The sequence below is a fragment of the Nicotiana tomentosiformis genome, chromosome 2 (genome assembly GCF_000390325.3).
Source record: "Nicotiana tomentosiformis chromosome 2, ASM39032v3, whole genome shotgun sequence".
NCBI lineage: Eukaryota > Viridiplantae > Streptophyta > Magnoliopsida > Solanales > Solanaceae > Nicotiana > Nicotiana tomentosiformis.
In genome coordinates, this window is record NC_090813.1 from 30,033,612 (window position 1) to 30,105,700 (window position 72,089).

General features: G+C 38.1%; 2 protein-coding genes across 2 annotated transcripts; one reads left to right on the forward strand and one right to left on the reverse strand.

Annotated features, from left to right (window-relative positions):
* The first annotated feature begins 26,921 nt into the window (after window positions 1-26,921).
* Window positions 26,922-30,790, forward strand: LOC104118130 (uncharacterized). The gene is made up of 7 exons (XM_009629312.4): window positions 26,922-28,616; window positions 28,920-29,010; window positions 29,107-29,264; window positions 29,380-29,431; window positions 29,518-29,597; window positions 29,683-29,776; window positions 29,863-30,790. Exons 1-7 carry the CDS (start codon window positions 27,051-27,053, stop codon window positions 30,531-30,533), a joined length of 2,712 nt encoding a protein of 903 aa, XP_009627607.1. The 5' UTR covers window positions 26,922-27,050; the 3' UTR covers window positions 30,534-30,790.
* A 19,688-nt stretch (window positions 30,791-50,478) lies between these two features.
* LOC104118129 (dof zinc finger protein DOF2.4-like) lies at window positions 50,479-52,233 on the reverse strand. The gene is made up of 2 exons (XM_009629310.4): window positions 51,986-52,233; window positions 50,479-51,810 (listed from the first exon to the last, which is right to left on the reverse strand). Exons 1-2 carry the CDS (start codon window positions 52,034-52,036, stop codon window positions 50,788-50,790), a joined length of 1,074 nt encoding a protein of 357 aa, XP_009627605.1. The 5' UTR covers window positions 52,037-52,233; the 3' UTR covers window positions 50,479-50,787.
* Window positions 52,234-72,089: the final 19,856 nt, after the last annotated feature.

The window sequence follows — 72,089 nt, forward strand, 5'->3', positions numbered from 1 at the left end:
CTATTTAGATAGGGTTAGAATCATGCCAAAATGTCAAATTAATGCTTAATATATGATTAACAACATATGTGTAGTGTTTGTATGCATAATGGGGGTTGGGGTTAGTAACTTTGCATGTTTAATTGCTACAATTCTTGGGTATTTAGTGAAAACCTTAGTTTTAAGTGTTCATCAGTGCCGATTTATTTTGAATTTTGCGGCCGCGATCATTTTTCCGCGGTCCGCGATAGTGTATGCGGCCGCATCCAGAATTACGCTGTCCGCGATACCCTAGCTTCAAGGCACTAATGGTTGTTTAGAATTCGCGGCCGCGGTCACTTTTTTGCGGTCTGTGATTGGTCTTTCACGGCCGCACCCATTTTTTCATGGTCCGCGCGTTTGAACTTCAGAGACTCTATCATTTGCCTTCACGACTGCGTTCATTTTTATGCGGTCCGCGATTGGTCTTTCGCGGCCGCACTCATTTTTGTGTGTTCCGCGGTTGATCAAGTTCAGAGAGCCAGTAGTCTAAGCCTGGCCTCTTCGAGGTTGCGTTCACTTTTACGCGGTCCGCGATGGGCAGTTCGCGGACGCACTCATTTTGTGTGGTCCGCGATGCCCTGTTCTGAAAAGCATTGTTTTTCATTTCATCTGTGCTGCTTTAACATATGATTGAACCCCAATTCTAACTATCTCTTACTACTTGTGTGTTGCAGAAAATGGTGCATTCTCGTGGGGGAGGAGACACTTCAAAGGAGAGGGCAGAATCCTCCCGAGGCCAGGGTAAAATAAAGCAAACCTTACCCTTAGCAGCCACAATGGTAGTAGGCAAAAAGGCTACCCTCGTTAGACCTCCTGCCGACTCCTTTGACACAAGTGAATACCTCCTATCCTGGGAGACTTCTGAGGGGGATTCTGTACAACCACAACTGGGGGCACACTCACAACAATTCTCAGACAGATTCTATTTAGTTGATGAACCTACCTCCTCCTCTAGTTCTTCTGATGGCTCGGAGGGAGGTAGTCAAGCATCTGAACCATCTTCCCCACCTGCTAGAACAACTGCCCCAACAGCTACCCCAATAATTTTAGATGAAGATGATGAGGTCCAGGATGACAGGAGAGGGGGTGACATAATTATGGGAGGCCTGGCTAGATCAAAGAGGCCGGAGGTGTGGGATGATAGATTTGTAGGTGAGAAGACGTATGGAAAATTTCAGGAATGGTGGACCCAAAGTTCTCTCACTCTTGAGCAATAATTCATAACCAAAGACCTAAGCCAGCATAATCCGAATGTCCTACAACAATTTACGGAGAGAAAAAGATGGAAATAGTTCACTAGCCGGATGCAAGATGCAAATGAATAACTTGTCAAGGAATTTTATGCCAATGTTGCCCACATCAAAAAGGGTACAAAGGTGACAAAGGTCCGGAACTTGAAAATCCGGTTTGATGGCCGTGCACTGAACACATATGTAGGGTTTGAGGATGTCGGGGCAGTGCAATACCTGGAGAAGCTAGCATTGGGTGATATAGTTCGCCTATGGCTAGCTGAGATACTTGCTATTCCGGGGACAACACCTGCATGGCTCACAGCAGGAGTTCAAATTGTTAAAGCCACCCTTAACTTTGAAGCAAAAGGGTGGGCAACATTCGTGTGCAGCCGTCTTGACCCGTGCCAACATGAGAATGTCCTTCCACTCCCCCGGGCAGTATTGTTAGCTTCCATCATGGCCGGCTATCCTATTGATATGGGAAACTTGATGTCCTACAACATCTCTAATGCAGTCCAGAAAGAAGAGAGATCATATCCCTACCCCAACTTCCTCACAGAGTATTTCCAAGACCAAGGGGTAGAGCCGAGACATTTTGATGTGGAGGTGAAGGCTAAAAAGCCTTTCTCATGGTACCACCTCCAGGGAGCGGACAACCCTAAATTCAGGGGTAAAACCACTACCTCCACTGGCCAGTCTAAAGAGCCAGGGGTAGTGGCCACCAGATCAGTTGTCGAGCCCTCCACATCAGCCGGTACTTCTGCCGGAGCAGCTGCCATGCCTTCTCCTTCCTCTGGACCTTCCCTCTCAGTGCCACTATCAGTGCCCACATCTTCTACTTACCCTCAGACTGCACTGCGGGTTTCACAGACACTATCCAGTCTCAACAACTGGATGCAGGCAACTACCACAAAGCCGACTGCCATATGTGCAGTGGCAGCACAATCTTCAGTCCCATCAGAGCTTCAGGTACCTCCATCAGTGGAGAACTCTTTGAAGAAGATTCTGGACAACCAGAAGAAGATTCTGGATGACCAGAAAATGATCCGGGAGACTCTTGATACACATGAGAAGATTATCAAGGATTTGGGGAAGCATGTGAAGAAGATGCGTAAGACTCAGGCATCTAAGGAGTCGGTGGAGAAGTTGAGAATATTGCTTCTACTGGTGATATTCCACTAGACCTGCTCATAGAGGAGACAACCCTAGAAACACAGGCAGCAGAGCATAAGGAATCAGATGCAGCAGTTGGCCGGCAGCAGAGCATAAGGAATCAGATGCAGCAGTTGGCCAATCTGAGGAACCGACTGCCACTACACATATTGCTGAGGAGATGATCCAGATGCTCAGCAACCCCGTGGTCCCCCAGTCAGAGGATGTGGAGATCTAGTTAGAGGACACGGATGGAGCTGATGATCCTATGCAGTCTAAGGACCCCACTCATGTTCCTGACCCGATGCAGACAGAGACTACATAGGGAGTTCTCTTTACTCTCTAACCTTTCCCTGATCTTATTTTGATATTAGCATTGAGGACAATGCTATTTTTTTATTTGGGGGGCGGTCTATCCATTTTGATTTGATTTGTGATGACATTTGGTATGTAATAACTATGATACTATTTTTTTTTATCTTTATTTACAATTATTTTCACTTTTGGTATGTATATAATTTTACCATTCGATGTATATATTCATTTCCATTATGTATTTATTTGTTTACTCTATTTTTTACATATTCAATTTACTTTTCGTAGTTTACTTCATAACTTCTTTCGTTATTTTTCCTTAATAGCTTAGCTTCTTATTTCCTCTAGTAGCTTCTTTTTAAGTTTTTAGCTTTTTTTATATTTTGTGTGAATAATAAGCCTTTAGTTTTCTTAATGCCACTGTTCTTTCCAAAGGTGGATGTTGTGTATCGGGTGGCTCTTCCCAACGATGGATGGTGTGACAATCTTCTTAAGGGATCGAGTTCGTTTTCTTTTTATTTTGATATATATAGTAGTAGTAATGAATAAAAGTATCTCAAACAGGTTTCACTTGGTACTAACACATTTACCTTTGACCTCATGGTTAGAGACAAGTGGATTGGCAAATATTAGCTCTAGTTGTGACCTTTAAACTCTTGAGTTGATTAAAACAATCATCGAGTGGTTTCCTTGAGCCATTTGTGATTTTCAATCTTAGTTAGGGTTGTTGTGGGCCCTCGACTCTGTTCTCTTTAACAATCCAGCAACTTGAGAGGTGAGGTATTAAATTGCAAGTCCAAGTCTCGTGCCAATAAGTCTAGAACTTGCCATGAATGTTTGTCTAGGCGAAATTCTAAGTGTAGCTCGACTTGAGAAATGATTGTAGGCTCTCCTTTGTCCAATTTTAACTTTGAAAGCTTCTGTAGCCTACCAATATGATATCCCTAGTCAACCCATTTGAGCCTAAGCCTTTTTCATTCAATAGCCACATTACAAGCCTTTATCCATTCTATAATGACCCTCTCTTGGCACCCAATCTTTACTTAGCATTCATGATGAACAATTGGCAGAAGCATAAGTTTGGGGGAGAGACGCGGAATTTGAAAGTGATAAAAGGTTCAAAGAAGAAAAAGAATTGATGAAAAGGAAAGGCAAAGAAAAGGAAGAAAAGCCAAAAAGAAATACGTCAAAAAGAAAGTGAAGGTTGAAGGGATTCAAAGAACGCAATGATGAAAGGCATGGAATGATGAAAAAAGGAGAAAAATGATTTTCATGAGTAAGAAAGAGTGACGGTGTGTCTCTCTAGTTCCCCTAAGGAAGAAGAAAATGACTCAAAAAGTAAAGAAAGTATGAGCCAAAATGAGAAAATGGAGTGCTTAAGGAAAGATGAAACCATCATAGTTCGATAAGTCCTACCTTGATCCAAAAGCCTTCGTTACATCCCATTAAAGCCCTATATGATTTCAAGTTGAGTGAGCTTACATTAGTGCTGATTTACATAAGGGGCAAGCTTATGGTACTTAGAGCCAAACTTGTGGCATTCTTTTGAGAGTGATGAGCGCACTTCTTCACAATCCTTGTTTTGAGTGGTACATTCTAAAAAGTGAGATTTGCTCATGGAGAGTAAATGAGGAGGAGTTTGGGATCCACAATGACCTACGTGATAAAGCGAGCTTCCCTGATGAATTGAGTCAACTCTTGATGCTCTAGTGTCACATTAGAACTATAGTACTCAAAAGGTCATAACATGATATTGTTGATAATTCATTTGTGTTGAGGATAATTGTTAGTCCCAATTGATGCTTGATGGAGTCACCTTAGGCCAGCTGAAATATCATTTTCTTTGTCTTATGGAGGTGGAAATTACCCTATTTGCTCGAGGACAAGCAAAAGTTTAAGTTTGGGGGAGTTGATAAGTAGAGATTTTAACCTATTATTTGCTCTCATTTACTTGTGTTTAGGGCCAAAAATGCGTGAAGGTATTCTCAAAAACTAATGTAATATGCTTGCTTGCAGGGATTGTTCAAAATGAGCCAAAGGAGTCATAATCAACTCATAAAGGAGTCAAAACTTGAACAAAAACAAGGACTGGGACAAAAGATGTGAAACGCGGACCGCACAAATATTGTGCGACCGCGAAAGCTACAACACGGTCACGAGCACTATTTCGAGGTCCGCGAAAGGAAGATTCAGAGAGATGGATTTTTGGGCCAAAACATGAACGCGGATCGTGTCAGAAAGGTACGGCCGCGAAAGTACCTGCCCGGCCGCGATTGGAATTACGCGGACCGCGGTTGCTAAGGTTCAGAGAGCTTACATTTTAAGCAAAAATAAGAAGTGTGGTCCGCGTCAAGATTTTGCGGCCGCGGAAGTGTCCTACGTGACCGAGATGGAAATTACATGGTCCGCGAAACCATGCTCAACCCAGATCCAGAAGTGAAAAACACGGATCGCGATCAAAATTACGCGGCCGCTAAAGCAAGAGTGTTGCCGCGGTCAGAATTACGCGGTCGCGTAACCTTCGCAGGGGTATTTTTGTTTGGAAATTTCAGCTTAGTATAAATAGAACTTTTTATCATTTTTAGGGTATGATGTATTTGCTGAGCACGTGAGACGACTGGAACTTTCCTTTTTGGGCAATTTTATATTAGACTTACCTTATAACATTAGATTTTCATCTTTTAATCTAGTATTATGAATTTTATCTTCTTTTCAACTTTGATTTTTGCTATTTCTATGGGTATCTAGACCCATAGCTAGATTTGTGACCCAACCCTAGTGTGGGTATTTAATGGGTACTAAATTTTAGGGCTTGAATGTTTATGGGTTAGTGATATTTAGCCTAGTTCTTGCTAAAATTGTAGAATTAGTAGTTGCAAACACTGGTTCATGCCTTTATGACTTAGTCTCTCTTGAGAAAGAGAGACTAAGTCTAGGAAAACTAGGCTAACAAGGAATTGAGGTAAACTCAAGAAATTGATAGCCCCAATTAAAGGGTTAAACCTAGAGATAGTAATACCCGACTTGAGCTAATACCACGTGACTTGCATGAATACCCATTTGGACTTGAGAAAGCCAAATTGGGCAAAATCACTCAAACTATTGAAAGGTATAGAGTGAGTACTTGGGTGTGATAGCTATATTACGACCCTAAATTAATCAAGCTTGCCCTAGATTCTTGCTACCCGTTAGATATCCACCTAGGCGGAAGTCACTACCCTATTCCTTTAAAACACTTAAAAACCAACATAAAAAAGAAAATGTACTTAGCTTTAATCATTGCATACAATAGAATAGAATTAGAAGTAGAATCAAAACCAAAATGTGTGGAAGCGTAATTAGGAACAAAACACACATCTAGACTTAGACATAAACCTAATTCCAAATCAATTAACTCCCTGTGGATTCGATCCCAACCTTGTTGGATAAAATGACATCGACCATCCTCGCTACTCAATTATAGTGCATGCTTGGACCCGATCAGTCGCATTTGTGAGCCCGCAGGTGCGAGACATGGAGCGCAGATGCGGAAAATGGGAGGCCAGGGCTAGAGCGTAGGTGCGAAGGATTGGCTGCACCTGCGATCCCGCAGGTTCGAGGCCTGGGCGCAGGTGCGGAGGCTGGAGAATTAAGTGAGTTTTGTAGGTGCGACGATTTGAGGACAGGTGCGGTCCCGCAGTCGCATTTGTGAGCCCGCAGGTGCGAAAAGCCTGGGCAGATAGTATAAATTGCACAATTCGTGAATTTTGGTCCATTCTTCACCATTTTCAGTTGGTTTTGAAGCTTTTGGGAGTGATTTTGAAGAGGGATTCAAGGGGATATAAGTGAAGTACATTTCTTGAGCCTTAATACTCGTATATATGATGATTTTCCGTTGTTTAATCAAGTAATTAGTGGAAATTAGGGGTGAAAATGAGGGGTTAGGGCTTGAGATTTTGGAGAGTTTGATTTAAGGATTTGAGGGACCAAATGAAGTCGGATTTTGATAAATTTCATATGTATGGACTCGTGAGTAAATGGGCTTTCTAGTTTTGTAAATTTTGTCGGATTTTGAGAAGTGGGCCTGGGGGCCGGGTTTGAGCCGATTTCGGGATTTTGGTCTAATTTGATAGTTTTTCTTGTGGAATTCATTCCATTAGTGTATATTGATGGTATTGTACTGATTGTGAATTGATTCGGAGCATTTGGAGGCTGAGTCGAGAGGCAAGAGCATCACGGGATAGAGATTTGACCGGTTTGAGGTAAGTAACGATTGTAAATCTAGTCCTGAGGGTATGAAACCCTAGATTTCGTATCATTTTACTATTTTGAGGTGACGCACATGCTAGGTGACAGGCGTGTGGGCGTGCACCATTGGGGATTATGACTTGGTCCGTCCTGTAGCAACTGTAAAGTTGCATATTTTGTTGAAACTATATGCTACTTATGAGTTTTAGAAATGAGTTTCTGTTAATTGGGCGGGATGCCATGTTTGGGCCTTGTGCCAGTGCTGTTTGGACCCTTAGGGGCCTTTTTCTTATTATCATCTCACTGTTTTCGATTGAAAATATATTCTCAGTCATGGTTATACCTGTTTACTGCATAACTCAATTTTATTACTCTGTTTTGATGTATATAAATGTTATTTTGGGCTGAGTACCCTATTTTTACTGAGAGCCCGAGTGGCTTGAGAGGTTTATGACTGAGCGAGGCCGAGGTCCTGATTTGTAAGGATATTTATGGGATCGGGATGCACGCCGCAGCATGTTTGATATAGGCAGAGAGCCTGATTGATTTATGCCATGATTTGGCTCGATATAGCGCTTGGGCTGAAGGAGCCCCTCCGGAGTCTGTACACACCCCCAGTGAGCGCAGGTACCTACTGAATGCGAGTGCTGAGTGCCGAGTGCTGAGTGACTGGGAGACATGAGTGATGGTGAGGTATGCCCGATGGGCTATTTACGAGTGATTGTGAGGGATTCCCGAGGGGCTGTATACTAGTGATTGTGAGGTTTGCCCGAGGGGCTGTATATGAGTGATGTTGCCCGAGTGGCTGATTATGATTTCATTATTTTTCTCAACTTTGCATTGAGCCTTTGTTTGAAAAACTATTGAAATATGTCTTTAAATCATTTTACTGGAACTCGATTTAAAAGAGCTGATTTGATTCAAACCCTGGTTTTAAAAGCATGATGTGTCTTACTGAATTATTGTGATATGAACTTTACTTGCATTACTGCTCGTCACTACTTCTCAATCTTTATTTGCTGTTGTTGCTTACTGAGTTGGCGTACTCACGTTTACTCCCAGCACTTTGTGTGTAGATCAGGTGTAGCTGGACACAGTAGCGGTTATTGACTATTCCGATTGCAGATTTTTTCGGGGATAGCAAGGTAGCTGCCTGGCGATCACAGCCCTACTCTTCTCCCTCTTATCTTCATTTAGTTGTATTTAGCTATTTTCCAGACTATGTTAGTCTCGGTATTGTCAGAAAAATTATAGTAGATTCTCATGACTAGTGACACCCCGATGTCGGGCTTTTCTTTCCGTACTTTTGTTTTGATTCGAACTCCTTTATGAAGGTTGTTTTTTTGTTAAGCAGTCTTGAAATTATCTTTGAAATGAAAATATCAGTTTGTTTGGGAAATGAGTCGGCTTGCGTAATTCCACGATTGGCACCATCACGACAGGGTTAGTTTGGGTCGTGACACACAAGTTTCACTCGTAGGGACATCACCGGACATATGAGTCCAAATGTACAAGTTACAACTGAAGTTACCATGCCTAAGATGCGGTCTAAACCTGGCCTCAAGTCCTTTAGACTGGCCCATCACCAAAACACAAAATACTGATCTCGAACCTCGTTCACAAAATTATAAGCCGGCAATGCACAGCTGATATCGAGTGCTCATGTGCGCATACGAATGCGTGGAAGGAAATTCAAAGAGTTATATTTCAAGCTGAATCAATTTCGCACGATAAAGAAAGAAAGATGGGAAATATATATCCTAAATGCCCTGTAGCCTCTCGAAGATAGGTATGGACATCATCATACCGATCTGCAAGACTCTACCAGACACTTTCTCATGACTTGTAGAACCTATGAACCTAGAGCTCTAATACCAATCTATCATGACCCAAATTTCAACTAGTTGTGATGGCACCTAACCCAACCTGTTAGGCAAGCCAATTATCCACTATCCAATTTCAATGTAATTTAACAAAACAATTAAGTAAAAGAAAATATCCAAATCTTATACATTTCCCTAGGACTGGTAGTACAAATCATGAGCTTCTAAGAATAGAGTATACAAAGCTGGCATGAAGTAAATACATCATTTGTTTGAAAAGTACATAAACAGAGTTTTATAAATCTAAGGCTATCAAGAACAAGAGGCAGCTACAACCGGAACGCAGGTAAATCTTCAGATCCAGTTCCCAACGAAACAGCAACATCAGCAGGCAGCATCTCCACGCAAGGTGCAGAAGTGTAGTATGAGTGCAACCGACCCCATGTACTCAATAAGTAACAAACCTAACCTTAGGTTTAAAGTAGTGACGAGCTTGTACCAAGGTCAGAGTTCGACTCCAGAACCAGAAATCTTCAGCAGTGCAAGATGAAATGAAAATGATACGAACCTTGTCAGAAACTCACCCGAGCCACTCAGGACCCTATCCAAATATACCGACAAGTCCCATAACATAACACAGACCTACCCGAGCCTCAAATCACATCTAGCAGATTAGCAGCAAAGTACGCTTTTACTTCCTTTTGGCATAACAAAACAAGGTAGTAATACTGGAGAAAGTGGTCTAGTAATCTTTTCCAGCAGGGTGGCTCGCACCTCCAATCAAAATCTATGAACTTTGAACTTTCAAATTCTATATCTTTTGCCGAAACATATCAAATCAATCCGGAATGACTTCAAATTTTGCACACAAGTCATAAATGACATAAGGAAGCTATTCCCCATTTCCATAATCGGATTCCGACCCCGATATCAAAAAGTCAACCCCCCGAAAGAACTTCCCAAAAAATTCAACTTTCACCATTTTAAGCCTAATTCCACTACGGACCTCCAAATAATTTTTCGAGCACGCTCCTAAGTCCAAAATTACCATACAGAGCTATTGGAATCATCACAAATCCGAGGTTATTTACATATAAATCGACATCCGGTCGATTTTTCCAGCTTAAGCTTTCCATTATGAGACTAAGTGTCTCAATTCATTCTGAAATCTCTCCGGACCCAAACTAACTAATCCGATAGGTCATAATACAGCTATTAAGCACAAATAGAGCAGTAAATGAGAGAACGAGGTTGTAATACTCAAAATGACCGGCCGTATCGTTACATTCTCCCCCACTTAAACATACGTTCGTCCTCGAACGTGCCAAGAGTTATTTCCAAGCCATCAAATGACTATTCCATCTTACCACGCATGTACCCGGGGGTGATCCACGTCACCCTATTCTATATAGGTCTGACAATCTGACAACACAACACAAATGAAAACCATTGATTTAACCTTAGCCCAAAACCTTGGAATTCAATTTTTTAACATTTAGAATTTCTTTTCAAGACACGACTCTCACATCTACACACTGAGTGATTCTAAACAAGCTGATCAAGCCATAACTATAATCCCAGATATAATCACATAACATACTGCACCACTCGCATGCTCGCAGTACTATTCCCGATCATAGTAACTACTCAAACTAACCCGGTACTGGTATTAAACCCCATATCAAACAAAAACGTATTCCAAAAACTTCGTACACCGTTGATAATGAAAGAAACACGCAGAAATCTCATGACCCCTTATAAATCAACAAGTCATGGAGCTCTCTCGCCCCAACCAGAACCATAATCACTTTCTAAGAAGACTTTCAATGTTATCCTCCCGAATATACCGAAATCAAACCTGATAGTACCTATTCTAGGTCCAATGACCTTATATTATTAAACACAACTATCCCACAGACATGCCACACCAATATAACTCATAGCCACAAACCGTGCCATCCGTGCACCAATACACAATAATGCAAATATACTCAGTCATGGAAAATGACTCGAATGAGAGAATATCCACGCAAGTTTAACAAGTACTGCCACAATGAAATGCTGAAAATCCATCACACACCGTAGAACCATCACACAATTCTAACACAAGGTTCATACCTTAACATAACTCTGCTATAATGTGTGACCTCATTCAAACACTGGTCCATATTATATACTCCGAGCCACCCTGCTCAAAATCAATAACCACGTGAAATTTGATATCAAGTACCTAAAGTGCATTACCATAACCAAGGAGAAGAAAATGACACAATGCCACACACAAACCCGAAAGAATATAACCAATATGCAATCAATCATGCAATACCCAAATACTCATCTCGCTCAAATTCCGCTATAAGGCCCCCCTATAGAACCGCACCATGGGTGCATATAACCAATGAATCACAACTCCTCGTAGCATAGAAGAGTACCTCACAGATCATTTCAGAACACGAATAAGCTCAACATCAACTGAATGGCACATCCCTCAATAATAGCAGTATGGAGCCAATCAATTCGACTCGGTGTAGAATACACATCCTAATTGGGCCTACCAATGGACCCCCAAATCAACACTGGTCACCCACAAATAGATAAATAACCCTCCGAAAATCCACAATGACTGAATCATAATACATACTATCATTTAGCTAGCTTCGGCCACGACTTCACAGTCCACCGCCATGAAACAATCTGCTCCTGACAACTCCCAGTCTCTAAATCCATAGAACACACGAATCACCATTTCTGATCCCACCTCTACCGCTCAAATATCTAATACATCTCTCATACACGATCATTCCACGAGGAATACTTCTCCCATTCTTTTGTTCCACATAGAAACATCTTAAAATCAGCAGTCAATCAACCAGGAGAGTGTTGCAATACCTATGAAATATCCATAATTCAAACCATACTGCGCCTTCTGAAATGTACATTCTACTTACGCAATACCAAATAGTTATATCATTCATCTAAACATCGAAAATCGTCCATGCCATCTAAGAATTTATGACCTCCCCTTCAAAACTAAATTATGACTTGCACACGCAAACCTTAATCACACACAACACACTGCATCTATCATGTCATCATATGAAAAATATGAAAACCTCATAATCATTCTGAGTCACAAGTAGAATACATATCCGATTAACCAAAAGCCTTCCATTTAATCCCATCTGGTAGAAAATCACAATATTCCACCTGTTTCTCAGGCCGGTAGGAAATATCCATCTCAAACCGTGGTAGAAATCCTCGAGAATGCCTTGGAATCCATTTGTACATAATCAAGCCGTTAGAACTGAATCTTTCTAACTCAACCAAGCCACGCAGGTCACCAAACCCAAGAGTATTACCACAAAGCACCTGTAGAAAACCCCCACATCATAAGCACCCAAAGAACCGATCATATCCATTACCATACTAATCCAACCTACTACCAAGCGGCCCTGTTTCTCCGAGTCCCTTCCAAATTTGTCTTCAGATTTATACTTCTCCTTGCTAAAATACCACGATCCTTAACCACAACTCACCCCACGAACCCTAGCATAGAACCACAACGCCCTAAGACCCATAAGCCACAGAATTCCCTTTTAAGTACCCCAAAAGCACCAAAACCGTTACATCCACTCTGAAAGACCTTATGTGAATTTAAAATTGTTCATATTCCCTTTTCTTATACTGAAATGTAGAATCCATAGTCATACAGAATTACCGCAAGTCAAAACACCATCTAATGTAAATAACTAATTCTAGAGATATACGAATCCGACCACTTATACATTTTTGAATCCATTAGCACCTTCTCGAGAGTCGCCCATTTTCCTCAAATATGAAAATTGCACCACCCAAACGGGCTAAAAGACACGTGCCCCATTAGCACAACAACACTCAAAGAGGTAATATTGCCTTAACACCACTGATCAAATTCATACTCCATGCGCACTACATTATTCACAAATAACAACTCACTCACCCCGTGATTTTCATATACTCATAAAGCGCAATATAACCCGTATGTAGGAATTTCAGTACTCAAGTCATCCTCGAACTCAACCTCTGCAAGTCATAGCTGATTCACAAGTATACCTCAAACCGAAACCAATACAACACATAACCGTGCAATCAACTTATCGAAAGCAGACTCCCCCACTTGGCCCAAAACTATAGATCAAAACACACAATAACTCACGATGCCCATACTCTATTGCTGCCATAATACCGCAGTCAGTACAACAAAAATTCTTCTCAAGCTCACACCACGCCAACCATAAAAATACCTCAATCATTCGCTAAGCTCGCATTCATTCTCTTAACACTCAAGTAAACTTTCTCAACCAAATTCAAATTCAAGTCTCAACACATACGCCCCGCTGGTAGAAAATAAACTCTCTTTATTCACATTATAAGGAACACACCTACGTAGATTACTTCGCAGGAGATAACCCACCTGCTTAGCCTCAAATTGGCATGTTGTATGCCCTTTCGCAGCCACAATTACTACGCAATCACTTAATCTTTCTGAGTCCAAACTTATTAACAAGACATGAGACTTTAATCTGCCCCACAATTTAACAGCGTGAAAGATCCTTCAAAATATTCATACTCGAGACTATACGCCATATCAAAACAAAAATCAAACACCCAATGGCCCTTCCTTTACATTTCAAGGAAACACTTCTCATCATATTCAAATCGTCTTATCACATCCCGCAGTCACATCATACTCATCACAAATCCATTCTACCGCTCATCGAGCCACAAGTTTCACTCGTAGGGATATCACCGGATATATGAGTCCAAATGTACAAGTTATAACTAAAGCTACCGAGCCTAAGTTGCGGTCTAAACCTGGCCTCAAATCCTCTAGACTGGCCCATTACCAAAACACAAAATACTGATCTCGAAGCTTGTTCACAAAATTATAAGCCGGCAATGCACAGCTGATATCGAGTGCTCATGTGCGCATACGAATGCGTGGAAGGAAATTCAAAGAGTTATATTTCAAGCTGAATCAATTTCGCACGATAAAGAAAGAAAGATGGGAAATATATATCCTAAATGCCCTGTAGCCTCTCGAAGATAGGTATGGACATCATCATACCGATCTGCAAGACTCTACCAGACACTTTCTCATGACTTGTAGAACCTATGAACCTAGAACTCTGATACCAATCTGTCACGACCCAAATTCCAACTAGTTGTGGTGGCACCTAACCCAACCTGTTAGGTAAGCCAATTATCCACTATCCAATTTCAATGTAATTTAACAAGACAATTAAGTAAAAGAAAATATCCAAATCTTATACATTCCCCTAGGACTGGTAGTACAAATCATGAGCTTCTAAGAATAGAGTATACAAAGCTGGTATGAAGTAAATACATCATCTGTTTGAAAAGTACATAAACAGAGTTTTATAAATCTAAGGCTACCAAGAACAAGAGGCAGCTACAACTGGAACGCAGGTACATCTTCAGATCCAGCTCCTAACGAACACAACAACATTAGTAGTCAACATCTGCACGCAAGGTGCAGAAGTGTAGTATGAGTACAACCGACCCCATGTACTCAATAAGTAACAAACCTAACCTTAGGTTGAAAGTAGTGACGTGCTTGTACCAAGGTCAAACTCCAACTCCAATAACCAACAACAGTTCATAACAACATAAAGCAAGTAATAATATAAGTAACTCGGAGATAAAATGCTCAACTTAATCATGATTTCTGAAAAGAGTTCTGCCTCTCAAGTGTATTAGTGAAAACTCAAGTCTTTTACCGAAATGTCCAAAAATATAAGTTTGAATACAATACTTTTTCACAAAAATCCTTTCAACAATAAATAAAATATTTCATTTTCCTTCCAGATAACCAGAGGAAAATGCATCACTATGCACATACGCCAATATGAGTGAGAAGTCATGAATGACGTGATACCGTACAACATGAGAAAAATACATCTCTATGCCTGTATGTCAAATGTGCATGTCAATGCGATGTAACTCAGTGATAAAACCATATGCATACTCTCAGAGTATCATTTCACTCAGTCCTCCTAGTCACTCAGTCCTCCCAATCGCTCAGCACTCGGCACTCGCACTCAGTAGGTACCTGCGCTCACTGGGGGTGTGTACAGACTCCGGAGGAGCTCCTTCAGCCCAAGCGCTATAATCTGCACGGACAACTCACGTTCCATAATAAGCCAATCTGGCATGCTATGACGTGCAACTCGATTCCATAATAATAAAGTATATAAAGCAAATATGGCTTGCTGCGGCGTGTAGCCTGATCCCATAATCATCCTCACAATCAGGCCCTCGGCCTCACTCAGTCATCAATCTCTCCAGTCTCTCGGGCTCACAGTGTCATGAAAATCAGCCCAAAATGATGATATGATGAATCAATAAATAGCGACTGAGATTGAGAGATGATATGAAATAAATGAACATGACTGAGTATAAATTTGTAATTTAAACAAATAAATCGACAGTAGAAATGACCTCAGTGGGTCTCAATAATACTGGCACATAGCCTCAGCATGACTTTTAATATGATTCTCAACTCAATTTCTTTAACACATAAAGCTACATAGAAATGCCAAGATTATTAGACTACAAAATTCCACGGAGCCAATTAAGTCACAATTTTCATGGTGCACGCTCATACGTCCGTCACCTAGCATGTGCGTCACCTCCAACAATTCACATAATATGCATATTCAAGGTTCATACCCCCATCTCCAAGATTAGAAGAGTTACTTACCTCGAACAAGACGAATCTAATGTCGAGCAAGCTAAATAATGCTCCAGAAATTCTATTCTGCGCGTATCAACTTCTGAACAGCTCGAATCTAGCCACAATTATTTTGATTGAGTCCACTCAATTATAGAAATTAATTCCATATCAAAATACTAATATTTTCCCACAAAAATCCAAAATTACACTCCACAAATCGCCCCACGTCTCGAAATCCGACGAAACCCACAAAATCCAACAACACATCCAATTACAAGTTCAACCATACTAATGTCACTCAAATCCGACTCTGAATCGGTGTTCAAATCTCGAAAATTCATTTTATGAAATTGTAGAAAATTCCTCCGATTTCTCTCGAAAAATCAAGAATCTAACGCTGAAAACGAAGATTAATTCATGGAATATAATCACAAGGGAGTCAAGAACACTTACCCCAAGTTGTGTAAAAATATTTCTCTCCAAAATCGCCCAAACCAAGCTCCAAAATTCGAAAATGGCTAAAAATAGTGAAACCCCGAATTTAAGGCTTCTGCCCAGTGACTTCCGCATATGTGGTGCAATAGTCGCATCTGCGACATCCGCTTCTGTGGACGAAGCTCGCTCCTGCGAAGGTCGCTTCTACGACGCGTAAACCGCATTTGTGGTCGCTTCTGCGACTGCCTTGTCGCTTCTGCGATTATTTGCACCTGCGATCCCATTTCAGTAGGTGAGATCACACCAGAACCAAAAATCTTCAGCAGTGCAACATGAAATGAAAATTATCCGAACCTCGTCTGAAACTCACCCGAGCCACTTGGGACCTCGTCCAAATATTCCGACAAGTCCCATAACATAACACATACCTACTTGAGGCCTCAAATCACATCAAACAACATCAAAACGATGAATCGCACCTCCAATAAAAATGTATGAACTTTAAACTTTTAAATTTTATATCTTGTGCTGAAACATATCAAATCAATCCGGAATGACTTCAAATTTTGTACACAGGTCATAAATGACATAACGAAACTATTCTCATTTTCAGAATCAGATTCTGACATTGGTATTTAAAAGTCAACCCTCGGTCAAACTTTCCATAAAATTAACTTTTGCCATTTCAAGCCTAATTCTACTACGGACCTCCAAATAATTTTTGGGACACGCTCCTAAGTCCAAAATTACCATACGAAGCTATTGGAATCATCACAAATCCGAGGTCGTTTACACATAAATCGACATCCGGTCGACTTTTCCAACTTAAGCTTTTCATTATGAGACTAAGTGTCTCAATTCATTATGAAATCTCTCCGGACCCGAACTAACTAATCTGATAGGTCATAATACAGCTATAAAGCACAAATAGAGTAGTAAATGGAGGAACGAGGCTGTAATACTAAAAACGACTGGCTGGGTTGTTACAATTTCACATTGCTGAAATAGTTTCTTAGGACAGTGCCCAGCATGACACAAGCCAATTCGTGTATCTGCTTACAAATAATATTATTGAAGTATTATTATCGTTATTTTCCGGTGTCATTTCCCTAAAATCTAAGAAACTATGGCAAGTAATACCACTACGAAAATTTTTGATGGTGCAACAAATTTTGGTGTTGTCTCCGCTGCTACTGTTTCAGTTGTCCTGGCAGATATCCACGGTGTTACAAATACGTTATTGCATTCACAACTTTGGTAGACACTAATGTCAAAATACAGGTATGTAAATAGACATGGTTACATATCCAATGCTAATATTAAAATCTTCAAGAAAAATGTACCTCAATGCAAGAGAAGAGTTGAGATAAATGACAATCTCGCTAAGTTAAAATTAAATTTGACTAAAGCGGATAATCTAATTATTGCGGTCATTTTCCAAATAAATAATGTGGCCAATGTGAGAAATTGGGTAATAGACTCTGGTGCTACTAGGTACATTACCCAAGTTGAGGAAGGAGAAGAAACTATGTATCTTGGTGACTCAAGAATAACTCGCGTTCTTGGGAAAGAAAAAATTCTTCTCAAACTCACATCTGGTAAAACTCTAGCATTGAGTAATATATTGCATGTTCCTAATATCCAAACCAATTTGGTTTCTGTGGGGTTATTAGGAAAAGTTGGAGTGAAGGTTTCTTTTGAAAATAATGAGGTCGTATTGACCAAAAATAATATTTTTATGGGCAATGGATATTGTAACCGTGATTTATTCGTGCTTAATATTTTTGATACTAGATATAAAAATACATCTTCTTCTGCTTATATGGTTGAGTCAATTTCTTTATGGCAAGCTAGATTAGGACATGCTAATGTCGCGTATATAAAAAAAATGCAGTCACTAGGATTAATATCTGGTTAGACTCAAATAATATTGACAAGTATGAAACATGTGTTGAAGCTAAAAGTACAAGAAATACTTGTTTTTCTGTAAATAGAGAAACTGAATTGTTATTTTTAATTCACACCGATTTAGGTGATTTGAAGCAGACTATGACTATATGTGATAAAAGATATTATGTGACTTTTATTGATGATTTTTCTAGATATACTAAGTTACATTTGTTTAGAAATAAAGATGATATTTTTAATGCTTTTATTTTTTATAAAATTGAGGTTGAAAATCAACTTAGTAGAAAAATCAAGAGAACTAGATCTGATAGAGGTGGAGAATATTTATCTTTTAATGAATTTTGTAAAAGGAATGGAATAATTCATGAAGTAACTCCGCCTTATTCACCTGAGTCAAATGGAGTAGCGGAAAGGAAAAATCGAACATTGAAAGAGAAGATGAACTCTATGTTAGCTAGTTCTAATGCTCCTCATAATTTGTGGGGTGAAACTATTTTATCTGCATGTCACTTACAAAATAGAATACCATATAGAAGAACTGGCAAAACTCTGTATGAATTGTGGAGGTGTTATAAACCTAACATGAAATATTTAAAAGTGTGAGGTACCTTGCTAAAGTTCTTTTGCCTGAACCTAAAAAGAGAAAAATATGTTCTAAAACTGCTGATTGTATGCTTATTGAATATGCTGAACATAGTGTTGCATATAGATTTCTTGTTTTAAAAAGTGATGTACTTGATTGCAATACTATAATTGAGACAAAGAATGATGAGATCTTTAAATATATTTATCCATTGTCTGATAATATTTCTCATACACCTATTGAAACAAATAGTGAAATTACCTCTAATGAGAAATTGAGAAGGAGAAAAAGACCTAGGAAATAATATTTTTCTTATGGAAATGATTTTTAAACTTTTCTTGTCCATAATGAACCATCAAATTAATTTGAAGCTATATCTTCTTCAGATGCTAAATATTGGAAGAGGCAATAAAAGTTGAAATTGAATCTATTTTGAAAAATAACATATGGATTTTAACTGATTTACCTCCTGGTGCAAAGCCTATTGGTTGTAAATGGATTTTTAAAAAGAAATTTAATCCTGATGGATCTTAGATAAATATAAAACTTGGTTAGTAACAAAAGGATTTTCACAAAAATAAAATATAAATTATTTTGATACATTTGCACCAGTGACTAGAATTTCTTCTATTCGAGTTTTAATTGCCTTAGATTCAATCCGCAAGCTTTTTATCCACCAAATAGATGTCAAAACTGCTTTTCTAAATAGTGATTTAGAAGAAGAAATTTATATGGTTCAACCTGAAGGTTGTGTCATTCCTGGACAAGAAAATAAAGTTTATAAATTAATTAAATCTCTTTATGGCCTTAAACAAGCTCCTAAGTAGTGGTATGAGAAATTTGAACAATTCTTACTGAGAGATAGTTTTTCTTCAATGGAGGTGGATAAATGTGTTTATACTAAAATGGTAAACAATGATTATGTGATAATATGTCTATATGTTGATGACATGCTTATATTTGGTACAAGTTTAAATATTGTGTAAAGTACTAAATTATTTTTGTCTGCTAATTTTGATATGAAAGATCTGGGTGAAGTAAATACAATATTGAGAGTTAAAGTTATAAGGAGTAAAGATGGAATACTGTTGTCACAAAAACATTATATTGAGAGACTTCTTAAAAACTTTGAATATTTTAATGTCACATATGTGAGTACTCCTTTTGATGCTAACTCTCAATTGAAAAAGAATAATGGTGACCCAGTTGCTCAGTCTAAATATGCGCAGATTATTGGGAGTCTGATGTATTAAATAAATTTTATAAGGCCCTGCTATAGCCTATGTTGTGTATAGACTGAGTAGATATACTCATAATCCCAACAGAGATCATTGGTCTGCATTAGATAGACTAATAAAATATTTGAGAGGTACCGTGAATTATGGTATCCTATATAATGGATTTACTTCTACCTTAGAAGGGTACAATGATGCAAACTGGATCTCTGATTCAGATGAGACAAAATCCACTAGTGATTATGTATTCACCGTTGGTGGTGGTGCAATATCGTGGAAATCATCTAAACAGACGATCATTGCTAGATCGACTATGGAATCAGAGTTTGTAGCTCTGGAGTTAGCTGGTTTTGAGGCTGAGTGGCTAAGAAATTTCTTAGCTAACATCCCTTTAATAAAGGACGTATTGCCTCATGTGTCTATACACTGTGATTGCCAAGCGGCAATAGCAATAGCAAAGAGTAAATCTTATAATTGTAAAAGTAGACACATGAAATTGAGACATGATGTCATAAACAACTGTTAAGAGATGGAATAATTTCCATTGACTATGTGAAGTTAGAGATAAATTTGGTCGATCCTCTGACTAAACATGTAGGAAGAAAATTAATTATTCAAACCTAAAAAAAGATGGGGTTAAGGCCGACATGTTGTCAATAGAGATGGTAACCCAACATATGTGATTGGAGATCCTATGAAGTAGGTTTATATGGGTAATAACAAGTCGATATTGGCACTGAAGCACTAAAAGAAAGTGCTTCACTGCTACTAATTGAGAGACTGAGTTATAACTCTTAATAAAATTCATAATCCTTATGGATGGTGTATTTAAAAGCAGTATACACTTTATGAATTCACCTATAACAGAGTGGAGTGGGCCGCTCCTATGAGATTTTGGCCTAGTCTCTAGAGCTCTCATGAATAACCAGGCACGCGCATGGCCTATTGGGTGCAAAACCGCGTTGAAGAGCAAAATTACCGGGGGTCAAAATGTGATTCATAAAATCTCTCACTTACAATGAGAATTCTTGGTTCATAAAAATATTACATTTCACCAGTAATTCTGTGAGTTAAATTTTATTGGTCTAAGTTTGGTTCATAGTCCAGAAGATACCAAATCTATTACATTTGGACCATGCAAATCCAACAAGTTGTTAATTTTTCCATTCCTTTATCCTTTTCGTATAACTTTTTGAAAATATGTGGGGATTGTGGCAGTATTTTCAAAAATTAAATAGAGAAGTATCCTTTTATTTTACAAATGTCATATCTATTTCAAAGCCTAAATGACAAATGTCTTAGCCATTTTAGAAGCCTATGATAAGTGGCAAAAGAAGTATGAAAAGTGGCAATCGCATGAAAAATTCAAGACAACTTGTCATGCTTCAAACCTCTCTTAAAGCCTATAAATAAGCATTCAAATTAGGCAAAAATGATCAACAAATTTCCTTGCTTTTTCATTATGCAGTAGCTTCTCCTTGTTGTTTTTCCTTCTCAAAATTAATAGTCTATCTTCTTTTGTTCCCTTTTTTTAAATAGTTAGATTTATTATTTAATTTTGCTGATCCCTGTATCCTCTAAATAAATAGAGATGTGCTTGTTTAATCTTGAGAAAACATTTTACATTGTTGAAATAGTTTCTTAGGACAGTGCGCAGCACGACTTAAGCCAATTCGTATATCTACTTACAAATAATATTATTACAGTATTATTATCGTTATTTTCCGGTGTCATTTCCCTACGGATACTTTGGTCAAGGCTCTTAGATTTGCACTAGTTTAATTACACTCGGGCTCGTGTCAACTTTGCCAATTCATTTGATATATTCATACTAATCTTGAAATTAACAAAAAAGAAAGAATAAGTTTTGAAACTATTTCCTACATTGTACTAATGATTTAAGAAAAGCTAGAAGTAGGGGTATTCAGACCGAATTGAAAAACCGCACCAAACCGAAAAGTCAAACCAAATCGATTAAAAAATTCGATTAAGTTTGATTTGATTTGGTTTGGTATTGAGTAAAAAAATTCGAAACAAACCGACATATAAATATATAATTTTTATATATACTTCTAAAACTTTATATATAATTTTCTTTTTAAAAAAAATCTAGAAATATTTGGGATCCTCTCATGGGATGTAATATTTAATAGAACTATGAAGTGCATCCATTTTTATTTATTTTAAATAATAGGTTGTATCATCACTTAAATTCTTATATCTTTTTCGAATTTAAAACGGTATTTCAAAAATTTTAAAATTAAATAGACATATTGTTATTTAGGTTTCATATTGATTTTTATATATAATTATTAAATTCGGTTAACTTTAAAAGTATACATCAAGATTATTGTTAGACGAGTAAGAAAATAACTATCATGTGCAATTAAAAAACTACTCCTATAAGAATATATTAATAGATTGTAAGTTTGTCAATTTTTTCAAATTTTACTAAACGTATATTCATTTATCAAAACTTTATCTACAACTTTAACAAAGTAAGATTAAAATAATAGTCATGTAACAAAAAAATACGAGATACCCGAAAAAATCGACAAAACTGGACCAACCCGGTCCATGTACACCCCTAGCTGGAATCAACACATTTGGAAATTGAAGAGAAACTCTCTCTCTATATATATATAAAATAAAGAATTTGAAAAATTATTTTTTAATTGCGCTTCCCTATGCATGTCTCATATTTAGGTAGTACTAAAAAAATGGAAAATAAAGTACTAATTACCTTTAACATGAAGGTCAGTCGGACAAAGACATTCAAAATTTAAACCTTATGGTTCCTTTAAGCCTTTTAGCATTGAGCTCAATATATTATCATATCATTTATTGTAATTTAATAAATTTTTACGCATAAAGTTATACTCCGCGTAAAAAATTATGAGGTTTAGATGAACCCGGCGCTGCTACCTGCCTCCGCCCCTGAGTTGGAAAACTGAAAGGATTAACAAAGAACATGACTAAATTCAGTGCAATGTACTTGTCTAGTTAAGATTGAGCTAATAAAGTTTGCCATCCTTTCACAAAAAGTAAAAATATGTGCTCATTAAAGGAGAGTAGGCACTGAAGAGAGAAAAATCAACAAAAAGGGAAAAAAGAAGTATCATTTCATATCAATAATTGAACTAAGCACCAATTGTCCAAAACCACACAAATTGATGGACTTGGAAATGATGATAATATTTCCATTATAGCTTTTTTGACAGAGATATCTGAATCTTCTCAGCTGATAATAAGGAGTTCACTTTCTCAAGATATGCAGAATCAATAATTATCTGTGAAAACATTTTTTTTTTCTTTTTGAAGAAGGTGGTGTTGATGGATTGATTATAGGCAAAATATAGTGGAAATGTGATTCGCGACCTCTTAGACGTGTCACGTATCTATGTCACTGCAATATGCTTTCTCCATTTATAATCTAGTCCAAACTCTTGGCCCAATATTCAAATTAATTGGGCTCTGAAACAAGTTTAGGGGCGAAGTGCATCACTAGTCACGTTTAAACCTATTGTTTAAAATATATTTACAATATACAATGCATTAATAGATTAGCCAATTTATTCAAATTACAGAACTAAGTACTCTGAATTTTTGTATTTTGAATTTTTGAGCTTCTAATTTAGAATTCAGGACTTTAGTGTCCAAAATTTTTAAGCTGCTAATTTAAATTTAAGACTAAGTGTCTTGAATTTCTGAACTGCTAATTTAAAATTCAGGACATAAGATTCGAATTTTTGAACATAATATTTTGAACTTTATGACAAAAGTTTGAACTTTAAGGTTTAAATTTCAAGACGTCATGTTCTGAAGTTTGAGTGAATTGGCTAATCTTTAAATATTTAGTAAACTATGAATATATTTTAAATAATATGCTTAAAAATAATTACCTGGTGTCATTTCCACAACAAATGTAGAATGAATACAGTCCAACCAAGTCCAACTATCCTAGCAGAAGGAGATTTCGCCCAAATTGAACTTCCATAAAATGCTCTTTTCCATTTAATGTTCAATATCTAATATTCATCTCCAAATATATGGGTACCAATATTTTCCAAGACTAAGCTATTGGATGGGATCTTTAATCGTTATTAGCTTTTTAGAAGTTGGTCCATAGTTAGCTTTTATCACCATATAACCAACCACAAAAGTGAAACATGTGTCTTGTAGTGTTTTTCAATCACTTCCCTAACTTTGAGGGGTAGCACCTAGAATAGTTTGTGTCGTGAACCAGCCTTTCCCGGCGAGGATACCTACACAGATGTCACAGAAGCAACTATGGGAGAAATTAAAAAATAGTCAGATTTACGAGTGGTCATTCAAAAATAGCCACAGTTTTAAAAGTCATCTAAATTTAACCACTTTTCATGTAAAGATAAATTTAAACGAAAACACTGTTCAAAATCCGGACTCCAGCATAATATACTGGAGTCCAACATAAGAACTCCAGTATATTATACTGGAACTCCAGTATATTATACTGGACCGATCTTTGTTGTAGCAAAATAGTAGTTAGTTTTCAATGACTTGGCAAACGCTGACTATTTTTGAATGACCAGTTCAAAAACTGGCTAGCCCATGCTATTTTGACATCAACTATTGGGATGAGAAATTGTACCAAAAGACCTTCACAAAGATTAATTTGGGATCCAAGCCCAATTAGCAAATAGTTAAAACGGAAAAGGGCCTACAGTGCCCTGAAGTATCGGATTTGGTATAATAATGCCTCCCTTCCACCTTTTCGAATAAAAATGCACCTACCATTTAACTTTTGGCTCAGTCATACCCCTATTTCTAACAGCCTTTCCTTTAAAAAATTTTTTTTAATCCACGAGTAATATTTTTATTGGCTGAACTTAAAGACCGGCCCTAATACACTAACCCACATGTAACCCGCCCTATTACCGACCCCCTTTGATTAGAAACTACTAACACTAGATCAACCAACATTAATAACCACAACAAACACTACTACCGCTACTATCAAAACACTAATTTGCTCATTATCCAACATCGACACAAATGACCAAAACAACAATTACTGGACATAAAAAAAGTAGAAATATGCAAAATGTTGAAATACTTCATCAACATTTGCCACCAACTTCTCAATTCATTATCTTGACAGTGGCCAAAAAATACAAAAGTAGCCCATGACCATAACAGTAATTTTCTCAATCGATTCAGTTTTAATTCCAAATTGGAACCTTTCTCCTTCAAGGCAGATGTTTTGATCAAATCATCAGCTTTGCTATGAACCATATCAGCCATAGTCTGCTTCAACTTGTTCTTTTCTTGACGAAGGGCATCCAATGAATTTTTTTGATTAAGGATAAACATTGACACATGAGGTAGAAATTGATCATCGCACCATTCCCAATAACGACAACCATTCTTCGCAGAACAACAACATTTGTAGAATCTACAACCGCCATTCACAGGTGTCGTAGTAGTAAAATGGTTGGTAATTAATCTGCAATAACATGACCTTTGCCAAGAGAAGAAGCAGAAGAAGAGTAAAACATTTGAAGCTAAAGGAAGAATAGTTAGTAATGTAAATTTTAGAAGAGCATACAAAGTTGAGAGGTAGGAAATGGGAGATGGAGAATTTGAAGAACCTTAATGAAAAGAGGAGGAAGAAGTTGTTGCGTCTTTAAAAAATTGGGGTTTTGGGTTAAAACGAATTAAAGGAAAGCGGGTTGGTAATGGAGCGGGTTATGGGTGGGTTAGTGTATTAGGGCTGGCCTTTATGTTCAGCCAAATATTATACGTGGATTAAAAAAAGTTTTTTTTAAAAAAGGCTATTAGAAATAGGAGCATGGCTGAGCCAAAAGTTAAACGGTAAGTAAATTTCTTTTCAAAAAGGAGGAAGAAGGACATTATTATACCAAAATCGATACTTTAGGGACACTTTAAGCCCTTTTTCGCAATTAAAAAGGACTAGGGGTTAGAAATGATTACGTGAATTTTTATGAAGTGTCTATGTAGTTCTGCTTCTCATCCCTTTCTTCTATGGTGTATTTCTGTCCTTTCGTATCTCTCGGTTTCCTTTCAGCTATCCTTTAACTGTTTCATTACAATTTTGAGTTGTTTGTAATTCAATTCAGTGAATCAATATAGTCAGTTGATTTGATTTTATTTGGTTTGTTTCAGTTTAGACCAAGCTAACTAGTGATATTAATTTTTTATTCTTTTTCACTTAAACATAGAAATGCTCCTTCCCTCCGACCCTTTTTAATCTTCACTTTAGCAAAAATATATTTGTTACTTTATAAAATCAAGAACTCATTAATTACTTTATCCAATTCCACTCTTAATTAGTCATTTAAGGAAGAGGCAAGAGTAACTTAGTCAAAATATTCTTCATAATTAATGCTATAAAAAGATTTCTTAATAAACACAAATAAAAAGGATTGGAAGGATTAAAAGACTTATAGCCTATTTGGCCAAGCTGGAGAAATCAACTTATTTTGAGAAGTGTTTTTTTCAAAAGTGCTTTTGAAAAAAGTACTTTTGGAGAAAAGCCGTTTGTGTTTGGCTAATCATTCTAAAAAGTACTTTTGAGCAATAATTTGTATTTTGCCAAGCTTTTCAAAAAGTGGTTTTAAGTATCAAATTACGAATAAGTACATGAATAGATTTACTTAATATATAGTTAATATTATGAGTAAATAAATAATCTCAAAATTTGTTATTACATGCAATAATTAAATCTTTTCATTTTATTTAAGTACAATATGAAAATAAAATTTAAAAGTAATTAATTATTTTAATATAAGTTAAATATATTAAAAGTCATTCAACAAATATAAAAATATTCATCCCTAAAGTCATTATATATTAAAAAGTTATCCTATAAATAATAAGAAATATTTATATCTTAATATCCTAAGTATTAAGTTTGACGGTTATTTTAGTATATACTATATTTTGTTAAGGGTATTTTTGGTAAGAAGAAAAGTCAAAACTGCTTTTGCTTCTGCTTTTGGAAAGAAGCTATTTTTTTCTGCTTCTCAAAAATTGTTTCGCTTTTTCCCAAAAGTACTTTTTCCCCCCAAAATAAGGTTGGGCCAAACAGGCTATTAGACGTGAGGGGAGGTGATAAGAGTAATGGGAACTAAGAGACCCTCCATTGACCATTTCCTAAACACAAACATAACTGTCTTACTTTCCTTGTTTTTCTCTCTTCCACTTCTATGCCACTCTCTTCTCCTTAGCAATTTCTATGACGAACGAACAAACAAACAAACAAACAAACAAACAAAAACAACACAAAAAAAGTTAACAAAAATCAACCCAAAAATCCCCATCTAAACATGCCGTCTTTCATTTGATCCTCCATTGGATTTTCCTAATTGGCAATGTGCTACAATGTATCGCAGGACGCTGACTATTAACTGGGATGGACTCGGAGAAGATGATGATGATGATCACTTCTTCGAGTCCTATGACCGTCTTTCCTCGGTCGTTCCCCAGGACTTGGCGTCCTCGGGATCAGATGATGAGGTTGAGTTTGAGGATAGTCGACGTTCCTTCTCGGCCTCGGCTTCTAAGAATTTCCGAGGCCTTGATATGGAGACAAAAGTAATCAACAATCCTCCTTCCATTGTCATGGAAGATTACGGCATGTGGATGGCTGAGCCTGGAGACGTTAAAGAGCGTCGCAAACGCTTACTCCAGGGAATGGGGTTGACAAGCAATAAAGAACTCCTCAAGTTGACTAGTGCAAAAGTTGTACGAGCCATTTCAAGAAAAGTTGATACATGCAAAGATTCTAAACCAAAAGAACTAAAACAGGAGGAGCCAGAACCAGATCCTTCCAATTCGCCACCAATTTTGCTGCTCAGGTCGAGATCAGATGGTGATATACAATTTTTCTCTGTCACTACCAAGAAAAGGAAAGAACAACTAATTGGCGACGTTTCTAAACAACGTCTCACCAGGACATTTTCAGGAGTTTTGGCACCAACCACAAGAATCTGCCAATACGTGAATTCTGCGCCCAAAAAAGGCATCACAAGTAAATCTTCACCACCACAAAATGGCAGTGAGAATATGCCATCATCTATATTGCCAAATGGATGTGCTGATTTGGGATTTGCTTCATTTTTCTTGATAAAAAATCTTGACACCGGAAAGGAATTCATTGTCAAAGAGTCAAATGAAGAGGGAATGTGGAATAAGCTCAGTGATCTACAAACTGGAAAGCAGCTTTCTATGGAGGAATTTGAGAAATCTGTAGGATACTCTCCTGTTGTTAAGGAACTAATGCGCCGAGCAAGTGTTTCAACAAACGATGAAAGGAAACTAAACGTAAATGCATATCTCAGTAAGAGTTTCAGATATAGCAAGAAAACAGGAGTTGCTCTTTTGAAGAACATAAAAGGAGTTGCAAATAGCATGAGCGGATTAATAACTGATAAAGAACTCGAGCAACCTGCACAAGTGGAACAGAAACAGAACAAGAATTCCTCACAATGGATTAAAGTCCGCCAACAAGGAAAGATTTACAAAGATTTTACAGCTTTGCAATTGTGTCAAGAAATTCAGGCTCATGAGGGATCCATATGGACAATAAGATTCAGCGCGGACGCACGTTATTTAGCAACTGCAGGAGAAGACAGGGTAATTCATGTATGGGAAGTACAAGAATGTGATGTTATGTCTACAAAACCATCAGATGATCCGAATTCTATTAGTGACACACCTGTTAATCCAACGGCTGGAAGTAATTCGGATCGTCCGCCCCTGCCAGTGATCACACATATGCAATCAGAAAGAAGGAAAAAGGGAAAGACTTCTAATAAGAAGAAGGGCAACTCACTTCCAGACTATGTAAATGTACCAGAAACTGTTTTTGCTCTCTCCGAAAAACCAGTATGCAGTCTCAACGGTCATCAGGACGATGTCCTGGACCTTTCTTGGTCAAAATCTCAGGTCAGTTTTCATGTACTTAGTCAGTTTACTAATAACAATTGCTGATCAAGAAGGAAATATCAGATTTGATGTTTACTGTGAAGAGAAAAGGGCAGCTCAATGCACTAAGGTCTCGCTATACGCTGGGTCCGGGACGGTTGAACCACAAGGGTATTGTACGCAGCCTTATCCTGCATTTCTGCAAGAGGCTGTTTCCACGGCTCGAACCCGTGACCTCCTGGTCACATGACAACAACTTTACCAGTTACGCCAAGGCTCCCCTTCATATTTACTATGACATGATAAATGAATTTTTTGATGCAGCTGCTTCTTTCATCTTCAATGGACAAGACAGTGAGGCTATGGGATGTTGAGACTCAGAGCTGCTTAAAAATGTTTGCGCACAACGATTATGGTGAGATGCCATGTTACTACATTGTAGCTACTCAATCAAGGCCATATTAAAATTACCATCACATGTTTTGACATCTGATGAATCTCTGTGCGGCAGTAACATGCATACACTTCAATCCAGTAGATGACGATCACTTCATCAGCGGTTCACTGGATGGAAAAGTCCGAGTTTGGAATGTATCTGATAGGAAAGTTGTGGACTGGACAGATCTCCATGAAATGGTTACTGCTACTTGCTACACTCCTGATGGCCAGGTAGCTACAGCACAAACTTTTACTGGTTTCAAACATGCCAAACCACTTCCCCCGCAATTCTAGTCATATTAGAGGTAAACAGTACCACTGATATTTTGCTTTTCTTTACCTAAAGGGTGCTTTAATTGGCTCACATAAAGGAAGCTGTCGCATGTACAGCACCTCTGGTAAGTAAATCATCACAGAATCGTTTATTCTAGAGATAATTTTCAGAGGAATGCAACTGTTAACTTTCAACGCGTTTGTGATTTAGAATGCAAACTGGAACAGAAGGAAAACATTGAACTCGAACCCAAAAAGAAGTCCTTAGCCAAAAAGGTCACTGGTTTTCAGGTATTTCTCTTGTCTATATCTACTAGTAGGTGACAATATTGAATATCAGGAGATCTATCTAAAAACTGAACTTGTTGATGTCCAGTTTGCTCCAGGGAGTTCAACAGAAGTGCTTGTAACTTCAGCTGATTCGCGTATCAGAATTTTTGATGGATCAGACATGACCTATAAATTTAGAGGTACTTTCTAAAAGATATAATCATTCGAAGAGCTTGAATTACTTTCGTTCATTTCATAAATTGTGGATGTATTTGCTGAACCTCAGGTTTCCGGAATACAAGCAGTCAAATTTCAGCTTCATTCAGTCAAGATGGGAAATATATCATAAGTGCAAGTGAAGACTCTCAGGTCTATATATGGAAAAGAGAAGAACCTAAAACTGCAAGTGGTAAATCAAGAAGTCTAATCAATGTTCAAACTTATGAGTATTTCCAATGTAAAGATGTTTCAGTTGCCATACCGTGGCCTGGTAGTATAAAAAATCAACCACCACTTGTAGATCAGACACAATCGAAAAGGCATTCAAAACGTTCCCCGACACCACCACATCCTACCAATGGATCTCCTACGAGGGAAGACAACTCGGCTGGTGCAAATAGCAAGAGGCATTTACCACCTCTACCGGCCAGGAAAAACAGTGCAATGGAGAAAATCCAAAGTAGTCAAGATGAGGACATGGCTCAAGACTCTCCAACAGATCCTGGAGTTGGTCCTAGTGAATCATTTTCATCGAGTTCTCCATCGATCAGAGATGGCGATTCACCTTCTATATCTTCTTCTAGCAGGTTTGATGGTAGCAACAATCAAGGAAATGTCGCTGTCCAAGCAACAGCATGGGGCATGGTTATTGTGACCGCAACCTCGGGAGGTGAAATCAGGGTCTATCAAAATTTTGGGATGCCATTGAAAGCTAGTCGACCGACCAATCTCTTTTAACACTTAACTAAGTCAAAAGAGCTAGAGTCTCAAGCTCAAGTTCAGTATGCCTTTCAGTAATGTGTATGATGTGAAACAGGCAATTTTGATACCTTTTAGATTAGACAAACCAAAATTAGTCACAGTTTTGTCCAATGTTCCAAGAAATTAAGCATTTTTTTTGGCTTGTGAACTTGCCTTGTGTAAATTAATTGCTCTGTTGTCTTTGTAAGTGCACAGATCGTTGTTATAAGTAACTGATACCTGATTTATTAACACATTTACTAGCATAATTTTCAGAGCATGAAAGATGGTATAAATAATAATCATCTTACTGATATGTCATCTACTAAAACTCTTATATCAAAGATATTAACTTAAAATGAACCCTCAATAAACTTGGGAGTGCTGAACCATTATGCTTCATCTTTTTTTCTCCTCTTCATTTCCAGCGAAGGGTAGAAGGGGAGCCTTGACGTAACTGTTAAAGTTGCTGCCATATGATCAGTAGGACGGGTTCGAGCCGTGGAAAAAACCTCTTGCAGAAATGCAGGGTAAAGCTACATACAATAGACTCTTGTGGTCCGTCCTTTCCCCTGACCCCGCGCATAGCAGGAGCTTAATGCACCGGGCTGCCCTTTTTCAGCAAGGGCCAGCACGGTGCACAAGGCATCCCACGTTCATGCAGGGTCTGGGCAAAGGCCGCGCCCAAGGTTTAAGATGTAGACAACCTACTCTAAAGTAAGCATTATGGTTGCTTCCACGGTTCGAACCCGTGACCTATAAGTCATACGAAGACAACTTTATTTCATTTTCAGCATGCTTCTTAATTCTTAAGCATATTTCCTAATGTGATGAGTTGTTTACTATCAATACTCTGTCAAATCAATTCAAAGCAGAGTGCCAATTTTAACGAGTCCTATATTAGCTAAGGTTCAGCTAAAACCTTGCTTAAAAACAGAAGAAGTTATTAATTGCATTTACATAAGAAGGAAGATGCATGCGCTGAAGAAAACAAAAATAAAGCATTAAATATAAATAAAGAAAATTACGAATCTATGTGCAGAACTTCTGCCAAAGTCCAGTGTGCTTTACTTCAATCTGCCTATGAGGTCATTATTCAGTTTCTACTCTTCCCATTCAATTCAAACTGTTTTTATCGAATCCGGTAATCCAATAAATACAAAACACACGTCTTCACATACACACTTATTACTCAATCATAGTTAATTAATAGATATTCTTACCTTAATTTATTACTTAACTAGTGTATTAGCCGCGCTACGCGCGGTTATGAAAAAAAATTAAATTATGATAGAATATTAATGTCATAATTTTTATAGAAGAAAATCAATCTATGCTAAAAAAACAAAAATTTCATGATTGTATCATTTTTGTGATTTTTGTAACATCTAATGCAAAATTTATAGAATAAAAGACTCTGTAATAAACATATAGACTAAATATTAAACAATCTATTTAGATTAATAAATGTGAATATTGAGTAATAAAAGAGAGAATAATACAAAAGAAATAGTAGAAAAATAGAAAAAGAAGTGGTGTTGGAATCATATTCCATATTTTTTTTGCTTGCGTTTTAATTCTAGCTTACCATAAATATTGTTCAAAGAAGTTATCTCTCCTAATTAAAAGATGATAGAGGTATTGTTTTTCCAACTATTAAAGATAAAGGAATTAAGGTATATGAAATTTATACGCTTAATTATTTTAGTTTCTAGCCATTTAAGGTAATTACGTCACATTAATATGCAATTAAATGTAAAATAAATATAAAATCTAATGTATTTACCTTCAATTTAAACAAACATATGCAAAATCAAATATCAAAGAAATATAAAAGAGGAGGAAAAATACATGATCAATGATGGAAAATGACAAACAAATTAATTATAATAAATAAGAAATTAGTCGTAGTAGAAAGATCATAAAGTGAGAATGCGAGATAGTGAATTACCAATGGTATTTAATAATATTAGAGAAAACATCAAATATCAATTGCCATCCACATTTACAAAAATAAAAGTATACAAATTCAGATATAAGAAAAAACAAAACTATAGCAAAATATCTCAACCTAATATTTAATAAACTTATCTTTCAAACAACCACACATCAATATATGTTAAATGGAGTCTCATATATGAATTTTCTGCGCAAAAAAAAAAATTTCTTTGCAAGAAGAAAAGATAATAAGGAAAAAACTGAAAACAAATAAAAGGCAATATTTTTACCTTCCCAACGGTCAACTCTAGACAACCGTGGAATATGTGTAATCGGTTTTTCCTTATCTCGTGTTTAGGTTGCTAAGACGAATGTGTATATTCTTCTATGTTAAGTCTACTATCTCTTCACTCACCGAATGCAACACCAATCCAATAATAGCATGAATAGTTGTAATTAAATTGGAAAATGAATGAGAAAAGGAAGTGTATAGGTCAAAATATGCCCTAGAATATTTAGGGTAATATAGCATTACGGAAAGAGTCAGCCGAGGTCGACAGGAGATGGCAAAGCCCGTGGGCGAGAAGCAAAAGATGGTCGATATTGTGCATTGCAGAAAGAGCTGTAACGGCTAGTTTATTAGGGCATGATATTAAAGAGAATATTCCGTTGAATATTCTTGGTACTTGTACTATTAGGGTTTACTAGGGATATGTCCCAAATAAATAGGAAAAAAGATAAGGAATAGAGGCATGTGATATGCGCCGGATAAGAACACTTTTCAGAAGAAGAATCTCTCGCTCTCTCTCTCTAGCAAAGATACAAATATTACCTTTTCATCAAGATTTTTGCTCATATTATTCCATACTTTTCCATTAGATCCATCAGAGAATAGTTCGAACATTCTAGGATTTATCTATCACACATCATTGTTAGGAGAAACAATCATCTAACTCATTCATTATTGGGTGAATCATTCCTTCTATTTACTTAAATGCCATTTATTGCTAGTTACTTTTCCATTATTGCTCACACTTTTGGAATATTTAATGCACGATATTATTAATCCCTTACTGGATCAGCCCCACATTATCCGTATTTTCAAGATCCACATTTAAAAATATTATTATTAACTAGGTTTAACCCAACATTATATAAATATAAAGGTTTAACCGAAAGTTATACTTTTTGGTCAAATAATTTGGCACCGTCTGTGGGGATTTTCTAGTTAAATTTTTAGTTTCCTCTAGATCTACACGGATTGCTAATGTAAACAAAAACACCAAGAACAAGATTCCCTTTTTGCTCACACTTTTGGAATATTTAATGCACGATATTATTAATCCCCCACTGGATCAACCCCACATTATCCGTATTTTCAAGATCCACGTTTAGGAATATTATTATTAACTAGGTTTAACCCAACATTACATAAATATAAAGATTTAACCGAAAGTTATACTTTTTGGTCAAATAATTTGGCTCCGTCTGTGGGGATTTCCTAGTTAAATTTTTAGTTTCCTCTAGATCTACAACCAACACAGATTGCTAATGTTCATGAGCATCATCAATGAGAGCTCTGAAGCAGTGGACGAGGACGCAACGCCTAATGCCTCCCCTAGGCGAGGCGGGTCACCCCTCACTGTAGCATCATGAAACTCTTGGTAAGGGAGCCTCCATATCCGTGATGGAAGAGACGCCACCGGCAGTAAAAAAGGTCCTTGAGGCTTGGCTAATTGACACGCTAACCAGCGTCCTCCATAAGCCCGTTCAGGATGCGGCTACGGAAAGCGCAAGGACTTGCGTTATACCACCAACAGACGAGCAACATGATCAACTTCCTCCCCCCTACAACGACAGGCATTACTCACAATGTTGTTAACAATGCAGGTGACGATACTCTCGCGGCCATTTTGAAAAGGATGGAGGAAATGAAAAATGAGAACAAGGTACTTCAGGACCAAATGAGAGAACACCAAGAAAGGGTCGATAAAATACCGGGCACCCCTAAGCGCTTGCCGAAGAGAGACGTCGGTCGGTTCGTAGAGCAGCCGTACAGCGATGCCGCCGCCCCACATGCCATACCAAAGACCTTTAAAATGCCTCCCTACCTTAAAATATACGACAGTACGATTGACCCCGAAGACAATGTGACCCACTACGTCACTGCCGTGAAAGGCAATGACCTCGCCAAGGAACAAGTATCCTCCATTTTGTTGAAACAATTCGGCGAGACCCTCACTGGAGGAGCATTAACATGGTATTCACAGCTGCCCACGCGTTCTATTGAAATATTCGAAGAAATGATCGACAAGTTCGTAACGGCCCATGCTGGGGCCAAGAAGGCAGAGGCGAGAGTAAATGACATATTCGCTATCAAACAGTCACCGAGAGAGGGATTGAGGGACTTCCTTGCCCGATTCAACCGAGTAAGAATGGCCTTACCGAATGTATCAGAAGGGATGATTGTCGCAGCTTTCCAGAACAGGCTGAGCAGAAATGGTTCAAGCGCAACAAGGAAGTTATTAAGTCGTCTTATGAAGTACCCTCTAACAACTTGGGATGAAATACATAACCCATATTGCACCGAAGTCCGAGCAGATGAGGACGATCTCAATGGGCCGACCCATCGACTGACCTCGATGCAAGCAGAATCTAGGAAAGATCGAAGAAATGATGTCAGAAGAGATACCGCGGCCTCGCGACCCAACCGGGAACGACATCTCCTATATGTCAGAACCACTGTCGCGTGCTCATCCCGCCATGAAGAGGGCCCACCCCGATCAAGAACAGGGATCCACCGGAACGAGAGATGTATGCCCCATTTATTATGCGCTCATATATTTTGTGCGTCGCCTACAGAAATAGTCTACGCCTTGGAGAAGCTCGAACCGAAGGTGAAGTGGCCACAAAAGATGAGGTCAGACCCGAATACCAGAAAATCAGACGCCCTCTGCTGTTCCATTAAGAGCAAGGACACAAAACCGAAGATTGGATCTCCCTAAGACAGGAGGTCGTAAACATGCTACGATAGGGACACCTCAAAGAATTGTTGAGCGATCGGGGAAGGACCAACTTTGCCAGAAGATGTGAACAACATCAAGAGCCTCTGAAACCACCCTCGTCGGCCCGCTCCATCCACATGATCACTGGTGGAGGGGACGACTCTTCCATCAACAGTGTGAAGTTCACCACAACCCATAAGCTCAAACGGTCGATCACTCACGAACGGTATGATGAACACGAAGTAAGTATCATCTTCGATAAGTCAGATACCAACGGTTTGGCATTCCCTCACTATGATGCTCTTGTTATCACTTTACGAATTTTAGATACCAATGTGAGTAGGATTATGGTAGACGATGGGAGTGGCGCATGCATTATCCATCATCGAGTACTTACACAAATGAAACTCGAGGATAAGATATTGTTGCGCTGCATCACACTAACATGTTTTAACAATGCAGTTGAGCGAACATCCGGCGAGATCACACTCCACGTCCTAGAAGGTGGCGTCACTTTGGAAACTGCATTCCATATCATGAACCCGGACACAACATACAACGCTATAATAGAGCGACTATGGATACACACCATGCGATCTATCCCCTCCAGCTTGTACCAAGTAATCAAATTCCTAACTCCACGGGGAATATTCAGTATACGAGGGGAACAACGCACATCCTAGGAATGCTACCGCATTGCCTTAGACTGTACGTCCACCCAACAAATAAAGTATAAAGAAAAAGAGGCATAGCAATCAACATGGTCGAGGTCGATGTGTGATGACAACAAGGACGTCATCAGAGACCCCGATATGGCCGAGGCTACAAGATCGACCATAGAGGACCTCGACTCCATTCAATTAGACAACAATGACCCCAGCAAGAAAGATTACATCGGCTGCAAACTTCAGGAACTGGGTAAGTTTTGTGAATTTTTAACTACTAACGCGGACTTGTTCGCCTTTAGCCATGCAGATATGCTAGGTATCCCAAAGGAGATCACCACACACAAATTGAACGTCGATCCATTACACCCCCCAAGTGAGGTAGGTTAGGCGTATGTTTAACTCCACAATTAATGACGTAGTACGCGAAGAAGTGGAAAATATGTTGGAAAATGGCTCCGTCGGGGAGTCAAAGTACCCACAATGGGTCGCCAACGTAGTCATGGTGAAAAAGAAGAACGACAAATGGCGGATGTGCGTAGATTTTCGTGACCTGAACAAAGCTTACCCCAAGGATTTATTTTCATTACCCCATATCGACCAACTCATCGACGCAACGGCCAGGCACAAATTACTAAGCTTCTTGGATGCCTACTCGGGCTATAATTAGATCCTCATGGAGGAATAGGATCAGGAAAAACCACCTGTATCACCCACCAGGCGTACTGCTACAGGGTCATGCCCTTTAGGCTGAAAAATACGGGGGAAACTTATCAAAGGTTGGTGATGAAGATGTTCATAGACCAACTTGGTAAAACAATGAAAGTCTATATAGATGACAAGCTGGTCAAATCCAAAAGGAAAGAAGATTACATCGACCATTTGAGAGAAACCTTCGGCATACTCAAGCAATACGGAATGAAACTGAACCCCGAAAAATGTACATTCGGCGTGGCCTCAGGAAAATTCTTGGGTTTCCTAGTATCACAACGAGGTATAGAGGTCAATCCCTACCAAATCAAGGCCATCGAAGGGATACCCGAGCACTCGACCACTAAAAAATAGGTTCAGAGGTTGACTGGTCGTATCGTCGCCCTTTCAAGATTCATTTCGCGATCCTCCGATAGGTGCCATAAGTTCTTTGGCGTACTAAAAAAGGATAACAACCTCCAATGGACCCTGAGTGCGTCCGAGCCCTGAAGGAGTTAAAGGTATACTTGTCATCGCCACTGTTGCTTTCAAAACCAGAACTGGGACAGCCCCTCCTCGTCTATCTCTTCGTGTCCGAAGTAGCTGTGAGCGCGGTCCTAGTCCGAGAAAATAAAGGTACGCAATCTCCCATATATTACATTAGCAAAACACTAGTCGACACCGAAACGAGATACCCCCATCTCGAAAAATTGCTCTGGCGTTAGTCGTAGCTTCATGAAAGCTTAGACCACATTTCCAATGCCACCCCATCTCGGCCGTCACGACTTTTCCTTTAAAAAGCATTTTACATAAACCCGAGCTATCGTGAAGGTTGTCCAAATGGGCCATCGAATTGAGCGAGCACGATATCACATATCGGCCGCGAACGGCGATAAAGTCACATGTCCTCGCAGACTTCAGTGCAAAAATAATGCCGAAAGTCGAAAAAGAAGTCGTCCACGCTTCTCCCCAAATATAAGACCTCTGGGTCCTGTACACTGATGGAGCGTCTAATGCATCAGGGTCTGGGTTGGGACTCGTACTCGAAGCTCCAACATGCGAAGTGATTCGCCAATCCATAAGATGCCCGGACATGACTAACAATGAGGCCGAGTATGAGGCCGTAATTGTAGGATTAAGACTAGCACTGAAATATGGGGCGAAGCGGCTAAGAATGCGCTGCGATTCTTAACTCGTGGTCAACCAAGTCATAGGGACTTTCCAATCAAGGAACAAAGATTACAAAAGTACCAGACCGAAATCTGCAAGTTGTTACCCGAGTTCGACGAGTGTCAACTCGACCAGATCCCCCGAACACAGAATACCGATGAGGACGGTCTCGCCAAATTAGCCGCAGCCACCAAAAACATTACAACCAAGAAAGAAATGTGGTCCACCTCCTCAACCCATCGATAAATCAAATTGAGGTAATAACTATAAACCTGACTTGGGACTGGCGCAACCGTATTGTTACATATTTGCAAGATGGCATACTCCCAGATGATAAAAAAAAAGCCAAGAAACTGCGAATGCAAGCAGACAGATACAACATCATTCATAACGACCTGTACAAGAGAAAGTATGGTGGCCCATTGGCGAAATGCTTAGGCTTAAATCAGACGCAGCGCGTCCTTGAAGAAGTACACAAAGGTCACTGTGGATCTCACTCTGACAATCGAGCTTTGATCAGATGCCTCATACGGGCAGGGTATTACTGTCCCACCATGAAAAAAGAGGCCGCGGATTTCGTGAAAGAATGCGAGCAATGCCAGAAGTATGCCCAATGATTCACCAAGCAGGCGAACACCTACACTTAGTGACTTCCCCTTGGTCGTTCATCAAATGGGAATGGATATCGTAGGCCCCCTCCCGGCAGAACGAGGTAACGTACGATTTCTTTTGGTTTTAACTGACTATTTCTCTAAATGGGTAGAAGCAATAACATTCGCCCAAACACGCAAACAATAAGTGATCGCCTTCATATGGAAAAATAACATATGCCGTTTCGGTCTTCCCAAAGAGATCAACTGCGACAACGGATCCCAGTTTGCGGGAAAAAAGGTCACTGAGTTTTTTGAAAAATGAAGCATCAAAATAATACTCTCAATGCCATACCACCCCGGGGGCACCGGGCATGAAGAATCCTCTAATAAGTCGATATTGAACATCATGAAGAAGAAACTCGAAGACGCCAAAGGATTGTGGTTGAAAATATTACCAGAAGTACTCTGGGCCTACCGAACAATTCCAAAAATGAGCACATGAGAAACGCCATACACATTAGGCTATGGGACTGATGCAGTAATACCGGTCGAGGAGCCCAACCTAAGATACTCCCAAAAAAGCGGACCCCGAAATGATGACAGCAGAAGGCAGGAGCTCAACGAAGTCGAGGAACGAAGAGATATGGCCTATGTAAGAATGGTCACCCAAAATCAACAAGCAGAACACTATTATAACAAAAAGGCAAAGATCAGGCCACTCAAAGTCGGGGACTATGTGCTTAAAGCTTTACACAAGAAAGCAAAGACCCACGGGAAGGCAAACTAGATACAAATATGGATGGCCCGTACAAAATCACGGCAACAACGAACAAATGGTCATTCCAACTAGAAAAAATGGAAGGAAAGAGACTACCAAACAACTAGAATATCACAGACCTCAAGTACTTCAACTTTTAAAAGATGAAGCGTCCCAAAAGTCGTACTCTTTTTTCTCTCACTTAAGTTTTGTCCCAATTGGGTTTTCTCGATGAGGTTTTTAACGAGGCGATGAAGGGGACACTTCAGGAATGAAGTGCGCACAGACAAAGGCACTGGATGGCTAGTTCATTGCCCCACCTCTCAATACTTTTCCAGGTCGACCAATGAAGGGACTAAATAGACTGGGACTGAAATGCCAGCCAATGCCCGAAAAATATGTAAGTTTCTCAAAGTGTATGAACAAAGCACAAATGCATGAAGTTTATTTCTATTTTCTACAAATGTACAACCAAAGCAACATTTCCTTAAAATCATACCACCAAAAAATGCCACACCTAATCGGTCGTCGGCCATAATCAAGCATAGGTTATATTCGACCTTGTTCGAATCAATACATAATCGGCCCTCGGCCTTAACTAAGTATAGGTTACACTCGACCTCGTTCGAATCAATACCTAATCGCCCCTTGGCCATAATCGAGCATATGTTATATTCGACCTCGTTCGAATCAACACCTAATCAGACATCGACCATAACTAAGCATAGGATATATTTGACCTCATTCGAATCAACACCTAATCGGCCCTCGTCCCTAACTAAGTATATATTATATTCAACCTCATTCGAATCAATACCTAATCATCCCTCGTCCATAATCGAATATAGGTTATATTCGACCTCGTTCGAATTAACACCTAATTGGCCCTAGGCCATAACTAAGCATAGGTTATATTCGACCCTATTCGAATCAACACCTAATCGGCCCTCGACTCTAACTAAGTATAGATTACATTCGACCTCGTTCGAATCAACACCTAATCGGCCATCAGCCATAAATAAACATACGATATGTTCGACCTCGTTCGAACTAACATCTACTGGCCCTCCACCATGATCTAACCTAAGTTTTATTTCTACCTCGGTCGACCCTACTCGAGCTAAGTTATTACGACTAAGGAAACCAAGGCAACGAAGCAACAAAATAAAAAGACATACAAACTCGAACAGAAGAAAAAGAATCAGGTGCAAATAACAAAACTGGTATTTCATACTTAGAATATTTTTTACAAAGGCTCAAAAAAGACGCCCACAAAAGAATGCACAAGTCTGCGACAAAACAAAAAGAAGGAAAAAAAAGCTACTAATCTCCGCTTGGCCCAGCAGCGCCATCGGCCAGATCGCCTAGGCTATCCCCATCTACGCCTTCACCATCGCTATCGACATCAGGATACTTACCTTCATACCAAGCGTCCTCTTCGATCTGATCCATGCCCGCATCCTCCTCGTCATAACCGGCCTTTAGTGTAGCAGGATTGTAGCCGCAAATGACCCGAGATCTATGTGCCTTAACACGAGCATCCTCGAAGATGGCTTCTAAAACGGTTCTCGCCATCATCAGATCTCTAAATATATCCAGCTGGGCCTCGGCGTGAATCCACTCGTACAAATCTTGAGGAACATCAGGGAAACTAGAAGTGAGGGAAGAGGATGGTTGAGGCAGTAATTTTGCCTTCTCGGCCTCGAGAGAGGTGACTCGATCACAAAGACCAGAAGCCTCTTTCTCTAATTCTCCAATCCATTCATCAAGACGCTCTTCTTTGAGCCTGGCCGTCTCCAAGGCACTCTTTCACTCAGAACGAAAAACATGGATTACGATATCAAAAGCCTTTGCCTTCCTCATAGCCCCGACCGATCTAACTCTACCTTCTCGAGATCCGCTGCCTTCTCGGCGAGCTCTCCACTTAAAGCATCCGCTTTGAACTCACACTCCTCCAGCTCAGTGTGCAACAAGACCACCTGGGCTTGGAGATCGCCGCACTGGGCTTCAAGCCCCCTACTAACCTCAAGCTCCTCTTCTTTATCTCTCAGCGCCCCTTCAAGAACGATGCATGTTTCGATGACCCTCACCAGCTCGCCATCCTTTTCCTTCAGTTCGTCTCGGAGAGCTTCGAAAGTTTTGCTCTCACCAAACCGCTTACAAATCTCACGGTGCTTTCCATGGTACTCGCGGTATTTTCGCTCCATCTTCAGAAAAATAGCCTTACGCCTCTCCTCTCTTTGGGCACTTTCAATCTCTAAAACCACAGTCTGAAAGAGAGACAAAGAAAATGGAGATTATGAACGAAACAAACTTTGAACTTGACAAACAAAAACGAAAGAGGTCGAAAAGCTTACCTTGAGAGTGAGGCCGGCTATGCTCCTAGATAAGGTAGAGTCTTCCATCTTTTCAAGGGCTTTACCCTCCACATCGAAACAGAGGGGACCAAGGGAAGGGACCACGTTCTCCGTGTTAACCAAAAAATCTCGATCCATAGGGATCGCAATGGTCCGCGTGGACCCCTCCAATCTTACTTCGAGACGGGTAAATCCCTCCCCCATCATCCTCACCTCATCGGCATCAACATCGAAGCCCGTCTCATAACCATCCTTGGCTATGCACTTTCCTTTTATGTCGGCCAGCGAAGAAGGACCTTCGACCGGTCGCGAGGCCGATGGCTCATCTTGCCGCAAATTATCAGAGACTCTCGCCGATGGACCTTCAGCCTCCATCATGGTTTCAGGAAGAGACATACCCTCGACGACTTCAGTCGATGGCGGAACCACGGGCAATAACTCGGCGTCATCTTCAAGCTCTATGGTTTTCGTTTCACGGATGACAAAATTGCCCCTCACTAAATCCACCGCCTAGGAAACCCCATCACCGACGTCCACCAATATTCTCTTACGGGGAACTAAATCCCCATCACTCGGTGATGATTCCTCTTCCTCGTTCCCTAGATGAAGCAAAGGGCAAGCCGGAGGCTCCGCTGTCGATATATCCGCGGCCGGAGAAGAAGTCGGTACAGAAGCAATAGTAGGTGTTGTCGACGAATGAGTAGACCTGGCCGCGGCGGAAGGACGAATAGAAGTAGATAACCAAGCAGTCCTAGCCGCGGTCACAGCAGGAATAGACTCCAAAGAAGAAGAAGCCTTCCTCTTACGAAATGCAGGAGGAGGAGCCCGCGGCCTCCTCGAAGATCCTCGAATTGAAAAAGAAAGATCGAAGGTTGTCACTACCGATTATAAACTATGGCGAGCAAGCGACCATAAGGTCAAAACAGTAAAAATAAAAAATAGATGAACACATGGTACAAGGAAGAAGCATGCCCGGACTTCTTGAAAAAGCCCGGCCACTCACGAATCCGCATAGTGTGAGGCAGAATCTGGCCAACCCAGTCATAAATTTTCCGACCAAAGGAGGAGGCGCAACCTTGGCTGTACGAGGAAGAGACAAAAGGTTAGAGCCTACGACTAGAAATAGACAAATCAAATACCTTTCACAAAAAAACAGATACTTACGAGAGTGATTCCAAGTCTCAGGAAAGCCGTCCGCATTGGCTACCATCTGACAAAAATGTAGTTGAGCCAGAATTGACGATTTGCTTTGTCGTCCATCTTTACCACCATGCATTTACCTCCTCGATGGCGAAGATGCAACATCGCCCCCCCTATAAGAGCTAAGGGCGAAGAGATGCATCAGTTGGCGGAGTGTGACCTCGACCCCGGCAAGCTCGGCGAATTTTGAGAGCATCCTGATAAGCTTGTAAATATACGAAGAGAGTTGGGCCAGGCAAACACCGTAATAGCGGCAAAATTCCTTTGCCAATGGGAGAAGGGGGAGAGTATAGCCGACCTGGAAAGGATACGCATAGAACGCGCAATATCTGGGGCGGTGGATTTGCACCACATCGCACCCTGCTAGGACCAAATCGATGTGGGCAGAAATGTTGAATTTTTCCCTAAGCTTGGCTAGATCGGCCTCTTCCATAACTGACTCCGATACTTCGAGCTCACCTTCAGGCACCTTCGAAAAATTAGACCTAACTTTCTCACTACGAGTGATTATTTCCTCCACCGTAGGAAATTCTCTTCCTCAATGGCGATAGAGACCCTATCAGCGTGAGGGGGTATAAGCACCACCAAAGGGACAAGGTCAATTGTCATACCGAAAATATAGGGTACATTAGCCATGTTGATTAAGGGAGAATATTTAAGCAAGGAAGTGTTAGAAGCGGCAAGAATCACTAAAACCAGTAAGAACATATGCGACAATGGAGGAAGAAGAATGAGGCAAAGGATTTTGATAAGAAGAGACACAACAATGGGGGAAGAAGAAGGAGATAAGGAGTTTTTTTATGCAAGGGTTTCGTAAAGATTGAAACGTTACCAACACACCCCTATTTATAAAAATTCATATGTCGAAGCCAAGGAATTAATCCATCATTACCTGGCACTGTAACCGAAGTGACAGATTCAATCAGAAGACGCACGTGAAATGAAGCAACGTATCGGGAAATCACGTCATAATGAAGCATGTCGCCATGACGTCATCCTGATTCGTGGGACATATAATCCCAGAAGTTACGGTTCACAAAGGGACACACTGCCAACTCGCCCCAATCATCACGACTCGTTCAGGTCGTCCAAATGCTTCGACCATGTTACACAATATTCGCTCATCGAGCCCGCCTGAGGCCGGCCTCAATAAGCGGAGGAACTAACTGTATATGTCAAAATTTTCCCTAGAATATTTATGGTAATATAGCATTAAGGAAAGAGTCAGCCGAGGTCGACCAGAAAATGGCAAAGCCCTTGGGCGAGAAGCAAAAAATGGTCGATATTGGGCATTGCATAAAGAGCTATAACAACTAGTTTATTAGGGCAGGATATTAAAGAGAATATTTCGTTGGATATTCTTGGTACTTGTACTATTAGGGTTTATTGGGGGTATGTCCCAAATAAATAAAAAAAAAGATAAGGAATAGAGGTATGTGATATGCACTAGATAAGAACACTTTTCAGAAGAAGAATCTCTCGCTCTCTCTCTCTCTCTCTAGCAAGGATGCAAACATTACTTTTTCATCAAGATTCTTGCTCATATTATTCCATACTTTTCCATCAGATCCGAGAATAGTTCGAACATTCTAGGATTTATCTGTCATGCATCATTGTCAGGAGGAACAATCATCTAACTCATTCATTTTTGGGTGAATCATTCCTTCTATTTATTTAAATGCCATTTATTGTTATTTATTGCTAGTTACTCCTCCATTATTGCTCACACTTTTGGAATATTTAATGCACAATATTATTAATCCCCCACTAGACCAGACCCACATTATCCGTATTTTCAAGAATCACGTTTAGGAATATTATTATTAACTAGGTTTAACCCAACATTACACAAATATAAAGGTTTAACCGAAAGTTATACTTTTTGGTCAAACAGGAAGCATAAAAAATAATGTAAACGAACGATGTCTTCAAATTTGTGTAAGTATTTCTGTCAAACGATCTAGAAAACCGAAAAGATATAAATAAAAGAAATAAAAAATAACTTCTGCAAAGAGTGAAAAAATAAAATAAAGATAAAATGAGAAGAATGAAGGGGAAATTACAACCCAAAAAAAAGAAGTTAAAAGAAAAAAACCTTCAAAAATGTAATAGAACGTCTCTTCAAATTTGTGTAAGCATTTCTCTTAGAAAACGGTTACGGTAGAAAATGGTGTAATTAATCGAATTTAAAAGGTGTCTTTCTGAATTTTTGTAGCATTCACATAAATGAAAATAAAATGTGAATGAAGAGAAAGGACTTTGGTGACTCTCTAGCAGTGAGAAGAACAAATAGTTTCTCTGCAAATTTTGAATTAAGACAGAATAAAATAGTTACGTGGAATGTTAAATAGTTGTAACAACCAACCGCATGTTACATTGAATTTTCAGTGAATTGGAAAGTTGTAATACGTAAATATAGGAAAAGTTGTAACTATTGGACTTTTTATTAAATAATGGAGTAGCTAAATGGAAGAATAAAGGAAATTGCAAAATTTTGAAAAAAAAGATAAATTACCTTCCTGGTCATAGAATGTGCCATGTCACCTCTTCAAGGCCCTCAATTATATATATATATATATATATATAGAGTATGATCTGGTGTGAAATTATAGGTAGATTTTTACCCTTAAACCCTTCCAATGGTTAGCTTTATCTATCTATTGAAGGTCCTACTTGTATGAAAATCCAAAACAAGTACTTAAAGGAGCATACTCAAGAATTAAGAAAAATAAATGACTTACATGAGAGAAATATTACAAAACACAAACCTATATTTATTCGGATCAGGATCCCTCTTTCCTTGGTGTTTGGGGACAAACATGGACATAAAGAATGAGGTCGTTCTTCTAAACTCATTTAATGAAATAATTATTTAAATTATTTATATTGACAGTTTTTTTACATTACAAATATCTTATTCATTCAATCTTCTTCACATGACTGTATCTTATATGAAGAAGGTGTCTTAGCTTAGACAGATGGACCTACTTCATATGAACGGGATACTGCTCAATTTAATAGTAACGTAATCTTTGGATGACTAAGAAGATATAAACTCCTCCATTCCACTAACTCACTAAGTATACCACTGTTGACAGTATCGATAAAAACTTACTCGCACCTAGTGTTTATAATAATATTAATTTATTATACTTAGATGATTTAACGAGATAACAATGTATAATAATTAATCATGATTTAGTGAAAGAAGTGTGTGCGTAGACACATATCATGTATTTATCGTTTTGCTGTGAACATCCGACACGAATAAGTTTATAACAAATTCATGACATCCAACAAGTGAACAGACCAACAAAATCAAGATCGTATATGATGAGTTTCCGTGCAGTCCTACGAAGACACAAGACTCAAACTGGCTTTCTCTATCTCTCTTAATTAACTATTACTTCCTTTTGTTTTAATTTAGATGACACACTTTTCTTATTAGTCTGTTTTAAAAGAATGATACATTTTTTAATTTAGAAACAATTTAACTTTAAACATTTCATTCTATCCACTTTACCCTTAATGAGAAGTTTTTTTAGCCACACAAATATTATGACCCTACTAAGATTTTGCCTCTTAAGCTTTTAGCAATACATATTTCAAAAGTATTTTTTTTCTTAAACTTTGTGTCAAATCAAATTACGTCATCTAAATTTGAAACGGATGGAGTAATTAAATCCACACCATAGAATTTGAAATAGAGTCCATTACTAATCTTTAAGGAATCCTAGGGATGTGTTAGTAAGCAGCCCTAGTCTTTGCCTAGATCCTCTCAAAAAGCACAACCCCCTCCCCCTCTCCCCCTCCCAAACCAAAAGAAATCGAAGAAGAAACTGGAAAGCATAAAACTGATTAAAACATTCCCAAGAAAAGGAGAATCTCACCAGCAACCGTTAAGCTTGATTGCTTGAAAGCCTTTTGTTCACATGCTAAAATTAGCAGAAACATGGGATGTTAGTCTTTTGCACCACAAAACCTGTTAATTAGTATTCAAATTATAACCAAAAGCAAATAATATAACTGCATCGTTCTCTTTAATATTTCTGTTAGTTATTAGGGTAAATAAACAACTTAACTTTGACTATGGTCGCTTGGACCAGTAGACCCAAACACGATTTTTTTCTTTGTCAGAAGCATGAAGATATATACAAAAAGCAAGAATGCAGAGCCCATATGCCAAGTTAGCCAGGACAGGTTCATCAAAATCAAGAAAGTTAAGAAAGATCTATCTAAAACTAAAAGAGCTAGAGAAGAAGAATTAAAGACTGTTCTATTCTTCTTGAATGTCGTGCACCAAATCAGAACAAACAACATGCAGTCAGTCTTCGACGTTGTCATGTTTTAGTCTTGTGGCATTCCTTGTTTTATTTGACTGCTTACCTCATCTTTATTTTAATAAATTGGATATAACTAAGCTTATATATATACAATTACAATGAATGTTTACACCTTATTTATTTCATAATTATAAGTAATTTGTCTCCTTCTGACTTATAAGTTATGAATTCGAGTTATGGAAGCAGCTACTAATACTTGCATAGAGTAGGCTGTCTACACATACCCTTAATATGCGACCCTTTCTCAGACCTTGCGTCACGAACTTTATTATAAATTTTTACTAATAAACCTTATAAAATTGTACAATTTATACAGTCACCGAATATAACTAAAATTATTTGCGTGATTCTTGGGGAAGATTTGGTACAGAATCCTAGAATACTTTCTTAATGGGGGTAATACAGTAGACCAAAAACCTTGGAGTTTGAAAATAGAAGGGGTCTGGATCTTTTGTATGGAATTGAGTGGGCATATTTTGGTGTCTTTTAAGAATGCTGTCCCCATTTTTTTATGTGGTATACTGTGTATATTACCTTCTTTATCTCTCTAGATCTCTACGCTCACTTCTCATCATTACATACCCATTACAAGAATTATAATTAAGGAATCATTACCTACACAAGAATCTTCTTGTTACTGCATTGTACGGATGTTTCAGAAATCATTGTTGAAACGGCAAATGGCTAAATATATATCTCTACTTTCGAAAATGATCTAAGAATACCCCTCGTTATACTATTGGGTTATTTATATCCCTGCAGTCATACTTTGGGTTCAAATATACCCCTCATTTAAACGGAGGGACACGTGTCATCGTCCTTTTGGTCAATTTTAAATATCTCCTAATTAATTAAAAAGACTCATTATCCATACCCGAAAAATATTTTTTTTTTGTAAAAACCGAAAAAAACTAAAAATATATTTTTACTAAAAACTGAAAAAAACGAAAATATTTTTTTTCCAGTTTTTACAAAAAACTAATTTAAAAAAACTGAAAAATATTTTCTAAAACAATATTTTTGTAAAAACTGAAAAAAAACTGAAATATTTTTAACTAAAAACTGAAAAAAAGAAGAAAATATTTGATTTTTCAGTTTTTACAAAAACACTGCTTTAGAAATTTGCTTCTTAGTTTTTTTTTTTTCCAGTTTTTATAAAAATATTGTTTTAGAAAATATTTTTCAGATTTTTTTAAAAGCAGTTTTTTTTTGTAAAAACTGGGGAAAAAATCATTTTTTTTTCCAGTTTTTAGTAAAAATAATTTCAGTTTTTTTCAGTTTTTACAAAAATAAATTGCTTTAAAAAATTATTTTTCGGGTATGGATAATAGATTTTTTTAATTAATTAGGAGATATTTAAAATTGACCAACAGGACGATGACACGTGTCCCTCCGTTTAAATGAGGGGTATATTTGAACCCAAAGTATGACTATAGGGGTATAAATAACTCAATAGTATAACGAGGGGTATTCTTAGACTATTTTCGAAAATAGACAGGTATATTTAGCCCTTTGACTTTGTTGAAATTATTGCAATTATATAATCAAGCATTAGAAGCACAATTAGAGTTTCTTGGGGACATGAATATCCCATCTTCTAGGTAGATTTTACTGTGAATTCTTAGAATTGGAGTAAAGAAATAACTTGGATTTTTCTAAGTGCTAGGCCCCTAGGGATGTATGAAAGACATGTTCCAACATGGAAAAGTAAATTCTCCTAAGACTAATGAAAGCTAGCTTAATTTAAACGAGAAAATGAAATAAAATGAACTTATTAAGATCTAATGGATATAGTCCGCATTATGTAAGATTCACGGATGAAATAAATATATAACAAATAATAGCATACTCAGTGTAATCTTACAAGTGAGATCTAGAGGATGTTTCTGATAGACACTCGACTCAATAGATAAAATAAATATGAGATAATAAAAAGTATTTATAAAAAATAAAATAAAGATTCCTCACCACTCCAACTAGCATTTTTATTGAACCACCAAGCTTTCAAAATCAGATGTCCGGCCGAACATTTTATAGCTAACCAATTCATAGGAAGAGGACTAGGCCGTGTCTCCCAATTCCTAGAGAAAATTGAAAAAGGACAATCTTTTACATTTTGAGTGGGTTATAAGTAGGACTAAGTATACTCCTATTTCCGATTTAGGAGGATTCCTCTTGTACACAATTGCAAAGACATTAAACAAGGGAGACTTTCCCGGTGAGGCACAAGTCAAGAGTTCGATCAAACCTAGTACTAACTTTTATACAGTGTATATGATGTTTAGAATTCATTAAATATGTACCAATACGACATTAAGAACCCAGTCACTAACACTTGAAGTCGTCGTTCTAAAATATATTCAAAACTCATAAAGTTGAAATCCTGACTGCTCTTCTTCCTTTACAAAATTATAGATATACACCTAAGTAGGTGTACATCATAATTCATAATGAAAGAATAACTTACGACCCAAAGTGATCTTAACATAAGTCATGTTCTTCAAAGATGCTATAATTTAACTTGAGCTTTCAAAAAGAGAGCTTCCTTGAAGAATCCGAGTTGAGTTGTTTAAAGACACTTGAAAAAAAAAAAGAAGATCTTTCAAGGTAACTTTACAAAGATGAGGCACGTGGTTTAATTTATAGTGACTAGTGAGAGCAATTTAATTAGAATAAAAAGCACAAAAACGAATATTTAACATATCTGATTCTCTATTGAATCTGAATTGGAAGCTACTGAATCTTGAAAGTTGCTTCTTAGAATTGTTTGTACATTTAACAAAAGTATAATGGAATCCCAGAATATATAACTTCAAGCGTAATTGGACATGAGAAAGCTTAATTTATCCAATAGGAATATACAAACTGCATTCTCGCATAGTCTGGTGTTTAAACCTTTTAGTTCAACAAACATATACTGACAAAGTAAAAAAACATTGTACACTATCAGGTCACTTAAAATCAATTACAATAACTTTTGTAGCAAGCATAAGTTAACACAACCTGCAAAATATAGTAAATGACATGTTACAACAGGCTAAACTACACTAATAACGTAAATTTTATTACACTGTTAGTATTGCATATAAGTAAGCTCTACCAAATGATGTTTGGACATGGACGATCATAAACTTCCACTAAAAAATATACATTACTCAAATGAGCAATCCTGGAAAAGTTTATATAGACTATTTAATTTCATCAAGTTAGTGAATTTTTGAGAATTGAAGAACTAAATGTTTAGTACTGTAAACAAATTACATTGAAAATTTAGGTTTCATGTGATCTAACATAAAAGCACTCATTCTCAAAACATATTCAGCATTAAAACAAGCCAAACTACAAAAATAAATGGAAAGATCATAACCCAGAAATAAGGAAACAAAAGGAAAAAAAACTACAGATTCTAGGGTTTTCAGACAATCTTTCTTCCTAGCATATGATGAAGCTTTTGGTGACAAAATTGTCAGCTTCCAAATTACAACATTGGAATAGGAGAAGAAGATGAAATACAGGAACATTTCATAAACTACTTAAAGGGCATTACTGGTAGAAGAAGAGCTAAAACTCGCCGAAAGCTCATTCCAAGCACTACTACTACTCCAGTTTTCATTCCCTGGATTCCCTACAAACTGCCTTGACAAAGTTGAATGTTCGTGATTGTCTTCCATCTTCATCAAAGCCAGCTGCGTGAGCATGGGATTCGTGATCTTTGGCCTAATTTGAGTACTTGTTACAGTAACACCACCCGCGTCATTACTTGTATAGTGAGTTGGATGAAAAGGATAAAACCCAGAAGCAGAAGATGAGTCCAATCCGCCGTAGATATTAGGAAATTGGTTTGCCACTTGCTGTTGTAGTCTCCACTGCTCTAAATTACCACCCATTCCGAGCTGAAAATTCATGCTTTCGTTGTTTCCCGCAACTGGAGCTGATAATGAAGAATTAATTGCTGAGTAATTCATGTTAATATTATTGTCATTTGGAGTGAAATGATGATCAGTCAATTGGCCTAAAGGAGACATGAAACGTAGAGGGTGATGAATTTGAGGGGTCATAAGACCTAGTAAACTAGCTGCTGATGTTGGGCTAGAAAAACTATTATTGTTGCTAGTTGAACCAGAGTTAGTAGCTATTTGGCGGCAGCCACCAGTACTAGTGCTAGAAGTTGGAGATTTGGAAGTATTAATATTGTTGTTCGTCGCTTTAGTACTACTGCTGCTCCTTTTGTTCCTCCGACAACCGCCACCCACAGGGACGCTCCTCAAAGCGCCCCCTCTCGTCCAGTACCTTCTGCAAGTCTTGCAGAAATGACGAGGCTGCGAAAGACTGTAGTTGTTGAAGTAGCAAAACTTGGTGTTTGTTGATTCACAACGAGGGCATTTTTGGACTGCCTCCGCCATTGGTATGTTGGCTAACCGGGCTCGATCAGCCATCGAGCCCGGCCTAATAGTACCTCCACCGCCCACATGAGTCTGAGTTGGAGGTGGAGCTACTAGTGGCCGCGGTGGTTGCACGGATTGAAACTGAGGATTTGGGATGCTATGTCCAGCTTGCTGCAAAATATAAGAAAAGAAAATTAGAAAAAAAGTAGAATATGCTACAAATTTAAAGGAGGAGGAGAGAAACAAAAGGTGAGAGTAATATTTATATCTTTATGAATTTCTTCACTTTTTTTTTTCAAGAAGCCATTGACATAAGCATCATATTATTGAAGGGAAAAAACCATACCTGCTGCCAGTTGGCTGGATCAAGATAAGCTGAAATAGAGGAAAAAACCATAGTTTCTTGAATGATCTTAGATACTATCTTTTGTAAAGTTAGATTGGGATTTTTGGAATGGGATATTGTTAGTGGAGCATCACATCAAATGGAAGTGGATGAGGGCTCCTTAGGCAAACAGATAGAGAGAAAGAGAGAGAGAGAGAAAGCAAGAGAGAATAAAGCTAAAGAGAATTGAGAATATAAGGAGGTAGAATAAAGTAGCTAGAGGGCTTTATAGAAGTTGCATTTATATAGATACAATTAGGTCCTGGTTTATTCTTACTGTCTATTTTTGTTTTATTGCTTTTTAAGAGTTCAAGAGGATCTTTGCTTACTTAGTCTTTAAGCTTCATGTTAAACTTCTTGACTTGCACCACTCCCACACCTCCCTAACTCTTTGGTTCATGTACTCATCATACTGGCCTGGATTATAATACAAGAATTATTCATACCTGAAATAATACACTCAGAACTCTCCGTAACAATATCTATATATAATAATTATTTATTATAAAAGTCAAGTTTTTTTCGGAACCAGTTTTTATGTTATGCTATAACATATGTTCTCTATAAACAACACGCCATATAGCAGCCAAAAAATATCGGAACAAACGAGGTCGTTATAGAGAGGTTTGACTGTAGTAATAGAAGAATAGACGTCGCTGTAAAATTGTTATGCGATGAACAATAATAATGGAATGTTATGTAGTAATTACCTTCTTTAAAAGCGTTTTTGTTTAAAGTGCTCTTATCCATGTATTGCTAATACGCATCTGGTTATTCACATTCTATACCACATAAAATCATAATGTATAAATTCTTTAAATAAGTTATGCCGGTATATATTTTTGTTTAATACCTTTAACCAAATATTGTACTATTAGTATTTTTAACCGGCCGACCATATGCTGCATTAATTATGTTGAAACAATTTTTCTTCCTATGCAACTGATCAAATATCACACTACTTTACTAGTAATTTACTTATGCAAAGTTTTATGCAGAAATTACTTATCTTTACTAATGTGAGCAACCAGGTGATCCCTCAGAGAATGTGGTGGTTTCATCTGTCATGTTGAAATTTGAATGCATGAAAAAAGTACTGAGTTGTCTGTAATATTGTTTAGAACGAGGAACAATATTAACTAAAAGTGTCTTCATAGATGCAGTTTGTATGAATAACTTTACATATATTGCTCATTCTGGTATTTAGCATCTTAAAATTAAATTTTAAGTATGGTACTCGTTACTTATTCTATGCAGCAAGGGAATAAAATTATAAAATAGTACATGGGATACAAATTGTTTGTCCAAGAGAAATGATTAAACTATAAAAGATGAATTAATTAATTTTAGATAAAAGGCCAGTCTTGGGAGCTTTAGACAATCATTCTCAGTATTGTCGGGACCAAATGAACTTTTTCTACGTCCCTCACACCCCCGCCCCCCGGCAGGGTTGGGGGGAGGGAGGGGGGAGGGTACAATATTGTTGGCATTGGTTGTATAAGATTACAGGCTTTACTTTCTAGAGTTCAGTGGATATAATATTTTGTGAAAAAAGTGTATGTGACATTCTAAAGTGAATAGAATCCGACACTCTGGCTAAATTACAATGTTCAAATTACTCTAGTGTAAAAGCAACTTAGCGGATTAGTATATAAGTGAAGAGAAGTAGGGATAATAAAGATTGATACGAATAATGTGGTGAATATTAATAAGGTTTTCATTTAGTGTGACTCTTGTTTGAGCGTAGCATATCCAACCAAAATGTTCTAAGAGGGTGTTTGGCTAAGCTTGTAAGCTGGTCAAACTAGCTTATAAGTACTTTTCGACTTATCTATGCGTTTGGTAAAGTTAAAAGTGCTTATAAGTCAAAAATAAGTCAAAAACCATAAGCTGGTCACCCCCAGCTTATAAATTTTTAGCTTATAAGCACTTTAAGTTTGACCAAAATTTTTACTATTTTATTCTTAAAATATTTTTTTTTGAACAAAACTTTTGCATCGATACTCACTGCCTCAAGTACTATTTTAACCTAACCCCTTCAACCTAACCCCCTCCCTCCGCCTCTTCAAGTCTGCAATGCTCATTGACTATTTAAGATAAGCAAATTCTCTATTCCTTTGCATATTTATATCTATGTGATTGTGTATTAATCTTTGAACTGTATGTAATAAATGAGAACATATCAAATTTTTGGTATGTTGCTTTCTAAGTGTTGTGGTAATAAAGAAAGTGTTTGGTTCTCTTCAAATATTTTGTCATATTTAGGTTTATTTTTTACTGAGAATTTTTTATCAATTTATTAATTATTATAACTTATGATTATATGCTTATCATAAAATAAATTATATTTATCATAAAAGTTATCTTATCTAAGCACAGTTGTATTTAAAATAAAATGACAAATAGAATATTTTGTATTTGGATCGATTTGGAATCTAAAATTTTGAAGAAATTACTTCCTTATAAGTGTAAACACTTCTAAGGTTATTTAATTCTTTTTAACAGAAAAAGATTTTATCAGCACTTTTTTATCAAATACTGCAACAACTTATTATCAATTTCAGCACTTGTATCCAAACACGTAACTGCTTATTTATTAAATCAGTTTCAGCACTTAAAAGTGCTTTTCAGCACCTAATGCTTATCAGCTATTTCAAATCAGCTAATCCAAACGGGCTCTGATTCAAAGCAAAATATCATATCTACAGTAACAATATCTCAACACAATCAGTCACATTTTTAATCTCCATTGTTTACAATGGTTAAATCATAAATTAAAGTGAGAATATATATTGACTATAGTATAATAATTGTGATAAGAGTGTATTGAAGACATATGTCATTTATTCATTGGATTGGTTTAAATAGTAACGCGAGTAAATTTTTACCTTATTACTAGTGTGTTGTGAACTGATAAACACAAAAGAGAGGGTAAACAAATGGGATACCCAATTTTAAAGGGTTTTAGTAGGAAAAACGATACTGTATAGCCGCTCTGAAAATAATAGGCCAATTATTTATATATATATATATATATATACAAAAATATAAATTTTATACATTTTTCGGCTACCGATGTAATTAGTTTCAGCCGCGCGCTAAAAGTAATCTTTTCCCGTTTTAGTACGCACCTCGGTGCTGGTATTGGGCCATTTAACTGAGGCCCAGTTGATGAACTAATGAGCTGGGCCCAGATGATGAACAACTGAGCTAGGCCCATCTGAGACGTTATAACTCAAAATATGCTATGCGAAAATAGATCTAACAATCACACATCTTTCCTCAGCAAATTCTACTAATCTCTTTCCTTTTCTTTTCGACACTCAAGGAATGATTTTCACTAAGCCCTATCCCGTTTACTCTGTTACTTAGCCATTTTTCATATGGACCATAGTTCTGATCCATGGGATAGCCAAAACTGGGCCTACGAACAAAGAAATGATTATGCTAATGAGGGTGAAATTCAAAAATAGCCCGATTTACAAGTAGTAATTGAAAACTAAGCCACAGTTTCAAAAGAATCAAAATTTAGCCACTTTTCATGTAAAGATAAATCTGAACGAAACTTGAGTTCGAATTTTTTACATGTGAACTTTCAGCATAACATGCTGGAATTTCATAATGTGCTGGAGTTCCAGCATAATATGCTGAAAGTTCATACACAGGTGCTCCAATCTCCAGTATATTATGCTGGAACTTTCCGTGTTGCAGCAAAATAGTAGCTATTTTTCAATAACTTTGCAAATGTTAGCTATTTTTCAATAACTTTGTAAATGTTGGCTATTTTTCAATTACCAGTGCGAAAACTGGCTAGCACGGGCTATTTATTGCTTAATGAAGTACGTGAGTCTCACATTTGGAAAATGGAAAGGAAAGGAGATAAATTTAACTTATATGCATTATTTTAAACAACGGTTACCTTTTATGATTGACCAACATACACTACTAGAAATTCGGCAAAAATCGATCAAGGTCGACTGACCAACTTTGGTCGGTCAAACAATCGATCAAAAAATCAACCAAAGTTGGTCGATTTTTCAAAATATTTTTTTTTTTAATTTTTTTTACGAAACCAACCAACTTTGGTCGGTTTTCTTTGGCACAAAAATGCGAAAAACTATTTTTGAATCCCGCAAAATTTATTTTTCAAGAAACCGACCAACTTTGATCGGTTTTTCAATTAAAATAAATAAAAATTAATATTAAAAAAATCGACTAAAATTGGTCGGTTAATTCGGCCGGTCATTTTAATAAACCGACTAACTTTGATCGGTAATTTTATTTTTTAATAAAACTGACCAACTTTGGTCGGTTATTTTCGTGCGAAAATATAAATTAAGAGTATAAATCAAATAAAAGACAGTTTTAAAACAAAATACACCAATGGTCTAGTGGTAGAATAGTATCTTGCTATAGTACAGACGCCGGTTCGATTCCCAGATGGTGAATCTTTTGATTACATAATTAAAAAACCGACCAACTTTGGTCAGTTTTTTTGCAATATTTTCTTTTTTGAATTTAATTGACCGACCAACGTTGGTCGGTAATTTCCGACTAACTTTGGTCGGTATGCCTTTCCGACCGTCAACATACCGTCCACACATAAATGGTCTCGTTTTGATCGGTAATTGGCCATAACCAACTAACTTTGATCGATTTTTTTGATCGGTGTTTAATGTATTTCTAGCAGTGATACTCTTGGTTTTTTCTCTAAATAACCGTTTGTTTCACAAGCCCAATTTTTCTGTCATTTGTAGCTGCTACCCTTATATACACCACTTTTTGTACTTTAGTTTATTGACAAATGGTACTACTGAATTTTCAGGTGTTAACACTACGTTCCCTTTAACAGCTTGTTTGGATGATTGTTACCTATTGTATTTTGTAGTGTATTGTTACTTTAAATACAATTTTTATTTTGATTGTGCTATAAATAGAATTATATTTAAGGTGAATGTATATTTTAGAGAGATTTTAAGGTTTGTTACTTGGTGGCTAAGTCACTTTTTCCCTATAAATATAGGGGTTTTATTCGTTATAATTCATCCCAAATCAATAAGAATTCTCTCTCTCTATTTTTCTCTGCAATATTCTTCTTCTTCTTTTATTGTTTTATAACATGTTATCAGCATGAGACCCTAACCAATTGAGTAGAGGGCAGTTGCTTTAATTTGTAGATATACTATTACTTAGTAGATATACTATTAATTAGTTGTCTAGCGTTTGAGAAATTAAACCCCCGTGGAGAAAATGTCATGACCCAAAATCTCAATCTGTCGTGATGGTGCCTATCCCAATACTAGGCAAGCCGATAATCTCCATAAACCACAATTTCTCTTTAAGTTTGAAAATACAATATTTAACTACAGTACAAAATCCCACAAATACTGATACGAACACTTCCCAAAACTTGGTGTCACTGAGTACATTGAGCATCTAATATGAATACAATTCTGAAAAATACGGTCTATGATAATCTGAGGCCAAATACAGTAACAAGGAGATAGGGAAAGAGAGACAAGGTCTGCGAAATACGACAACTACCTCTGAATCTTTGGAAAATCAACTGTGCGAGAGAATCAACACCCGCTATGTCCGGAAATACCTAGATCTGCACATGAAGTGCAGGGTGTAGTATGAGTACAACCAACTCAGCAAGTAACAATAATAAATAAGGAACTGAAGATAATGACGAGCTACACAGTTATAGTTCATTTCTAGTAATTCCGGCAAAGAATAGACATGCTTTAAAATCCGGCAGTTTAAGTCAAATCAATTTTATACAATTCAAGTTCATATAATCTGGATATAAAATCTTTCAGAGAATTTCACAACAATGACAGGTAGAAACTAAGTGCAACAACAAATGAAAAACAAGTACAACCTCTCACGCAACAGATACTCCACTCGTCACATCAGCTCAACCACTCGGCTCTCAGCCCCCAGCACTCACACTCAATGGATACCCGCGCTTATTGGGGGTGTACAGACTCCGGAAGGGCTCCTACAACCCAAGCGCTATAATCTGCACGACCAATTCACGTGCCATAGTATCAATATCTGGATCCGCACGGCCAACTCACATGTTGCACGGACAACTCACGTGTTGTACAGACAACTCACGTGCTATAGTATCAATATCTGGATCCGTACGGCCAACTCACGTGCTATAGTATCAATATCTGGATCCGTACGGCCAACTCATGTGCTACACGGAACGGACAACTCACGTGCTATAGTATCAATATCTCACAATCAGGCCCTCGGCCTTACTCAGTCATAAATCTCTCTAGTCTCTCGGGCTCTCAATAATCATGAAATCAACCCAAACAATAATTATATGATGAATCAATAATAAATAATAGAGACTGAGATAAAATAAACAAGTAAACTGTGACTGAGTACCAAACAACAATTTAGAAGATAATTCAACATGTACATGACCTTTGTGGGTCCCAGCAGTACCAATATATAGCATAAACATGGTTTCTATCATGTCTTACAGTCAAATTTCCACAATACATAGAGAGCATATAACTAACAACAAATTATTCAACTTTACAGTTTCACGGGATGGACCAAGTCACAATTCCCTCGGTGCATCCCCACACGCCCGTCACCTAGCATGCGCGTCACCTCCAAAGTAATCACATGATACAAAAATTCGGGATTTCATACCATCAGGACCAGATTTAAAACTGTTACTTACCTCAAACCGCGTAATTCTTTATTCCGCTATGCCCTTGCCACGAGAATTGGTCTCCGAAAGCTTCGAATCTAGTCACAAATAATTCGTTTCAGTCAATAAAATTTATTATAATTAATTCCATAAGTAAATATTCATTTTCCATAAAAATGGCCCACGTCTCGGAACCCGACAAAAGTTACAAAATATGAACTTTCATTCAACCATGAGTCCAACCATACAAATTTTACTCAAATTCGACACATACTCGACCCTCAAATCTCCAAATTAAACCAAGAGGGTTTTCACTATTTTCCAACATAATTCACCGATTAAATGTTAAAAATAACCATGGATTCTGGTAATTTAATCAATATTGTGTTAAGAACACTTACCCCGTTGTTTTCTCTAAAGATCTCTCAAAAATCGTCTTTTCTCGAGCTCCAATCCATCAAAAATGGATTCAGAACTTAAACTCTCTGCCCAGATATTTGCTCTATGCGATCACGAACATCACCACGCGATCGCGAACATCACCGCGTGATCGCGAAGAAGAGTTTTGCACAGCCCAGGTTTAACTCTACGTGAGCACGAACTTTCCCACGCGATCGCGATGCAAAACATCACAAACCTACGCGATCGCGAAGCACAAACGTGTGATATCCATTTCTGCCCCATTTCCTCTACGCGAACGCGACCTTCTTCACGCGTTCGCGAATAACAAACTCACATAGCTATGCGATCACGTCCCGTTTCACGCGATCGCAAAGTATAAAATATCACTGCCTAAAATTAACCCTACGTGATCGCAGATATCCCCACGCGATCGCATAGAACAAAAACCTTCACTGACCAACTAAGCCTACGCGATCGCAGACACATTCACGCGATCGCGTAGAAGGAAAACAACATCAGACATCAGAAAATTCCAGCAGCTGTTCAAGTCCAAATTTTGATCTGTTAAGCATCCAAAACTCACCCGAGCCCCTCGGGACCTCAACCAAATATACCAAAAAGTCCTAAAATATCATACGAACTTAGTCGAGTCTTCAAATTACATCCAAAAACACTAAAAACACGAATAACACATAGATTCAAGCCTAATGAACTTTGAAACTTTCCATTTCTACAAACAATGCCGAAACCTATCAAATCAAGTTCGGTTGACCTCAAATTTTACACACAAGTCATAAATGATATGACAGACCTATTAAAATTTTCAGAATCGGATTTCGACCCCGATATCAAAAAGTCAACCCCCCGGTCAAACCTCCCCAAAAATTTAACTTTCGGCATTTCAAGTCTAATTCCTCTACGGACCTCCAAATAATTTTTCGGATACTTTCCTAAGTCCAAAATCACCATACAGAGCTATCAGAATTATCAAAATTCAAATCTTAGGTCGTTTACACATAGGTCCATATCCGGTCACTTTTCTAACTTAAAATTTTCAATTATGAGACTAAGTGTCTCATTTTACTCTGAATTCCTTCCGGACCCGAACCAACTAACCCGGTAAGTCATAAAATAACTGTAAAGCATAAATTGAGCAGTAAATGGGGGAACGAGGTTATAATACTCAAAACGACCGGCCGAATCGTTACATTCTCCCCCTCTTAAACAAACGTTCGTCATCAAACGAGTTTAGAATAATACCTGGAGTCTAAAATAAGTGTTGGTATTTACTCCGCATCTCCTGCTCAATCTCCCAAGTAGCTTCTCCGACTGGCTGGCCTCTCCACTGTACCTTCACTGATGCTATATTCTTGGACCTCAGTTTTCGAACCTGCTGGTCTAAAATAGTCACCGGCTCCACATCATAAGTCAAATTACCGTCCAGCTGCACTGTACTAAAATCCAGAATATAAGACGGATCCCCGACATATTTTTGGAGCATGGATACATGGAACACTGGATGAACACCTGATAGACTAGGCGGCAAAGCAAGTTCATAAGCCACCTCTCCAATCTCCTTAAGTATTTCGAAAGGCCCAATATACCGAGGGCTTAACTTGCCCTTCCCTTCGAACCTCAACACACCCTTCATGGGTGAAATCTTGAGCAGAACCTTCTCCCCAACCATGTGAACAACATCACGAACCTTCCTATCGGCATAACTCTTCTATCTAGACTGTGCCATGCGAAGCCGTTCCTGAATCACTTTGACCTTCTCTAAAGCATCCTGAACCAAGTCAATACCCAATAGCCTAGCCTCACCCGGCTCAAACTAACCAATCGGAGATCGACACCGTCTTCTATATAATGCCTCATACGGAGCCATCTGTATACTCGATGGGTAGTTGTTATTATAAGCAAACTCCGCAAGTGGCAGAAATTTATCCCAAGAACCTCCAAAATTAATGACACAAGCGCGTAGCATATCCCCCAATATCTGAATAGTGCGCTTGGACTGCCCGTCTATCTGAGGGTGAAATGTTGTACTCAACTGAACTTGTGTGCCCAATTCTCTCTACACTGCTCTCCAAAACTGTGATGTAAACTGCGTGCCCCGATCTGAAATGATGGACACCGGCACACCGTGTAGGCGAACAATCTCGCGGATATAAATCTTAGCCAACTGCTCCGAAGAATAATTAGTACCAACCGGAATAAAATCCTCGAATTTGATCAATCGATCTATAATCACCCAAACAACATCAAACTTCCTCAATGTCTGTGGAAGCCCAACTACAAAGTCCATCGTAATACGCTGCCATTTCCACTCCAGAATTTCAAGTTTCTGTAGTAATCCGCCCGGTCTCTGATGCTCGTACTTTACCTGTTGACAGTTTAGATACCGAGCTACAAACCCAATTATATCTTTCTTCATTCGCCTCCACCAATAGTGCTGCCTCAAATCCTGATACATCTTCGCGGTACCTGGATGAATCGAGTACCACGAACTGTGAGCTTCCTGGAGAATCAACTCACGCAACCCATCTACATTAGGCACACAAAGCCTGCCCTGCATCCGTAATACACCGTCATCTCCAATAGTGACTTCCTTGGCATCACCGTGCTGAACCGTGTCTTTAAGGACAAGCAGATGTGGATCATCATACTGGCGCTCTTTGATGCGATCATATAAAGAAGACCGAGAAACCACATAAGCCAAAACTCGATTCGGCTCGGAAACATCCAATCTAACAAACTGGTTGGCCAAGGCCTGAACATCTAAGGCTAAAGGCCTCTCTGCTACCGGTAAGTATGCTAAGCTGCCCAAACTCTCCGCCTTACGACTCAAGGCATCGGCCACCATATTGGCCTTTCCGGGATGATAGAAAATGGTAATGTCATAATCCTTAAGCATCTCGAACCACCTTCGCTGCCGCAAATTAATATCCTTCTGTTTAAACAAATGTTGTAGACTCCAATGGTCGGTATATACCTCACACTGGACACCGTAAAAGTAATGCCGCCAAAGTTTTAGGGCATGAACAATAGCTGCTAACTCAAGATCGTGGACTGGATAATTCTTCTCATGTACCTTTAACTGTCTGGACGCATAGGCAATCACCCTACTATCTTGCATCAGCACTGCACTGAGACCAATACACGATGCATCACAATACACAGTATAAGACTCTGAACATGTAGGCAACACCAATACTGGAGTTGTAGTCAACACGATTTTGAGCTTCTGAAATCTCTCTTCACACTCATCCGACCACCTGAACGGAGAACCTTTCTGGGTCAATTTAGTCATAGGCAATGCAATAGACGAGAAACCCTCCACGAAGCGACGATAATAACCGGCCAAGCAGAGAAAATTCTGAATCTCACTAACTGAAGATGGCCTGGGCCAACTTTGAACTTCCTATACTTTCTTCGGATCCACCTTAATTCCTTCACTAGACATTATATGTCCCAAGAATACCACTGAATTAAGCCATAACTCACATTTAGAGAATTCAGCATAAAGTCTCTCCTCTCTCAACCTCTTTAATAAAATACCCAAGTGTTGTGCATGCTCATCCTGACTACATGTATACACCAGAATATCATCAATAAATACTACAACAAATAAATCAAGATATGGCTGGAATACACTATTCATCAAATGCATAAATATGTCTGGGGCATTGGTTAGCCCAAATGACATCACAAGAAATTCATAGTGGCCATAATGAGTTCTGAATACCATTTTTAGAATATCCGAATCCCGAATGTTTAACTGGTGATACCCCGATCTCAAATCAATTTTAGAGAACACCCTCGCTCCCTGAAGATGGTCAAATAAGTCATCAATACACGGCAAAGGATATTTATTCTTGATTGTAACCTTGTTCAACTGCCTATAATTAATGCACATCCGCATAGTACCATCTTTCTTCTTCACAAACAAAACTGGTGCACCCCAAGGTGACACACTAGGCCTAATAAACCCCTTTTAAAGGAGTTCCTAAAGTTGCTCTTTCAATTCTTTTAACTCAGCTGGTGCCATACGATACGGAGGAATAGAAATGGGCTGAGTGCCTTGCACCAAGTCAATACCAAAATCAATATCCCTGTCGGGTGGCATACCCGGTAGGTCTGCAGGAAATACATCCAAAAAGTCTCGCACAACCGGTACTGAATCAATAATAGAAGTATCTGCATCAACATCTCTCACAAAGGCCAAATATAACAAACATCCCTTTCCAACCATACGTTGGGCCTTCAAATAAGAAATTACCTTACTACGAACAAACTCTAGAGAACCCCTCCATTCAACCTTAGGCAACCCCGGCATCGTCAACATCACGGTTTTTGCGTGACAGTCCAGAATAGCATGACATGGAGACAACCAATCCATACCCAGGATTACATCAAAATCGACCATACCGAGTAATAAGAGATCAACCCTAGTCTCTAGTTCCCCAATAGATACCACACACGACCGATACACACGGTCCACAGTAATAATATTGTCCACCGGTATAGATACACAAACAGGTAAAACTAAGGACTCACAGGGCATATCCAGATAATGAGCAAAATACGATGATACATATGAATAAGTGGAACCATGGTCAAATAATGTCGAAGCCTCCCTGTGGCACACTGAAACAATACCTGTGATCATTGCATCTGAAACAACAACATCTGGCCTGCCAGGAAAAGCATAGAATCGGGCCTGACCACCACCTGATCGGCCTTCCCCTCTTGGGAGTCCCCTAGCTGCCTGACCCCTATCCCGAGCTGGCTGGGCGGGTGGAAGAAATGCTGGTGCTGGTACCGTCAGTCGAGGACTCTGCTGTGGAGCCCTACTCAACAACCTAGGATACTCTCTCTTGAAATGACCAAATTCCCCGCACTCGAAACAACCCTTCCTCTAACAGAACTGCTGCTCATGATATCCTGAGGAATTACCTGTAGAAGCCTGAACCGACGAGGCATGATGAGAACTCTGCGCTGATAGTGCACTGAATGAAGACTGGCCCGAGTGAGCATTATAAGAACTGTGGCTAGCTGATGCGCCACGATGAGCTGGATGACCCGTCTGAGCGTGTTCTTAAGAACGACCCCTACCGCTGTAAAATTGACCGCGGAAGGAACATCGCTGTAATCACCTGGACCACGAGGCCTCTTAGCCTCCATCTCTCTACGTTCCTGGCTATGAACCATCTCTATCTGCCGAGCAATATCAACTACCTCATCAAAAGTAGCACCAGACACCCTCTCCCTAGTCATAAGTAACTACAGTTGATATGTGAGGCCATCAATGAACCTCCTAATCCTCTCCCTATCAGTGGGAACCAACCAGACTACGTGACGAGCCAACTAAGAAAATCTTATCTCATACTACATCATAGACATGCTATCTTGAGGTAACTGCTCAAACTATCTGCGCAGCTCCTCTCTGTGAGACTGCGGCACAAACTTCTCCAAAACGAGAACGGAGAATTCCTGCCATGTAAGTGGTACTTCGCCAACTGGTTTGCGCCTATCATAAGCCTCCCACCACCTGAAGGCAGCCCCAGAAAATTGAAAAATAGTGAACGAGACCCCATTGGTCTCCAGAATACCCGCTGTTCGAAGTATCCACTGACACCTATCCAGAAAACCCTGAGCATCCTCTGACTCTGCACCGCTAAAAGATGGAGGTCGAAGCCTCTAAAATATCTCAAGTCTCCTCTGCTCATCATCTTCCATAACAGGAACTACCGGGGCCTGAGCAGCTGCAGCCGGCTGGGCTGGTAGTGCCCCCGGTATCTGAAGTCCCTGTACTACCTGGTCTGGAGTACGGAAAATAGGGGTATGAGTACCTCCTCTGGCCTGAGAAGTGGCAGATGCGGCTTGAGCCAAAACCACCTCAGCTAGACTAGTGCAAGCTACCAATATCTCGGCCAAAGTTTTCTAAAGGCCTTGAATCTCGATGGGCACAGCTGGTGCCAGAGCTGATCCTGTCGGCTTAGCTATATCTGGAATCTGCTCCTGAGGTGGAGCAACTGGTGGTACTACAGGTCTGGTCCAACTGTGGTACAAGCTACACCTCGACCTCTACCTCGACCCCGACCTCTCGTGGCCCTAACTGTTGGCACTGGTGGCTGACCGATCCGGTAGTACGTATCCTCACCATCTGTGAAAGAATAGATTAACAGAAATTTAGTTTTCGGAATCAACAAATTTGCACGATAGAATCCAAGAAAGTGATATTTTCCTAAGGGTTCTGCAGCCTCTCAAAGATAAGTACAGACGTCTCCGTACCGATCCGCAAGACACTACTAAACCTACTCATGAATCGTGAGACCTATGTAACCTAGGCTCTAATACCAACTTGTCATGACCCAAAATCCCAACCTGTCATGATGGCGCCTATCCCAATACTAGGCAAGCCGATAATCTCCATAAACCATAATTTCTCTTTAAGTTTGAAAATGCAATATTTAAATACAGTACAAAATCCCACAAATACTGATACGAACACTTCCCAAAACCTGGTGTCACTGAGTACATGAGCATCTAATATGAATACATGTCTGGAAAATACAGTTTATGATAATCTGAGGCCAAATACAGTAATAAAGAGATAGGTAAAGAGAGACAAGGTCTGCGAAACACGGCAGCTACCTCTGAATCTCTGCAAAATCAATTGTGCGAGAGAATCAATACCCGCTATGTCCGGAAACACCTGGATCTGCACACGAAGTGCAAGGTATAGTATGAGTACAACCAACTCAGCAAGTAACAATAATAAATAAGGAACTGAAGATAATGACGAGCTACACAATTACAGTTCATTTCTAGTAATTCCGGCAAAGAATAGACATGCTTTAAAATCCGGCAGTTTAAGTCTAATCAATTTTATACAGTTCAAGTTCATGTAATCCGGATATAAAATCTTTAAGAGAATTTCACAACAATGACATGTAGAAACTAAGTGCAACAACAAATGAAAAGCAAGTACAATCTCTCAGGCAACAGATACTCCACTCGTCACAACAGCTCAACCACTCGGCTCTCATCCTTTAGCACTCACACTTAATAGGTACCCACGCTCACTGGGGGTGTACAGACTCCGGAGAGGCTCCTACAATCCAAGCGCTATAATCTGCACGACCAACTCACGTGCTGCACGGACAACTCACGTGCCATAATATCAATATCTGGATCCGCACGGCCAACTCACGTGTTGCACAGACAACTCACGTGTTATAGTATCAATATCTGGATCCGCACGGCCAACTCACGTGCTGCACGAACAACTCACGTGCTATAGTATCAATATCTCACAATTAGGCCCTCGGCCTCACTCAATCATAAATCTCTCCAGTCTCTCGGGCTCTCAATAATCATGAAATCAGCCCAAACAACAATGATATGATGCATCAATAATGAACAATAGAGATTGAGATAAAATAAACAAGTAAACTGTGACTGAGTACCAAACAACAATTTAGCAGATAATTCAACATGTACACGACCTCTGTGGGTCCCAGCAGTACCAACATATAGCCTAAACATGATTTCTAACATGTCTTACAGTCAAATTTCCACAACATATAGACAGCTTATAGCTAACAACAAATTATTTAATTTTACAGTTTCACGGGATGGACCAAGTCACAATCCCCTCAATGCATGCCCACACGCCCGTCACCTAGCATGTGCGTCACCTTCAAAGTAATCACATGATACAAAAATCTGGGGTTTCATACCATCAGGACTAGATATAAAACTGTTACTTACCTCAAACCACGTAATTCTTTATTCCGCTATGCCCTTGCCACGAGAATTGGTCTCTGAAAGCCTCGAATCTAGTCACAAATAATTTATTTCAGTCAATAAAATTTATTGAAATTAATTTCATAAGAAAATACTAATGTTCTATAAACATCCGAAATTTAACTCAAACATCGCCCGTGGGGCCCACGTCTCGGAACTCGACAAAAGTTACAAAATATGAACGCTCATTCAACCATGAGTCCAACCATATAAATTTTACTCAAATCCGACATCAACTCGACCCTCAAATCTCCAAATTAAACCAAGAGGGTTTTCATAATTTTCCAATTTAATTCATCGATTAAATGTTAAAAACAACCATGGATTCGGGTAATTTAATCAATATTGTGTTAAGAACACTTACCCCATTGTTTTCTCTGAAAATCTCCCAAAAATAGCCTCTTCCCAAGCTTCAATCCGTCAAAAATTTCGTCCCATTTTCAGAACTTAAACTCTCTGCCCAAACATTTGCTCTATGCGATCGCGAACATCACCACATGATCGCGAAGAAGAGTTTTGCACAGCCCCGGTTTAACTCTACGCGATCGCGGACTTTCCCACACGACCACGATGCACAACATCACAGACCTATGCGATCGCAGACCTAACCACGCGATCGCAAAGCAAAAATGCGTGATTTCCATTTCTGCCCCATTTCCTCTATGGGAACACGACCTTCTTCAGGCGTTCGCGAATAACAAACTCACATAGCTACGCGATCGCAGATATCCCTACGCAATCGCGTAGAACAAAAACCTCCACTGACCAACTAAGCCTACGCGATCGCAGACACATCCACGCGATCGCGTAAAAGGAAAACAACATTAGACATCAAAATATTCCAGTAGCTGTTCAAGTCCAAATTTTGATCTGTTAAGCATCCGAAACTCACCCGAGCCCCTCGGGACCTCAACCAAATATGCCAACAAGTCCTAAAACATCATACGGACTTAGTCGAGTCTTCATATTACATCCAACAACACTAAAAACACGAATCACACATAGATTCAAGCCTAATGAACTTTGAAACTTTCCATTTCTACAAACAATGCCGAAACCTATCAAATCACGTCCGATTGACCTCAAATTTTGCACACAAGTCATAAATGACATGACAGACCTACTAAAATTTTCAGAATCTGATTTTGACCTCGATATCAAAAAGTCAATTCCCCGGTCAAACTTTCCCAAAAATTCAACTTTCAGCATTTCAAGCCTAATTCCTCTACTGACCTCCAAATAATTTTTCGGGCACGCTCCTAAGTCCAAAATCACCATACAGAGCTATCAGAATCATCAAAATTTAAATCCGAGGTCGTTTACACATAGGTCCATATCCGGTCACTTTTCTAACTTAAAATTTTCAATTATGAGACTAAGTATTTTATTTCACTCCGAATTCCTTCCGGGCCCGAACAAACTAATCCGGTAAGTCATAAAACAAGTGTAAAGCATAAATTGAGCAGTAAATGGGGGAATGGGGTTATAATACTCAAAACGACCGGCCGTGTCGTTACATAGAAGATATAGGAATTTGCGTGAGACTCTTGGGTGAATACATTGATATTCCTATACTAGGAATCTGCTCCGGTCACCAGGCTTTGGGATAAGTGCATGGTGCTCAACCTGTACATAATATTGAGCATAATGATTGTCAATTGTTCCATGAACTTTCTTCAGGAATAAATTCTGGACTTAAGGTGAGTATTTTGCCTTATTTTTCTCTTTTAAGTTCTTGAAATTCTATAATTTGATTTTAAATACAAGCAAAGACAATAAATTTTGCTTATAACTCTAATAAAGTTTATAAGAAATTATAACCATCAAATATGGTAAACATTTTATGTCTTACCATAATCAAATTCATGTATGATTGTGGGCACAAGAAGTGAAAACCCGTCCCATTAAATTTGCTTCATTCTCATTCCCTTAAGAGAATATGATAGCAGTATGTGATAAGTCTGAAAGAACACAAAATTATTACCATGAAGGTATCAATGTATCGTCATCATTGTGGTAATAAGAACAATAAGGATTCTCAAAATAATCATTCACTCTGTGAAAGTAATGTTTGTCATCGATTTGACATGAGATTTTGTAAAGCACATATAGATGATTATGGTCAATTCATGATGTGAATGTGACAACATGTAATTTATGAATACATATTTATTTTTGGAAGAATATGAACATGCTAGTGGTAGTGAATATACCACACTCACCTCTAGAAGGAGGTTTGAGATGAAATAAGAAAATAATTTCATTATTATGGCATGAATAGTTATTGATCACGTAACTATTGTGATTTTCCCAAAATATTATGGCAATGTGATTGTTACAGGGCATAAGTAGTTAAAGCAACATATCTTGCCTATAATAATTTTGACCATGACCATAATGGTATAACTTTCTCCCTGAAAGAGATATTCACCATATGAATGTTGATGAATATGTGGTAGTACAAAAGTAATTGAGAGCTCTGGAAGAGCCAATTATTACTATTTTAGAGGAATAAAATTGATTATCAATAAGGCATTTTGTTGTACTAAGTCTCAAAGAAACTTATTGAGTTTCTAAATATTCGCGAAAGTAGTTGGTCATATTGAGACTATAAATAAAGAAAAGATTTAATATCTTCTATTACTATAATTTGTAGCGGGGTAATATTTAGGCGAAAAGTTACCCACTTTATTCTTTAGTTTATACTACAAACATAAAAGAATGCCATAACAAAGTGAAAATTGATATAAAAACTCATATCATAATAAACTTGAAGTTTATTGATAATTGCACGTGTCATGGTGTAAACCTAAAGTTTATCAATATTGATAATTTATCCAGTTGGCATAATTAATTTAGCCATATTAATTTAAGTATGATGTGCAAAAATAAAAGAGAATTCACATGGGTAAATATTAAAGAACTAGAAAGTTCTTTACGAATTCTCTTACGTTGTTTGTTCTCATTAATTAATAGACCAACTAAAATTGGGATTGAATCCCATGAATACTGAAAATATCAAAGGTGAATATGGGCACATTCACCTGCTATTTATACCACATAAGATGCATCTATGAGATAGTTATATGTGCTCTTATTATTAACCCGCAACCTGATATTTGCGAGTTAACTTGCTCAATAATTTAATTTAGAGCATAATTTTCAGATTTTCTATTCAAGACAGTTCATCTTGATAAGTTAGTTTATATCATAGTTAATTTAGCAAAATAATTTATTGAGTGCCTCCACTTAATAGCTAAACTACTGCTCATGAGAACAAGGTTATCTGTATGAGTTTGATAAATATTATATACGAAGGTATATTATATTCTCCCCTCACAAATGGTTCAGGGTCATGAACCAAATAATTTTATCTTATTATTATTGATGTGCGGTGTATATTTTGATTAATACCATAACGCACAAAATTGATGAAGCAAGTTAGTTTTTCTAACATGAGGGGGAGACAGGATAAACAGTTGAGAAAATATTACGGAATGAATTATCGTTTGTACATCTAGATCCTTGAATAAGATAATATAAACTTGAAGTTCATATTCATCTGCAATATGTTGCAAAGCATGCCAGACGCATTTACTAACCCAAAGAAAGTAACTATATTCTCACTACAAATGCTCCTATTATAATAAGTCTAAGAAGGATAAAGTCTATGATACGCTTGAAGCAGATAGACAAATCGGTACCAAATAAAATTCTTAATAGAGAAGATGAGCAAATGATCAAAATGGTCATAATAAGGAGGCAAGTGATCTAGAAGATCACATGACATAACACTTTATAATATCTCAGGAGAGACTCAGGTACGTAAAAATATGAATGAAGAAATCTCTGTGTTATGTTTTTATGAAACAAAAAGGAGGTTAGAACCGATATAAAATGTTCGCCAACTACATTTATGATAACGCTAAATACATATGAGGATTTTAAGCCTGGAAGAACAATTCAAGTAGAATTGCTTTCATATGAAAAATATGTAGTTTTGGACTTGTAGTTCAAACACTTGAAAGTATAAAGTCAATGGGGTGTGCAATCACTTTTATCGATCTAATATGTCTAAAATGACATAAAAACTTGATATGCATCTAAAGTCTATTTATTTGGCTTATATGACTTAACTTATACGACAATCTTTGAAGGATTTAAATCGCTTAAAGCATATACATTTTTTGGTCCTGAAATACCACATCCTAAGTATAATTTGTGCACATATATATCTTTCTATAACTATAAGCATGATAATGTAATAGCGAGAATTTTTACCTCAATTGAGATATTGAAAAAGTCATTCCACGACATTATATGAAGACAATACATCTCTATCAAGAATTATAATTTCAAGGTGAAACAAATTCGTTCAAGTTAATATGGCTGATTTGTTTATCAAATCTATACGAATAATATTTTGAAGATAGTGCACAAGTTTGGAATGCGAAGGCTCAAGGTTGTGAATTAATGCTCTCATCAGGGGGGAGGGGGAGGGGGAGGGGTTAATACGCGTTGTACTCTTTTTTCCTTACAAGGTTTTGTCTCACTAGGTTTTCCTTGCAAGGTTTTTAATGAGGCAACCAAAAAGCGTATTTCTAAACATGTGTACTCTTTTTCCTTCTCTAAAATTTTTTTCCACTGGGTTTTATTTTAGTTAAGATTTTAACGAGGCACATTATCTGTTGAATAGACATTCAAGGGGGAGTGTTATAAATAGAATTGTATTTAAGGTGAATCTCTATATTTTAGAGAGATTTTAGGGTTTGTTACTTGGTGGCTAAGTCACTTTTTCCCAATAAATAGAGGGATTCTATTCTATTATAATTCATTCCAAATCAATAAGAATTCTCTCTCCCTACTTTTCTCCGTAATATTCTTCTTCTTCTTTTATTATTTTATAACAGATTATTATTTAAATTTATTGTATCGTATCGTTAAATTCGTCATTACAGAATGATAAAAAGTGCCACTTTATGGAATGACCGATTTGGTGTGGTTGTGTCGTTACCTTATTTTTTCTCTCATCTTGCTTTTTTATTTTATTAACTAATCTTATTTTATCCTTTGCCCTACCTTTTTATATAATAATATTACATCATACCTTAATTTTTCTTTATAATATTGCAAGTTTATTCTTCATATTATTGATGAATAACATCATGAAAC

Coding starts and splice junctions, on each gene's coding strand:
- LOC104118130 (XM_009629312.4), top strand. CDS start 27,051: ATGTATCGCAGGACGCTGACTATTAACTGGGATGGACTCGGAGAAGAT. Junction 28,617..28,919: donor TTTCTTGGTCAAAATCTCAG/GTCAGTTTTCAT, acceptor TTTTTGATGCAG/CTGCTTCTTTCATCTTCAAT. Junction 29,011..29,106: donor GTTTGCGCACAACGATTATG/GTGAGATGCCAT, acceptor TCTGTGCGGCAG/TAACATGCATACACTTCAAT.
- LOC104118129 (XM_009629310.4), bottom strand. CDS start 52,036: ATGGTTTTTTCCTCTATTTCAGCTTATCTTGATCCAGCCAACTGGCAG. Junction 51,811..51,985: donor ATCCAGCCAACTGGCAGCAG/GTATGGTTTTTT, acceptor TATATTTTGCAG/CAAGCTGGACATAGCATCCC.